The sequence below is a fragment of the Panicum hallii genome, chromosome 8 (genome assembly GCF_002211085.1).
Source record: "Panicum hallii strain FIL2 chromosome 8, PHallii_v3.1, whole genome shotgun sequence".
Taxonomy (NCBI): domain Eukaryota; kingdom Viridiplantae; phylum Streptophyta; class Magnoliopsida; order Poales; family Poaceae; genus Panicum; species Panicum hallii.
The window spans coordinates 44,789,318-44,844,622 of record NC_038049.1 but is presented as its reverse complement, the minus strand read 5'-3'; the positions used below and the strand labels follow the sequence as shown (position 1 = coordinate 44,844,622).

At 45.9% G+C, this 55,305-nt stretch overlaps 5 protein-coding genes and 1 long non-coding RNA gene across 7 annotated transcripts; 4 read left to right on the top strand and 2 right to left on the bottom strand.

Moving 5' to 3' along the window:
- Positions 1-2,277: 2,277 nt before the first annotated feature.
- On the top strand, positions 2,278-3,675 carry LOC112903166. Its single transcript, XM_025972384.1, has one exon. It carries the CDS (start codon positions 2,569-2,571, stop codon positions 3,421-3,423), a length of 855 nt encoding a protein of 284 aa, XP_025828169.1. The 5' UTR covers positions 2,278-2,568; the 3' UTR covers positions 3,424-3,675.
- A 29,850-nt stretch (positions 3,676-33,525) lies between these two features.
- LOC112902412 lies at positions 33,526-34,750 on the top strand. The gene is made up of 2 exons (XR_003230575.1): positions 33,526-33,823; positions 34,138-34,750. It is a non-coding gene; the product is annotated as an uncharacterized LOC112902412 (long non-coding RNA).
- Positions 34,751-36,701: 1,951 nt separating this feature from the next.
- LOC112872430 lies at positions 36,702-39,935 on the bottom strand. Its single transcript, XM_025935499.1, has 3 exons — positions 39,854-39,935; positions 38,055-38,226; positions 36,702-37,942 (listed from the first exon to the last, which is right to left on the bottom strand). Exons 1-3 carry the CDS (start codon positions 39,933-39,935, stop codon positions 36,997-36,999), a joined length of 1,200 nt encoding a protein of 399 aa, XP_025791284.1. The 3' UTR covers positions 36,702-36,996.
- Positions 39,936-44,667: 4,732 nt separating this feature from the next.
- Positions 44,668-48,284, bottom strand: LOC112872429 (formin-like protein 6). Its single transcript, XM_025935498.1, has 5 exons — positions 48,260-48,284; positions 47,735-48,033; positions 47,557-47,637; positions 45,027-45,070; positions 44,668-44,828 (listed from the first exon to the last, which is right to left on the bottom strand). Exons 1-5 carry the CDS (start codon positions 48,282-48,284, stop codon positions 44,825-44,827), a joined length of 453 nt encoding a protein of 150 aa, XP_025791283.1. The 3' UTR covers positions 44,668-44,824.
- Positions 48,285-48,428: 144 nt separating this feature from the next.
- LOC112903238 (ribulose bisphosphate carboxylase/oxygenase activase, chloroplastic) lies at positions 48,429-53,799 on the top strand. Of its 2 annotated transcripts, none has more exons than XM_025972471.1 (4): positions 48,429-48,594; positions 48,719-49,141; positions 52,696-52,781; positions 52,887-53,799. In XM_025972471.1, exons 1-4 carry the CDS (start codon positions 48,547-48,549, stop codon positions 53,644-53,646), a joined length of 1,317 nt encoding a protein of 438 aa, XP_025828256.1. In that variant the 5' UTR covers positions 48,429-48,546; the 3' UTR covers positions 53,647-53,799. The 2 variants fall into 2 exon arrangements, with proteins under 2 accessions (XP_025828256.1, XP_025828257.1); XM_025972472.1 differs by lacking the exons at positions 48,429-48,594; positions 48,719-49,141 and adding exons at positions 51,848-52,009; positions 52,141-52,551.
- On the top strand, positions 49,148-50,038 carry LOC112903240 (ribulose bisphosphate carboxylase/oxygenase activase, chloroplastic-like). Its single transcript, XM_025972473.1, has one exon. The coding sequence runs from the start codon at positions 49,217-49,219 to the stop codon at positions 49,961-49,963; it is 747 nt and encodes a 248-aa protein (XP_025828258.1). The 5' UTR covers positions 49,148-49,216; the 3' UTR covers positions 49,964-50,038.
- Positions 53,800-55,305: the final 1,506 nt, after the last annotated feature.

Here is a 55,305-nt window from a genome sequence, read left to right as displayed (position 1 = left end):
CATTATTCTCATGGGCCTGCAAATTTGTCTGTCGATCAGCAGATGCTAGCTGCAGTCATGGATGCATGCATGTATATATAGGGGCAAAACAAATTTACAGTGTAAGCATGTACTGTATGCACATGCACACACTTGCAAGCAGCTAAGCACTGCGTGCAGAGGTATATATATACGACAAACATACAGTACTTACAGCTCGATCGCATGTATGATAGATCCAGCATGCGTCATGCAACAATATAATGAGACATACAGGAATTGAACAGCATCCTGCAGTACATGATCTGAACGGCAGCTAGCTGATCTGACAGCGAATATAATGTGTACGAAGTGCTAGCTGATGACCTCACTGCAGGCATGGTGACAAGATTAACTACAGACATTAGCTAGCAGAGGTTGTACTTAACTACGTAAGTACTCTATTAGACAAGCAGCTAGCAGGGAACTTGTTAGCATGCTAATGTGTCTGATGATGAACACGCAGATCGATCCATCGATCAGGCAAAGTGGCGAGTCCAAAGAGACGAATTGAAAAGTTTATTTGCTAGCTAGCTAGTAGTCATCAGTCAGTCACATGCATGTGGATGCATCCGGCCAGCAGGGCAAAGTGACAAACACACGTCGCACAAGCGTCAGCTTTATTATACGCGCATAACCCCGGCCGGCCAGCGACTAGCTAGCTGCTCCACTAGCTTAGAGTATTAGCAGTCCTTCAAGCATCTACGTACTAATTATTTATTAAGTGCATGGTGACTGATCTGATCATTACTGTATTAGCAACCCTAGCTAGGAAGAGAATTAAGGAAGAAGGACACCAATGCAATAATCAGTACACTACTCCAAGCAACAAATTAGATAAATCAAAAAAAAATAGGTAGGGGTCTCCCTACTGATTCCCTCAAATTATTAAATAAAGCCGGCCATCGTGCGTACTACCGGTGGTTGAGTAGTGCAAGTCTCACGCACTCGCCAGTCATCTTTTACCAAACTAGACAGCAGGCCAATTCTCAAGATCTTATTAACTTTTCAGAAGACACCCCTGCTGGTCTACCATCCCTGAGAGCTTGGAGAACACACATAAGTGTGCAACTAAACATTTATGCACTTAAATTTCACTAAAATATGACCCTATATATTATATATGGATGAATGCACATCAAGATGCTAAATTTAATTGGTGTATATATATATATATATGCATGGCCTCTGATGCATATATGATGAAGTTATCGAGATTCTCCTCCTAGAAATTAGCTAATAAGCAGGGGCATGATTGGATATGCATAATGAACTGAAACTAGCTAGTTTCTGTCAGAGATGGAGCATTAGATGATTAATTGACACAATCATTCCACATGTTACATCAGTGATGTGTGCATGCATCTTGGTTACCTCCTCCACCAGTGATACTTGTGTTTATGTGTGTGATTGATCGATCTGCAAATAAATGATGGAGAATATCTGTGATACGCTGAAATTTTTTTTGCCGGAGGCTTCAACTCTTAGTCAAACACAGATCGAATGCATATGCTGGAATCCGGTTGAATTCTCCAAGCGCTAATCGATGGAGCCCATCAATCTGATCTGTGTGAGGTCCGCGTTTTTTCTGCGGGCGTAGGTCCGCGAATTGGGTTCTTTGATGGAGCCTGCCCACCGGGTTGAGTCTTACGCGTGGGTGGCTTCTTTAATATAATGTTGTTATTAATATATGTCATCAGCTCAGTTTTCCAAGGACCCCATGTCTAGGACCCACTCCTCTAGAATTAGTATGTCATTATTCTTCTCCGTATTCTTACAATACGCATACACCAAATGATAAAAAAAGTCGAAACGCCATTAATGTATTAACATGGAGGACTAGCCTGCAGATAGGATCGGCAAGCTGCGCACGCAGCATCTGATCAATTCATTACCAAGTGGTTGCTAGAATATAAACATTCCAAAAGCTTTGTTTAATTTGATTTGAAGAAGGAACAAAGCTCATTCCATGCATGTATATATAAAAATGTCTTGTCTGTCCAATAAAAAACAACTCTCGACCATACTTCACTGCTAGGTACACAGAACAAATAAATTACCTACTGAGTAATAAGATGCCTATAGCTTAACAGCGATGACAAATTAAAGATAGCTACTAGCTAGGGTACACAAACTACGCTAGCAAAGACAGCAGCACCACTGTGTGTGCACCAATTATATATTATCCATTACTTTACATCTGAACTGAAATCAGAGATAGAAGAAAACAAAATGGCACACTCACCCACCAAAACCTAAACAGCAGGCCTTGAGAGAGGACTAGTCATCTAATCATACAAATTACCCATCTCCAATCCCTCCCCAGCGTGATACCATCCTCTCTCTCTTCGCTTCCTTCTTTCCCTTTTCTTCTTCACTATTCCAGTTCCGATTTGCTTTGTTGATTCTTGCACATATATAGCATCGCAATACATACCCGCATGCCAATATGCCATCTTCTTGGTCTGTGATCTACTAGTTGCATGCCTTGATTGCAAGCTTGCAGTAACAAACAGATATATTGCTCAATCACCAGCAGCTAGCGCGCCCATGAACTCCTCTACCGCCATGGATCAAATAGGCAAGTACTGGGGCATCTGGGGAGCAAGGAGAAGCGGCAGCAGCAGCAGCAGCACCGCGAGCCCCATCCCTGGTTGGGCGGAGGCGGCGGCGGCCGGCAGCGAGCCGTCGTGGGAGGAGAAGGCTTTTGCGCGCGATGCGGCGGCGCACCTCGGCGGCTGCGTGTGGCCGCCGCGCTCCTACTCGTGCACCTTCTGCCAGCGCGAGTTCCGGTCGGCGCAGGCGCTCGGTGGCCACATGAACGTCCACCGCCGTGACCGAGCTCTTCTTCGGCAAGGGGGCTCGTCCCCCGAAGACGTGCACGCCCCCAATGATCTGCCACAGCAAGGGGCTCTCCTGTACAGGGCGGCCTCTAACCCTAGCACCACGACGGCGACTACTGCGGCAGGTACTACTGCCGGCTCAGCAGCCAAAGGGGATGCGCAGGACACCACTACTACTCCTACTTCCTACTTATCAACCATTATCAAGGAGAGCAAGAACAAGCTCCTCATGTCGATGCCAGCCTCCATGGAGATGAGAGAAGACCGTCAGGCCATAGATCAGTGCGATCGTGATGATAGCGACCGCGAGGAGTCAGCAAGGACGACAAAGAGGAGACGTTTGAATCATCCCTCGGCGGCGGCACTTCTGATCTTTGTGCAGCCATTGGCGGCGGCTACTGAGGTCACAGGATGTGAATCATCACAGGCGTTACAAGGACTTGATCATTATGCAAAGGTACCACAAACAACAATCCCAAGCCCTAAGTCTGGTTCCCCTCTTGTTGATCAACACGAAGTAGATCTAGAGCTAAGGCTTGGGACCACTCCAAAAGTTACATGATACACAGAGAGCTAGTACATACTTGTGCGTGCAAATTAAAGGAGATCAATTTGTTTGGTCTTTTGAATTTATCACTACCGTACCACTGCTGGATTGTTGATTGCTTCATTCCCCGGTCCTGTTAATTTTCTCTCCTCTTTTTCCCCATTTCCTTTCTTGTGCTATCAGATCGTACATTTTTGGCCAAAGAGCTATTTGAGACAAAGACTTCTCTCTTTCAATCTCAACTATTGTTCTTGTTTTAATGCATAAGCAATTATTGTCAACCAAGCAAGATATACACATGTTGGAGATGTTCTTCTTTATTTTCCTTGTTAAATTGACAACTAATAATACATAGCCCATAAAATATTCTTCTATTGCTGTTGTTTTTAGATCCTTTGATCAACTTATGCTTCCTATTGTGCCTCTAGCATGCGTACCCTTCAGCATGGAGAACTTGTATTGACTCGAACGTTTTCCTCACTAGCTTGTTTATTTCTTATTTTCATTCTATTTTTGGTTTGTTCACCACGAACTTTTTTGCTACAGTTTTATCCCTGGAATCAGTTTTGGTTAATGCATGTATCTGGAACTTGATGCAGATAGCCGTTTATATAAATAAATAAGCTCCCCATTTCCCAAGCTAAGGCATTTCATCGAAGTCCAAATCAAAAAAAGTTATTTACGTTTACATATATATATATATATATATATATATATATATATATATATATACCTTCATATTATTGTGCGAATACAATCTTGATTAGAAGGTTAGGTCGGCTTGCTTGAGCTAATAATCAAGATCACAAGCAGACAGTAGAGAGGACGAACCGACGGAATGGTCATCTGTTGTTTTCCTATATACTTCCAATACTCATCATGTGGGGGGCAAATGCAGCTCATTCCCATATAAATTTATTATTATATCATATCAAATTATAATTCCAGGTACACATTGAGTACTAAATTAAATAATTATTTGTGTACATCTCTCAACCCTTCCCAGCCTCTTTACATACATATATACTCCCTCTATAAAACAAAGTCACTCTAGAAAAACTAAAACAGATTGGTAAAAGTATCAAATGACTTGCTTGCACCTATGTACTGGCTACATCTACGCTAATTCACTGTTGCATGCACATACACGTACTCAAAGGGGGTAACAATGACAAGAATTATGGTACAAGTTTTGAATCACAGAATGACTTTATTCTAGGGAGAGAGGGAGCATGTTGTAGTTCCTTTCATGGCTCTTAGAAAAGAAATGCAAGCTATACACTTGCTTCTTTTCTTTCCCAATTTCCTTCTACCATAGCAACACGTTTGATACCTATCAGTTTCCTGGTTCCAATTCCCTTAAATCTAAGCAAATAAACTTTTGTGACTGCTAAATTTACATTGAGACATCAGACATATCAGCGAGCTGGTTGATGGGATGCTGTAATGCTGGTTGATCTGGTTTTTAGAAAAACATGAATTACTAGTCAGACAAAAATTCACAGTATCCATATTATTATTAAAAGCACGCAATCAATACTAGATATATTATATTTCCCGACAATTTTGTATGAGTAGCCAACAGTTTTGGTGTCTTTTATTATTTTTCCTCAAGTGCTTGAAAATATTTCTAGTATATTTGCATCTTTGCAAATGGTTTTATTAAATCACCAACAACACAATTCTTAACAAGCTTATTATTCCCCACAGTTATGATAGATAGTCATACAAGTATACTAAAAACCGTTGGCCATTGTAAAAGAAAAACTGTTAGGATATGTTAGAAGTCTTGTTGGGAATAATCACCTTTACAGGTTACCCTCTAGCAATAACTTTTTCGAAGCATCCCTTGTCAGCATGCGGCATGTTGACCACTGGATGCAAGCTATACTTCCTCCGTGCGAGGTTTAGCCATCTAGCATCATCGTTGGCAGTCACCATTTGGATTAGGGTTTTGTGGTGGAGGTTCTGTAGAGGTCGATGAGATAGCGATGAGAGGGAGGCACCATTGCCTGGGGTAGTGGAGGAACACTGTCGGGCAAGGGTTGGAGGAGATTGTGCGAGCTACATCCTTTTAAGTAGGGGTGTAAATGGTATGAATATTTTTTGACCGATCGACCGACCGACCGGCCGACCTAAAGAAGTCGGATAGTGATTCAAATATCATTTTTGCATATCCGGATATTTTCTCGGATATCGGATACGAATTTGGATAATTTATCCGAATATCGGATTCAGATATAATACAGGTAATATCCGTCGGATGTCAGATGTCCGGTTTGATAATCTGGATAGTTAAGTCGGATACTAGATTAGGATAGTTGCATTATATCAAATATATACATTAATAAAAATCTAATTTAATCTCTATAAATTCATAACTAATTCATTTCAAGTTAGAAAAATATAAAATTAGTACCAATTTTTTTAAAAAATATAATCTACCTATTGGTACTCTATAGGAGGTGAATCTATTTATTTGTAGTCTAGTAATAAGTTATAAATGTCATGTGATGATTTGTTAATTTGCTTTGTTAAGCATAATTTAATTAAAATTTGAACTCCTAGGATGTTTGAATGTTACAACACGTGTGATATGAATAAATATTATCTTTACTAGATATCCGAAGACTAGATATCCGAATAAATATCCGTATCCGATATTATCCACATCCGGTTGACTCCATATTCGATACATATCTATTCGTATTCGTAACCGAAGCAATATGAATTTGTATTTGTATTTGTATTCGAGGCTATCCGTGTTCACATCCGAATCCGATAGAAAATATGAAAACAAATACAATATTGGTGTTATCCGTCTATATCCGATCCGTTTACATTCCTACTTTTAAGGAACGATTGATGGAGGAGGAGACAGTGAAGGGTCAGGCAATTATAAACTTTTTTAACTAGCGGAGGAAAAAATTGCAAATTAATAACGATGAATTTTCTATCTCAACGGGAAAAGATTATAATCTCCTACCAGTATTCATAATCCACATTTTGAAGCTTCTACTCTCACATAAATCTTTTGCTTTGATTACTCACCATTGGGTGAATATTCTTTTTTACCAAGAAATTGATTTTTAAAATAATTCGATTCAAAATTCTTTGCTTTCTTAACTTCTAAATTATTGATGATGGATGGAGTAACAAGATATATCCACTGGCTATGGGCACACTGAAAGTGATTAGCAACAATAGGGTGGGCTACAGCGACCCGGGTGGAGACACCAACAGCTTGAGTAGAGGGGCCATAAGAAGGGACAGGGGTTGCGCTATAGAGGGCATGAAGTGTCGGGCGGAGGAAGAGAAAGGGTAAGGTGTGACAGGTCATGTGGGCGTGCAGATAATGGTTCGGACCAGTAGAGCTAGTTAACGTCGTGTTCTCATTATAGGTGTTGTGCCCAAAACATATATTAAGGTTATCAGAAAAATATGTCCATATATATACAGACGTAGTGGGATATTCCTATATCCTTATAATATTCCTATATCCTTATAGATCGATATTTTTTGGCTAGCTATGTAGTGAAATAAGTATAAAACATACATTGAATATCACTATGTGTGTGTGTGTGTGTATGTTGTGCTAAAAGAATGAAGTGTAGGAACTATACCTTATTGCCTTAGCTTGCTTGTCGTGTGGGTACGTAGTCGTACTGAACTGAAAGAGTACCTGCAATGAATTCCAAAAGCAAGCTAGCAGCTCATTATATTAATTGTCTCATAATAATAAATACAGTATATATATATGCCACTGCAGCCACATATGTATACGTACTACACTCCACTGCTGCATGCATCTGAGCTAATTGATGCTGCCATAGAATAATTCAAAACACTGTGCTACTGCACGCATATCAGATTCCTGCACTGTTGTTGCATGCATGCAGAGAATATTTACGCCCAAGTCCAGCATGCATGTGGCTTGATTGTTGCAGGTGCAATATCCATTGGCCATTATTAACCATGCACGATTATCTTGCACTGAATTCAACTGTTATTAAGCTAATGCATATATCTATATATATATATGTATATATATATGCCTTATACAAATCTCTATATGTATGAGTATTCCAAGGACCTATTTTTCATCGGTTATGTTTAGGACCAGTTTTTTGTAAGTTTTCTTATATATGTTTTTTTTTTGAAAAATGGGTACCTATCTAATAACTGTGATGGGGCATTCACTGGTTTTTGTGAACACGTCGAACATGTCACGATGCTGGCAATAACTTACTACACACTAAGGTTTATAACATTTCCCAACACTTTACTTACGAGTTGCTAATAGTTTTTATTATATATGGATAACTAGCTACCATAACTGTGGGAATGAGTTTGTTAGAAATTATGTTGTTGGGAATTTGATAAAAATCATTTTTAGCCTTCCACAAGCTATAACACATGAATTTTGACCGTTTTCACCCGGGGCCGTTTTCATCCCTCCACGACCAGTTTCCACCCGTTTGAACATGATTCTGTGTCTGGGTGCGATTTCTAACAGTTTCCATCGAAATCGGGCGTTTTTGTTCCATGCACCAATCGGCACCATTTTTATCCTTCTATGAGCTATCGCACATGATTTTTGGCAGTTTTCACTCGGAGCCGTTTTCATTCCCCCACAATTTGTTTCCACAGGTTTAAACATGATACCATGTGGTGGTTCCATTTCTAACCATTTCCATCGGATATCGGCCTTTTTCGTTTCGGGCATCTATCGGCCCGTTTTTGGCCTTCTGTGAGCTATAACACGATTTTTAACCATTTTCACTTGGGGCCGTTTTCATCCCTCCATGATTCTTTTGTACCTGTTTGAATATGATGCCATTTCTAACCGTTTGCACCGAAACCGTCCGTTTTTATTCCAGCCACCCATGAGCCCGTTTTTGGCCTTCCATGAGCAATACATAGTACATGATTTTTTTGCCGTTTTCACCCGAGATCATTTTCATCACTCCACGATCCAATTGCACCCGTTTGACACATGATACTATGTGGGGGTGCCATTTCTAGTCATTTCCACCGAAACCGGCCATTTCATTCTGTTAGAGCGGTGGATCGACTACTTATATCCGTGGATAGACTACCGCGTGATAGGATCGGGTGATGTCGTGTGGATCTAAACAAGTCGAGATAACGTGAGTGAGTGAGCAGAAGGGGCACTGGGGTCATACCGTCGTGGCCCTGCATTGCGGGAGCAGCAGAGGGACCCGCCATCGTCTCGGGTGGCAGTGATGCTTGAGGTAGTCGAGACTCGGTGTAGGTCTCGGCATCCTTCGGGTCGCCACGGGAAAATGCGGGGACGATGTGGCGTCATTGATGAAGGCGGGGTGAGTCTTCCCGCCGCTCCTACGCTTGCTCTAGATCGGCTAGGGTTTTAGTCTGTCGGTGGAGTGGCGGCGGCGCGGTGAACCTCGTGTTGTGTGCCGCTGGCCCCCACCTTCTCTTTATAGCGCAGTGCGGCGGGAGCCCACCAGCTAAGAACGGGCTGGCGTGCCCCCAATCAGGGCGCGTGTGAGAGGAGGCGCTTCAGGCCCGTTGGGGTCCGAGTGGGTCTCTGGGAGATCAATTCAACAGTCTCCCCTTGATCTCAGTCTGTACTTTTCTTTTCCTTTCCATTTACTTTTTCTCATTTCATCATAGATTTGTGCATAGAGCATGCCTCATCGTCACGGTCATCTGCTGATAGACTTAACAGCTACAATACACGCCTCCATTCAGAAATAGATTCTTTAAACTTTTGGGCCCTTATAGTCCGAAGATCACAGGCTATCCCTTAGCCCCATGCCGGCTACGTGTTTCTTGAACACGCTGGGTGGTAAGCCTTTCGTTAACAGATCCGCAAGCATCTTTACTGTGCTTATATACTCGAGATTTATAATCTGATCTCGGACTTTATCTTTCACAACATAATACTTTATGTCAATGTGTTTGGCAGCACCACTTGTCTTGTTGTTGTGTGCATACATTACTGCGGGCTCATTGTCGCAGTACAACTTTAGTGGTCTAGATATATCATCAACCATTTTCAGACCGGGTATGAACTTTTTAAGCCAGTTCACCTACCCCGTAGCCTCATAACATGCAACAAACTCAGCATACATTATGGACGATGTAGTGACGGTTTGTTTGCAACTCTTCCACGATATTGCTCCTCTGGCGAGGGTGAACACATATCCAGACGTGGATTTTCTGTCATCTCCTGCATAATCAGAGTCTGAATATCCTACGATACGCAGAGATTCTATTTTTCTGTATGTCAACATGAGGCCTTTTGTTCCTTCCAAATAGCGCAGAACTTTCTTTACCAATTTCCAATGTTCTGGTCCTGGATTACTCTGGAATCTGCCAAGCAATCTGATAACATAAGCTATATCAGGGCGTGTGCACACTTGTGCATACTGTAAGCTTCCCACAACTGAAGCATATGGTACCATCTTCATCTGATCAATTTCATATTGATTCTTGGGATATTGAAATTCCCCATATCTGTCGCCCTTAACTATAGGTGCAGGTGAGGCACTGCATTTATGCATATTGAATTTCTTTAGAACCTTTTCTATATATGTCTTTTGAGACAGTCCTAATACCCCTTTCACTCTGTCTCGATGAAATTCGATTCCTAAAACGAATCTCTCTTCACCAAGGTCTTTCATCTCAAAATGTGAGGACAAGAACCTTTTTGTTTCTAGTAGCAGATTGACATCACTACTTGCCAGTAGGATGTCATCCACATACAGGATTAGAAAGATATACTTCTCATTCTTGAACTTTGCGTAAACGTAATTGTTCTCAACATTTTCTTTAAACTCGAACTCTTTTATTGTTTTATCAAACTTCAAGTACCACTGTCTTGAAGCTTGCTTTAGCCTATAAATTGATTTCTTTAGACGGCACCTCAACTTTTCTTTACCTTTCATGACAAAACCTTTCGGCTGTGCCATATAGACGGTTTCATCCAGATCTCCATTTAGGAATGATGTCTTCACATCCATCTGATGTAGTTCTAGATCATAATGAGCCACAAGGGCCATTATAATTCTGAAGGAATCTTTACATAAGACTGGAGAAAAAATCTCATTGTAATCAATCCCTTCTCTTTCTGTGTATCCTTTTGCCACGAGTCGTGCTTTAAGTTTATCTATATTCCCTTGGGAGTCATATTTGGTTTTGTAGACCCATTTGCAGCCTACTGTCTTGGCTCCTTTAGGAATTTCCTCTAAGTCCCAAACTTCGTTGGTACTCATCGATTTGATTTCATCTTCCATGGCATCAAGCCATTTGGATGAATATTCACTTCTCATGGCTTCTTCAAATGAGGTGGGATCATCCTCCATTTGAACTTCTTCGCTATTATAGACTTCATAGTCATCAAGAATAGTGGACTTTCTTGTTCTTTGAGGTCTCCCATAGGCCTGAGCCTGCGGTGCCTCATCTATTTGGGGCTGCTATTGCTCCCCTTCTTGTGTGGCAACAGGTTCTTCAAAAGCCTGATGGATAGGTTCCACATCCTCATTCATTGTAACCAGAGGAGGAGCTACTGCAGGTGTTGGCATCGCAGTGACTTGCACTGGCAGTGCAGTTATGGCGGGCAGCGAGAAGAAAGGTTCTTGGATCACAGGATTGGGTGTATACACCCGCTTCGCCTCAAGATCAATCTTCTTAACTGACCTGCTCCCCCGGATCATTTCATCTTCAAGGCAGACTGCGTGTCTCGTTTCTACAAATTTTGTGAATCTGTCTGGGCAGTAGAAATGAAAACCCTTTGACTTTTCTGGATAGCCAATGAAATGGCAAGATACTATTTTGGGATTTAGTTTCGCAATAGTCGGGTTAAATACTTTTGCCTCAGTAGGACTCGCCCACACCTGCAGGTGATTCACTGAGGGTACTCTTCCTGTCCACATCTCATACGGTGTTTTCGGCACCGATTTACTGGGAACTCTGTTGAGAATATGAATGGTGGTTTTCAAAGCCTCCATCCATAAACTCACTGGCAATGTAGAATAGCTGATCATGCTTCGCACCATATCCATCAAGGTACGATTACGTCTTTCAGCCACTCCGCTCTGCTGAGGTTCGCCCGGCATTGAGTACTGGGCAACTATGCCTTGCTCCATCAGGAACTTTGCAAAAGGTACTGAAACTGGGCCATATGGGGTATGTCGACTGTAGTATTCCCCTCCACAATCGGATCTTACGACTTTAATCTTTAAATCATGTTGATTTTCTACTTCAGCCCTGAAAATTTTAAATTTATCCAAAACTTCAGATCTTTCTTTAATCGGGTAAATGTATCCATAGCGGGAATAATCATCTGTGAATGTTATGAACGAGTCATAACCATCCACACTTTTTACATTGAATGGACCACAGATGTCTGTGTGAATTATCTCTAATACACCTGTGCTCCTTTTTGGTATTTTTCTTTATTTTCTTGACAAATTTTCCTTTTATGCATTCAATGCATTGTTCTAAGTCAAAGAACTCTAATGGAGAAAGAATCTCATTTTAACTAATCTTTCTATTCTTTTCCTCGAAATATGGCCTAAATGACAATGCCATAATTTCGACGACGCATCATGAGTTCTTTTTCGTTTTCTATTCGCGAGTGTAGACGAGAATACATTCGCATTGTTATCGCATACGGAATTCACACTTTCACACCATGATATCAAATAAAGATCATTTCTTCTGAATGCAATGGAAATAACTGTTTCATTACATTCTATTAAACACCTGCCATCGCCAAAAAAAAATAGGTATAACCATCTTTGTCCAGGCAAGACACACTAATTAAGTTCCTTTGTAAAGAAGGTACATATAAAACATTTCTAAGAATCATGATGAAGCCAGTGTCGAGTTCGAATTGAACAACACTCACTGCTTCAACATCGGCCTGGGCTCCGTTGGCAACTTTAATTTGCCTTTCGCTTCTTTGAGTGGTTCTCGTCGAACGGAATCCCTGCAATGAATTTGTAACATGAATAGTTGCTCCTGAATCAATCCAACAAGTGGTTTTGGAATAATCTATGTACGGATTCATTTACAAACAAAATAATGTTCTCACCTTTCTTTTCCATGATCATCTTTAAGTATTTGTGACAGTTTTTCTTGTAATATCCCCTTTCTTTGCAGTAGAGACACTGGTCCTTCTCTACTAGAACCTGTCCTTCTTGAGGTCTGTGTTGAAGCTGATGAGAACCTTTTCCTTTAGAGGAGGAAGAAGAAAAATTGCCTTTGAAGTTGGCATTCCTTTTCCTCTTCACATAGTTGAGAGATCCGCTGTTGGCGGACTTTATCTTTTCCTCCTCCTGGACACACATCGCAGTGATCTTTTCTACATCCCAAGTGTGTGGTTGGGTGTTATAGTTGACAACAAAAGTATCAAACTCTTTAGGCAATGAGGCAAAAACCAAATGGACAATGTGATCCTCCTTGAAGGCAAGATCCAATGATTTAAGCTTGTTGTTCTGGTTGACCATACGATGGATGTGCTCTCTGATGCCACCTCCATTGTATCTTCTGAAACCAGTTGTTTGATCAACTGGGTAGGATAAGTCTTTGAAGAACCAGTGTATTGGTTCTTTAACTTCTCAAGATACTCTGTGACAATGGCACAAGTATTGAGCCCATAATTGCAGGCTCAATAGTATTTTTACCACTGCCAAGCATTTCTTGTTGGCAGGGAACCATTTAGCATAAAACTTCTCATAATCTGCTTTTGCTTTCTTATAAGAAAGCTCTGTTTGCTTCCAAGAAGCATCTGTGTCTGTGTCCTCCCTCACAGGAATCATAGGCTCTGTGGGGATTGGTGTAGCTAGGACCCAATCCTATTCACCCATAATGAAATACAGGTCTAGTTTTCTGTACCATTCATGGCAATTTTCTCCCTTTAAGACAAGAATATCATTGATGGAAAACATCATTGATAATCCTCCTGAAAAATATTCATGAGTGGTGAGAACATTAAAACAAATTCGAATATATTGTTGCATATTTTAAAATCAACGTTGGTTAGAATTTGAAACATGCAATAACTTTTTGTATTAAGTCTAAAACACCGCTGGGCAGAATTAGAATTAATACATGAAAAATATCTATCAAAAAGATAATAGCATAATAATTGCAATATCATCATTGTCAACGTTGGTCAGAAAATAACAATATTACAATTCGAAATAATCTATTTGTCTTGAAATTTTAAATTCTCCCGTCAGTTCAAATTTAAATAACAAGACAAGCAATCATTTAGAAAATTAATCTATTTAATCTTTGCAGTGGAAAAAAATTAAATTCTATCAAAACTTATGTCTAATTTTATCTTTTAGAAGCATTGCATCAACGTTCAATAGAATTTTAATTTGAAATACATCAAATTCATTGAAATTCTATTGAAGAAGGGCTTCTGAAAAAAAGGAAAAACAAGGCACTGTGCTTCCCTGGAATCCAGCCCGCCCGGCCTTTTTTGTGCACGGCGGCCCAGCGGCAAGTCTGGCCCGCACGCGGGCGGCGGCCCGTGGCAGCGGCACGTTAAGGGCCTACCTTCTTTCCCGCCCGTGCGCTCACGGCAGCGCGCGAGGCAACCTGGGCCTGGGCCGCCAATTCCTCATCCCGTCTGGGCCGTAAGAAGCCCGATAGGGCACGGGTCGATCTCAGCCGTTGAGCAAAGATCGACGGTCGCGCGTGCGTTTCGGCCGAACAAAAACCCCCAGCGGCGACGGCTCGCGGTAACCCTAGCTCATTTCCTCTCCCAGCGCCTCCGTCTTCCTCATCCCGAGCGAGCGAGACCGGTGGCGTTAGGCGGTGCGCGGTGCCACGGTGAGCCCCCTCGCCGGCTCGCGCGTCCACCGCAAGGTGAGCGCGCCGCCGTCGAGCGGCATCACCGTGGTGCCCAGATCCGGCGCGCGGCAAGCGGCACGGCGGTGGCTCACGCGGCCTCTGTCCGCGCTCGGCCCATGGCCTCGCGAGGTCGGGTCGACGTGCGAGCATCCCGAACACATCGACGGTGGACGGCGCAAGGAGAGAAGAGGTAAGTCCTCCCCTTTACCATCGTCCCCTTTTCTGTTTAGCTAGGGTTAGGGTTTCCGTGGGATCTATTCTGTGGGTTTCTTTGGGTTTCTGTGATCTTCCCAATCTCTAATCAACGCGAGTAGGATTAGGCATCTGATACCATTGTTATAGCGGCGGATCGACTACTTATATCCGTGGATCGACTACCGTGTGATAGGATCGGGTGATGTTGTGTGGATCTAAACAAGTCGAGATAACGTGAGTGAGTGAGCAGAAGGGGCACTGGGGTCATACCGTCGTGGCCCTGCATTGCGGGAGCAGCAGAGGGACCCGCCATCGTCTCGGGTGGCGGTGATGCTTGAGGTAGTCGAGACTCAGTGTAGGTCTCGGTGTCCTTCGGGTCGCCACGGGAAAATGCGGGGATGATGTGGCATCGTTGATGAAGGCGGCGGTGAGTCTTCCCGCCGCTCCTGTGCTTGCTCTAGATCGGCTAGGGTTTTAGTCTATCGGTGGAGTGGCGGCGGCACGGTGAACCTCGTGTCGTGTGCTGCTGGCCCCCACCTTCTCTTTATAGCGCAGTGCGGCGGGGGCCCACCAGCCAAGAACGGGCTGGCGCGCCCTGATTAGGGCGCGTGTGAGAGGATGCCCATCGGGCCCGTTGGGGTCCGAGTGGGTCTCTGGGAGATCAATTCAACACATTCCACACACCCATCGACCCGATTTTGACCTACTGTGAGCATACATGATTTTTTGGCCATTTCATCCCTCCACGATCAGCTTCCACCCATTTGTACATTAGGCCATGTCTGTGTGCCATTTCTAGGGGTGGAAAAGGGTTCTAAATTTTAGCTTAGATAATCTAAGGGTCGGGCCCTAAAAGGGCCGGGCTCTAATCTTATTCAATTTTGAGCTAAATAATATATGTAAGGATCAAGTTGGACAGTGAAGAGAGCGCTATAGCTGTTACCACCCTAACCGTTTCCACCAAAATCGTTCATTTTCGTTCCGAGCACCCGTCAGCATGTTTTTGGCATTCCGCAAGCTATAGCACACGATTTTTAGCCGTTTTCACTCGGGGCCATTTTGATCGGCTCCACATCCTATTTCCACCTGTTTGAACATAATACCATGTGTTGGTGCCGTTTCTAACTGTTTCCACTAAAATCGGGCTTTTTCGTTCCGAGCACCCATCGGTCCATTTTTGGCATTTCGTGAGCTATAAACACATGATTTTTTGGGCGTTTTCATGCGTTGCCATTTTCATTCCTCCATGATCAGTTTCCACCCGTTTGAACATGATTCTGTGTCTGGGTGCGATTTCTAACCGTTTTTGTCAAAATTGGGCGTTTTCGTTCCATTCACTCATCGGTCCATTTTTGGCATCCCATGAGCTATAACACACGATTTTTGATCATTTTCGCACGGGGCCGTTTTCATCCCCCCACCCGGTTAAACATGACTCCATGTGTGTGTGCGCGCCATTTCTAACCATTTCAACCGAAATTGGCCGTTTTTGTTCTGAGCGCCCATCAGCCCCGTTTTAGCACATGATTTTTAGTCGTTTTCACCCGGAGCCGTTTTCATTGCTCCACAACCTGTTTCTACCCGTTTGAACATGATACCATGCGTTGGTGCCATTTCTTACGATTTCCATCGAAATCGGCTGTTTTCATTCTGGACACCCATCGGCCTGTTTTTGGCCTTCCATGAGCTAACACACGATTTTTAGCCACTTTCACGAGGGGCCAATTTCATCCCTGCATGACCTGTTCGCACTCTTTTGAACATGATACCATTGTCGGTGTTGTTTCTAACCATTTCCACAAGGATCAGCCATGTGCCGTTTCTAACTGTTTCCACCGAAATCGGCCGTTTTTGTTCCGGGCACCCATCGACCCGTTTTTAACCTTCCGTGAGCTATAAACCGATTTTTGTCCATTTTCACTCGGGGCCATTTTCGTCCCTCCACAGCTCCTTTGCACTCATTTGAACATGATTCCATATGTGGGTGCCGTATCTAACCGTCTCCACCAAAATTGTCCATTTTTGTTCCGGGCACCCATCAACCCATTTTTGGCCTTCCGTGAGCTGTAGTGCATGATTTTTGGCCATTTTCACCCCGGGCCATTTTCATCCCTCCACGACCCAATTGCACCCGTTTGACACATAATACAACGTGGGGGAGATTCTCGAACCTACAATGGAGGATGCCAGCACCTGGAATATAGAAATAAAAAGAGCTTCATTGCAGCAAAACCATACTGACTGTGGTGTGTATATGCTAATGTACATTGATTTCCTCAGCAGAGGTGTCGAACCAACCTTTTGTCACGTGAGTGCTTGATTCCATATTGATTTTTCACATGACTCTATTTGCACATTCTAAATTTGACAAAGGCAGATTCAATTTGCAGGATACACATCTTTATTGGAGGCGAATAGCAAAGGCAATACTGGGTGATGTACATGATCCTGTGGATGATGACCTCAGAGTGGACGATGAACAAGTCACCTCACCTGAGTTTGAACAATTTGTGCCAAACACTGACTTCAGAGTGGATGATGAACATGATCCTGAAGGTCTGAGGGAGGAGTTTGAAGCTATTGTTTTTGTCAATTCTGATTGCTTCTACTTTCACATTGCTATCTTAAATGATTTTCTGTTAATTGCTTATTTTAGGTGGACCTCATCGGAGTTTGCGTGTTACAAAACAAGTAAAGAGGCACTCACCATCCCTTATCAAAAAGAGGATGAAGCGTAAAGAATTTTTTAATTATAATTTCTTTGTGCGTTAATTCATGAAGCAATTCGTATATGAGTTCAGAAAGTTGATCACACGTGCAAAAAAATGCTAGCTGTACAAATCAGATGGTAGGGAAATCGTGCCCCCACAGCGTGCTATTCCTAGATACAGATGCGCTATTTCATAAACCCGGACGTGCTACTGTATACTTTAGTGTTAAGAATAAACCAGCTAACCAAGAAATGGATGAATACATATTTGATACTGATGACAGCATGTGGCCATGACACGCCCTCGCGTTCATTAGCAAGCTGTAATAGTGGACTACACAATCAAATTATGGAATTGCAGGCAAGACAATTAAGGTGGAGTCCTCGGATGTCCTATTTCCGCTTCCGCTTAGCATTTTTCTGCATATCCTCTAGCACAAAGTTTGGATTAGCTACATTGCGAGTAGACGTGATCAAGCGGTATGCGATCAACTTTCTGAACTCAGATACAGTCCTGTGTGATCAAAGCCAACAAGACATGGAACCATCAAGAACTCATAAGTATTTCTCTGGGAAACTGACCGGATATTCACCTAACATCTTCAACAGTCACGGATCCTGAATTTCCGACGATACAAGGATCAAAATGATCTCATTGCAGGATTTTGGTTTGTTTCAACTATAACATTAACCATACGGTATGCTATGTGAGGAGCTCATTGCGTGAGTATGCTACCAGACAATCCTGATACGAGGGAACGCACGTATACCCTAGCAGTGGCAAGTACGGACCGGTACATGCCGATACGGTATGGTAGTAGACGGTACATGCGTGTACAGAAGGTGCTTGGCTGTACATGCTGATAGTGGCGTTGCACGCTGCGTGTACGGGGGGATAGCACGTACGACCTCTTAGATTAGCACATCAGGATTGTATGAATAGCACATGGTGCCACGACTTTGGAGCCATCGGTTAGGAGGATAGCACGCCCTGCGCTATTCGTACAGGAAAAATATGTCGGTGTTTTACCAGCTGCCCACCGAAGGGTATACCCAAGGTGGTAAATTTAGATGAGGAGACGCCGAGATCAGGAACTCGAAGGTGCAAGGAACATAAGATTTAGACAGATTCGGGCTGCGACATGCGTAATACCCTACGTCTTGTATGGTGGTTTGTATTCACTTGGGTGTAGAATAAGATCTTTTGAGGGGATCCCTGCCCCCCCTTATATATCCGGGAGGTCAGGGTTACATGGATCTAGTCAATACTAGCTAAGGAATCGTACCAGAATACATCTCGAAAAGATTCCTTCTGTATCGACTAGCTTTATTTCGTACTCAAACGAGTAGAAAACAACTTAAATAAGAGATAAGGCGGGCTTTATCTCTTAATCCTGTTTAAACTACGTTATGTACATAGCCCCGTAGCCACGGGTCTGATAAGCCTCCGAGCTCTTCGTAGCTGAGTACTGCAGGCTTATCGAGTACTTTCAAAGTAATCTTCGGCTTCTCCTAAAGCTCCGTCTTGAAGTTTTTCTTCGAGTACTTACTTGGCTGCATCGAAGCTATGAGGTGCTCATGCCCTGAATTATTTCTTTGGTATGATGTGCGATTGAAAAATCGCACTCCATATGGAGTAGCCCCCGAGCCTTAGGTTGAATTGGAGAATCAGGCTGAAGGTCGCATTAGTCTTGAAACTTTCTTACTTACTTTTTCAAATAAATTTGAAAAAATAAGTAGTCAATGCCACGTATCTCGTAGCCCCCGAGCCTTGAATCCAAATCTCTCAGGTTTGGAAATAAGGCTCCAAAAATTATGGCATGCAGTGTAAAAATATCCACATGGTGAATAACTGGTGTGATGGTACAAATGATGGAAGTTAGATCTTAAATTTGAAAAACCCTTTTTTTAGGGACAGTTAACCCTGAAAAAATGATTAATCGAATATTTTATCAAAACAATCCACCAAATGACCCCTCAACTTTCGAATATTCCCTGAAATGAATCTTCAACTTCAAAGCAATAAAACTGTACCCAGCCGCTGGTTATTCAACCCCGCGGCAATGCTGAGTAAAAACTGTGCTTCCAATCTGCAATCCGCCAAAAACTTCTCAAATCCCCCAAATAGAGCCGCACTCTGCCTTCTCCCTCTTGGAGAAATCCAATCCACCCAAATCTCCCCGCCCCTTTCTCCGCAGCTCCTGAGCAACTCGTGGTGAGCGAATCTGGAAATGGCGCCCAAGAAATCTGAGAAGGATGGGAAGAAGAAAGAGGCGCAGCCGCCGTCTGGAGAGTGGACACACAGTAAGTGCTCCATTAACGACCTCAATAAACTTGTTTCCGAGGGATTGCTTCAAGACAAGAATCTTGTCAACTGGCACCCCTCTTTTCGTGAACCTTTCCCCATGGAAAATGTAGACCAAATTATCATATTTTACCATTTTACCGAACGGGGACTGGCCCTCCCCTCTTGCTCTTTTTTCCGTGGCCTTCTTTACTACTACGGGCTTGAGCTCCATCATCTCAACCCGAATTCCATTTGCCATATCGCAATCTTTATCCATTTCTGTGAAGCCTTCCTCGGAATCGAACCCCATTGGGATCTTTTCCGCTTCCTTTTCCGAGTAAAACCACAACCCACCTCCAAAAATCCATCTGTTGTAGGGGGCGCCGGTATCCAACTTAGACAACAAGCCGGCGACAAGTACCTTTCGTACAAATTTCCCTCCAACATTCCCGGGTGGAAAAATCATTGGTTCTACATCGAAAATCATGCCCCCCAACTCCTAGAAAAGTCAAATAAACCACCTATTGTAAGGCCGGAGTGGAATATCGAACTTCCCGGGGGGACATGGATCAAGTCGATGAGTTGCTAGACATAGCAGCTCATAAGGAAATGGAGTGACCGGCGCATCCGTAATGTTTTCCTTCTTCAAGCGTCGAGTCCAGTCAATCCAGCAACACCATATACTTGGATTCGAGTACAAGGGCGCTAAAGATCCATCTCGCATGTCCGTAGAGGAGCTGACGGACGAAGCTGCACTCATCCGAGTCAAGCGAGTGCTGTTGGACGTGAACGTCGTCCCCTACGTCCCAGGATTGTTTTCCGCACGGAATCTTCCAAAACTGGTGAGTATTCGACTACTTTGGAGAGCAAGCTCCGCTGTGCTACCACTGCTAACTGAGAATCTTTTGTAGGGACTCACAGAGTTGTACCGAAGCTACCCTCCACAACCCGACATCCCTCGACCGGACCACTTCCTCCCCAGCGCCGCAGCAGAAGCGAAGAGGGCTCGAGTAGCCGAGGCTCTACCCGGCAGCGAGTCCACTGAAGGCGGGAGCCCCCTAGAGGAAAGGAAAGCCGAGGGGGAGGCGAGAAGGGGGGACAACTCCCCCGGACCATCCGTGGAGTTGACCGAAGCTCTGCCCTCGGTCCCGTAGGGTCGTCGGGTAGTGCGCAAACGGAAAGCACAAGAAGTCGAGTCCTCCAGGTATGAATACGCCACCTTGTTGTCATACACCAATATTGTTGCACGCTGACATTATCCGTTTGCAGTCCACCCGCTTCTCCACCCGAGCCTGAGCGCCAAGAGATGGGAACGGATCCGGCAGCTTCTGAGACAGGATCGGTTACCATTGCCGTGGCGGGCACTGCGCCACCAACTGATGTTACCCCGCCGCCAGCAACGAGTGCCGTGGTTGAGACACCATGGGCTATGAGGGTGAAGAAAGCTATCATGAATAGGTCTTCGCTGTAAGTGTACATCTTTTGCATAATAAACATTCTGTCCTTTTCGACTGGTGTAATGATATAACTGATTCTGCTTCATTAGGTCTGCAAGCGCCGTGAGGCACAAGTCGAAACCAGCCGCAGCTACCCCAGCCCCCGAGCCATCAGCCCTAGAGGAGCCCACGCCCAAGGAGCCAGCCCCCGAGTCAGACACGACGCTGCCCGACCTGCCACCCCCCGAACCCCAACAAGCCGAAACCAGAGCTGGTGGTGAGGAACAAGTCGAGGCCCCTGACACCGCTCCTGCGGATGGCACAAGTAAGTGTCTGACCGCCCATGGCTAGCTGCTTAGACCCTAGGCATTATGTACTGAATGCATCTTGACTTGCAGATGCCCAGCAACCACCTTCTGAAGAAGCCGCAGGGACCTCAAGGAGTCCTGGAGATCTGCTGATGGCCGGGTTCGGGTACCAGAACAACATCACCACCGATCTGGTGGATGATCCAATGCTGACGGACAATAACATAAAAACCTTCAAGAAGGCCTATAAGGAGTTGTACGATTTTGCCATGGTAAGACGTGATTACTCTTCTGCTTGTATACGTTGTTGAGTTGCTTGTCTTAATCTCCCCCTTTATGCAGAACGTGATCACGCACTCACAAAAGAAGTCCGAGAAGTTGAAAGCAGTCGTGAGTGGTCACCAGGAGCTTGCTGCCAAGGAAAAGCGCATATCCGAAGAGAAGACGAAGAACTGCTATCTTCAGAGAGAACTTGACATGCTGAAGCAAGAGCGGACTAGAGAGACATGGCTCCTCAATAACGATCTGCGCAATCTCGAGGAACAGCTCAAGGAACAAAAGAAGGCGCACCAAGGTAAGCCCTTGTTTCCCTCGAGTACTTCCACTTAAAAATTTATCTTGGATTCTGAAAATATCTTCACCGCAGAGCTTAGGATAATCTTAACTGTCGGAGGAATTCTCCAGCCGGGTGGCGGAAAGCACCCGCCTAATCCTAGTTAAGGATGGGTTTGGAGGAGACTTAGGAGTGCTCGATCGGTGGACAGATGAACACAGGAAGGACACGAAGATTTAGAGTGGTTCGGGCCGCCGGAGCGTAATACCCTACGTCCACTTTGGTGTTGTATTGGCTGCGTGAGCCTGAATGGAAAGCAGCCTAAGCTTGTGTGTGTGCAACCTGGAACTTTGGGACCTGTCTTCTAACGAGTGCACTCTCCCTTTTATAGTTCAAGGGGAGTGCTTACACTGTGCGGGACCCCGACAGGTGGGCCCGGCCAACAGGGGCCGTTCTACGAGAGATAAGGAGGTCTTCTCCTCGAGCTCCTCTCCGTAGTCCTCTCTATCGAGAAGTTGATGTGCGTATCCACATCCAGGATATGGCCGTGTACAGCCTTGTCTTGTACAGTGTCCGGCGTTAGCGTTACCCAACAGTGTAGCCGTGCTGTCACTGTTGGGATGGGACCTTCGGTCAGAGGGCGAGACGGGGCTGTCCCGTGGCGCGTGCACTGTTACAGCGCACGCCTTGGCTCGTCTATTACAGGCCATCATCACACGCGCAGCGCCGTGACGGGACTGCACACAGTCCGCGCACTGTGCACGGTGATATGACGCGCCGCCTTCAGAACAGGCGGGCTTACCGTGGTGTCAGCTTACCTGCCCCGTGTGTCAGTGGCAGGCCGCACCTTTTGACTTTGGCGCGCCCGACTCAGCTACCGCATTAAATGCTGGTAGGTGGGGAGGTGACCCGCAAGGGGCCTCGGGCCGCAGGCACGCGGCGGGGCCAGCCCCGCTCCTCCCACTGGGCAACACATGGCGACCCCGGACCCCTTCCTGGGGGAAGGGGGGCCCGGGGCCCCCGATGCCGGTCGGAGTGGGCTGGCCTGTGATGGTCCGTTCATCACACGTGGCGGCCCCGGACCTCCCAGGGGAGGCCGGGCCCGCAGGGGCTACCCGAGAGCTCTCCCGCCCACCTGGGTGTGAAGAGACCCCGGGCCTCATGGAGCTCGGGGGAGGGTCCGGAGACCGCGGTCCCAGCTGTCAGGCCCGGAGGCCGTATGCCACGTGGCCCAGAGGCGAGGAGGAGTATGGATTATGGGAAGCCGAAGGCCTGGACACCCTAACGGGAGGTACCCCTATCTGTATGTACCGATATTAACATATAAAGAAGAGCTGCTTACTCACGTGAAGAATATGCTGTATCGCCATACTGATGACGTTGAGAGGCTGCAGAAGGTAGTCGCTGATACTGAACAATAGTTCGCCGACTACCTTCAGCATGTCAAGTTGGAGGACCTCAGGGGAGCCGCCAAGATGCTTGTGGACTTGGTGGATCCACCAGAAGAAGGCAAAGCAGGCGAGCGGCCCTTGCTGGAGCAACTTCTCGGAGCGCCGCAGAAGGTCGTCAAGTTCCTCACACAAGTCCCGATCGCGTGTGTCAGCCATGCCCTCGCCTTTGTAAAATCCTTTTGGCCGGAGGCTCAACTAGAGACGTTTGCGCAGGGAGTGGCTGCGGAGTGCACTGAAGATCAATTCAATGAGTACCTCCAAGAAGCTCAACTTGTAGCGGAACAGATAGTGAAAAATGTACTGCAGGATTAGAATGTAAAAACAAGTACTTGTTGCCTTGTATATATATTTTTATTTGACGTCTCTACTTGTATGTGCCCTAGCTGAATTGTCATCCAGATTTAAAGGCGAAGTAGTAGACACTACCTCGGGCGCAGCGACCCTGGGAGTGGCCGAAGTAGCTCCGAGTAGGAACTCATCCAACAAAGTTAGACATAGCCCGATCGAACGGGTCTAACCAGTTAGGAAAGAACGCGAGCATCGTCGCGAGACTGCCGTGCTTATGGCAAGGAAAATGAAACTACCCCGAGTGCAACGACTCTGGGCGTAGTCAAAATCGCTCCTCATATGAGCGCGTCCAACAAGTTAGGTTTGAACCAACCGAACGGATCGAACTTGTTGGGAATGAACGCGAGCATCGTCGCGAGACTGCCGTGCTTATGGCAAAAAATGAAACTACCCCGAGTGCAATGACTCTGGATGTAGTCGAAATAGCTCCTCATGTGAGCCCATCCAACAAGTTAGGTATAAACCAATCGAACGGATCGAATTTGTTGGGAAAAATGCGATCATCATTGCAAGCGAACATCAAAGGTCACGGCGGAAGTCGATTCATATAAAGCATGAACGTAGCCGAAGCCTCCATCAAAACTTATAACACGAAGTCGATAAAACATGAACGTGGCCGTAGCCTCCATCACAACTCATGGCAAGAAGTCGATTTATAAAACATGAACGTGGTCGGAGCCTCCGTCTGTTAACACAAGAATTTACATTCCAAATTTTGTGACACGTAGCCTCCAAATTGATTCAGAAGAAAAAGGCTGCCTGGGCGCCCGGAGAACGGCTATCCGCGCATGCTTCCTCATGGGTAGAACTTGCGCAGGTTCTGAATGTTCCAAGAATTCGGGACATCTTGGCCCTCGAGGTATTGTACTTGATACGACCACGATCTTGTAACCTGCTTGACGACGAACGGACCTTCCCACCTTGAGTTGAGCTTGTGTAAGCCGGACTCGTCTTGGATGCGGCGTAGGACCAGATCACCTATATGGAACGACCGTTCCCTCACGTTGCGATCGTGATATCGCCGGATCCCCTGGAGATATCGGGCTGACTGAACAAGAGCGGTGCAGCGAGCCTCATCGACAGAATCGAGCTCTAACTGCCTTGCCTCGTCCACCTCGCCTTCATTTTACATTTCAACCCTTGGGGATTTCCACATGATGTTGCCGGCAAGATAGCTTCAGAACCATATATGAGGAAGAATAGTGTTTGTCCTGTGGCTTTGGACGGCTGAGTCCGAAGCCCCCAGACGACATGTGGCAATTCGTGTATCCACTTACCTCCTTTCTTGCTGTTTTCATCATAGAGTCTTTTCTTGAGGCCATCAATTATCATACCGTTCGCCCTCTTGACTTGACCATTGGCCCTTGGGTGCGCAACAGAGACATATTTAATCTTGATGCACGCATTTTCACAGAACTCCCAGAACTGGTTGGCAGTGAAGTTTGATCCCAAGTCTGTGATGATGGTATTCGGGAAGTCGAAGCAATGCAGGATATGGGAAATGAAATCAACAACTCGATCGAGTGTGAGCTTGGCTATCGGCTTGTACTCAATCCACTTGGTAAACTTGTCGATAGCCACCAACACATGGGTGAAGCCGCCTGGTGCCGTTGTAAAGGGCCCAATCATATCAAGGCTCCAGCAAGCAAAAGGCCAGGATGGCATTATGGTGATGAGACTATGAGCTGGAATGTGAGACTGCTTGCCGAAGAATTGGCAGTTTTGGCATCTCCGCACAAGATCCTCAGCATCGGACACTGCGGTGGGCCACCAGAAACCAGCTCTGTATGCTTTCTCCACCAGCGTTCTTGAAGCTGCGTGGTTGCCACAAACACCCTCATGTATCTCCCGCAGTATGTTGTAGCCATCTTCTTTCGTGACGCACTTCATGAGAACGCGTAATCGAGCGCGACTCCGGTAGAGCTTGCTGTCTACTAGGACGAACCCCTTACTTCTGCGCATGACACGAGCTGCCTCTGTGCTCCTTGCGTCCATCCCCGCCGGTAGCCTTTGATCCCGGATGAAATCGATATAAGCCTCTCTCTCCAGTCCTCACCAAGCATCATAACCTCCCGATCAGGTTGTTGAGGGCCCGCATCGGTGGTTACCTAAGGTGAAGACTTGATGGATGGCTACTTTAACTCCTGGACAAAGACTCCCGCTAGAACCTGTGCATGAGTGGACCCCAGCTTGGATAGTATATCCGCGCCAACATTATGCTCCCGTACCACATGATGAACCTCCAGATCGGAAAATTTGTTTTCCAGCTTGCGCACTTCCTGTACATAAGCGTCCATCGTTTCCTTGTTGCAATCACATTCTTTGTTGACTTGCTGAACGACTAGAATGAGTCACCATATACAAGAAGTCGCTTGATGCCTAGTGATATCGCCAAACGTAGCCCGTGAAGGAGTGCTTCATACTCGGCTTCATTGTTGGATACCTCCCAAAGGATCTGGAGGACATAATTTAATTGTTCACCTCTTGGAGAGATAAATAAAACTCCAGCACCACCGCCATCGAGCTTAAGAGATCCATCAAAGTACATGGTCCAGTGCTCTGGCTTGTCGACTGGAGTTGGAATTTGATTCTCCCTCCACTCAGCCATAAAACCGACTAGAGCTTGAGATTTGATTGTAGTGCGTGGCTTGAAGTCAATAGACAAAGCCCCCAGTTCCACTGCCCACTTTGATATATGCCCCATGGTATCTTGATTATGGAGAATATCCGCCAACAGAAAATCCGTAATCACAGTGATCCTGTACTCGTCGAAGTAATGACGCAATTTTCTTGATGTAATCAAAATTGCATATAAAAGTTTCTAGACTACCGGCTACCGTACCTTGGATTCGAAGAGTACCTCGCTGACAAAATATACAGGTCTCTACACTCCAAATGCATGGCCCTCTTCGCCTCACTCGACTACAATAGCACTGCTGACAACATGAGTTGTTGCCACAATGTAGAGTAGTAGATCTTCTCCCGGCAATGGTGTTGTAAGGACCGGAGGGGACTGAAGGTGATGCTTCAGGTCTTGTAAAGCTCGCTCGGCCTCCTCCGTCCATTGGAACTTGTCTTGGTGCTTCAGGAGCTTGAAGAAGGCTAGTCCTCTCTCCTCGAGCCAGGAGATGAACCTGTTCAGGGCTGCCATACAGCCTGTTAGCCTCTGCACATCTTTGATTGTGGCCGGAGCCCCATATCAGTGATGGCTGAAATCTTCACAGGGTTGGCTTCAATTCCCCGGTTGCTGACGATGAACTCGAGCAATTTCCCTGATGGTACTCCGAAAACGTATTTAGTTAGGTTGACCTGCCACCGAAACCTGCGTAGGCTGTTGAACGTCTCTTCCAAATCTGCAATCAGGCTATCGGGATTCCTGGTCTTGATGACCACGTCATCCACATAGGCTTCAACGTTTCGATGCAGCTGATTGGCAAAGCACATCTGAATAGCGCGCTGATAGGTTGCTCCTGCATTTTTCAAACCAAAAGACATAGTTCTGTAGGCGTAAGTCCCGAACGGGGTGATGAACGCGGTCTTGATTTGATCCTCCTCCTTGAGCGCAATGTGGTGATATCCTGAATAACAATCAAGGAAACAAAGGAGTACACAACCCGCCGTCGAGTCGATGACTTGATCAATGCGCGGTAGCCCGAAGTGATCTTTTAGGCAATGCTTGTTGAGATCGGTGTAGTCAACACACATTCTCCATTCATTATTCTTTTTCCTTACAAGGACGGGATTAGCTACCCACTCTGGATGAGTTTAGCTATTTCCCGTCTAACTGTCTCACGCTTGTCATGAGCAAATCTTTGAAGGCGTTGCTTTTTGGGCATAGCCTTTGGGTGTACATTCAGATTTTGCTCGATCAGCCCCCTGGGCACCCCTGGCATATCCGCTGGTTTCCACGCGAATATGTCCCGCACCGATGACGGCGGTCTTAGATGAGTCACCCTCCTGGAGTTGGATCGACTTGAGGGCCACGTCACCAGTCGACTGGATGCTCAAGTTGCTGGCCTTTCTTGAAGGGATCTCCAGCCCGGCTTGGGAGAGCTACTGCGCGGCCGTGAGTACTTCCCCTGAAGCATCTGGCACACGCATAGTCGAAGCATATTGGATCGCCTCCTGGTTGCAATCATATGACTTCTTCAGGTCGCCTCGGAGAGTGAGTACCCCACTTTGTCCTGACATCTTAAGAAGCAGATAAACATAATGCGGCACTGCCATTAATTTGGCAAGTGCCGGATGACCCAGTATAGCATGATAAGAAGATTCGAAGTTAGCAACTTCGTATTTAATGAACTCGATGCGGTAGTTCTCCCTCATGCCGAAAGTGACTGGAAGAACCACCGTGCCAAGTGGGTGCGCCGCATTACCTGGGACAATGCCGTAGAAAGGAGACTTGCTTGGAACCAGCATGTCCGTGAAGTCCAGACCCATTTTCCTCAAAGTGCTAGTGAAGATGAGGTTGAGACCCCTCACACTGTCGATGAGCACCTTGGTGAGCCTGACTTCTGCCACCACCGGGTCCTGAACCAGGGGGGAACTTACCAGGCTTCGAAAAGCTTGTCCACTGATCGTCACGGAAAAACGAGATGGGCACCTCCGACCAGCGGAGTGGTCGTGGTGCCGCCGGCTCGACGGACATGATCTCCAGGAGAAGCAGTTTCTGTTCCCGCCTGGAACCGAAGTCTCCATCCCCCCCGAAGTTGACGTTGACGGTCTTCGAAGCATCCTGGAACTTCGGGTTGCACCCTTGGTCACCTTGGTCATCATCTTCGGGTTCTTTGTTCATTGGCTTCTTGTTCTTCTTGCCACCACCGGAATTGCTGAAAGTCCTCCGGAGGTGGTAACAATCAATTGCCGCGTGATTGGCACCTGGATGCTATGGGCATTTCTTCTGCAGGAGCTTCTAGAACTCCTCCTGTGTCGTCGACTTCTTGCCTCGCGAGGGATGATCCACAGCCGTGATGAGATCATCTGGCTTGCGCTTTCGGGGTGGACCCGGATAGTCCCGCTGGCTCTTGTTGTTGCGGTTGTCATAAGGATGCCTCAGATTGCCATCTTGGCGCCTCGGGAACCGCTCTCGCATCTTCTCCTCCTGCTCGGACCAGTCGTGCATCATGTCACGTAGCCTCGCAATAGTTTTTGGCCTGTTTCGCCCGAAGTCTCTGTAGATGCCTGGATCGGTGATGCTGTTGTAGAAGCAGTCGATGATGTCCTCCTCCGAGATATTCGCGATGGTGGCGCGGACATCGAAGAAACGATGTGTATAGGATCGTAGGAGCTCGTTACGTTCCTGTTTACACTGAGCAAGATCGTGACGAGTACCTGCACAATCGATCGCCCCCTGTAAGTTGTCGATGAAGACCTTCTTGAGCCGCTCCCAGGAGTCGACCAAGTTGTTGCTAAGGCTCTCCAACCACGTGAGCGGCGCAGGGTCCAAGGCCATCGGGAAGTAGATGACCTTGGTGATGTTGGATCCTCCTGCGACTTCAATGGCGGTGGAGTAGCAACGTAGCCATTGCTGAGGAGTTTGCTTGCCATCATACTTGGTGATGCCGATCGGCTTGAAGCCCTCGGGGTACTTGTAGCTGCTGAACGGTGCGGAGAAAGCTGGGAAACGGTCGCTGCAGTTAGTACCTTCTATCTCGACTTCTTCGCGCACTTTGTGCCTGGAGTCGATCACGGACCGCGCATCGCGGCCTTCATTGATGTGCTGGCGCAGGTCTTCTGGAAAAGGCCGATGATTGGCCTACCGCGGGTAACCTCCTGGAGGTGGCTGCTGCCTCCCGCCAGGGGCCTGACTCCCGCGGCCGTTGTCATTGTTGCTACGCTGAGGTCTAGGATGGCCGCCTGCCGTTCGACTATGAGCCTATCTTCGGCTCTCGCCCACGCGCTCCTCCCTGACGGTAGACGTCGGATTTTGCTAATCCAGCTGGATCCAGGCCCTTTGTGCGTAACGAAGTGCTTGACGCACGTTCGGATCATTACTGCGCTCGAGTATGGCCATGACCTTGGCGATGTTGGCCACCGAAGTCCTGAAGCCCCGCTCGCTTACGGCAGCAAATTCGGCGTCAAGCTCGCGATGCATGGACCGCATGCGCTAATTGACCCTCCTTCGGCGAGCTGCGCGAGCTCTGTTCCGGGTCCTCCGTGCCTCACGATCGGCGTCATTTTCGTTGCCGGCGTTGGCTGTGGCTTCATCCTCGGAGACCGCATCAAATTCAGCGATGGGCAAGTCACCATCGTCCTCGCCTTCTTCCGCCATCAGCACCTGGCGTGAGATGAGCGCCTCAGAGCTCTCGTTGACTAGTTCAGTCGACCCCTCCACCACGGTGGCTAACGGCCTGCCCTCCTGAAAAGGCAAAGGCTCGAGGTGGGCCATGAGTCGATCCTTAGCCTCGAGTAGATCAGAGGGTTTCATGCCCTTCCAATGCACGAAATACCCCTTTGGGGTGGAGGTGATCATCAGATCGCTGGCACCAAAACAACACAAAGCCCCCCGACATGCGGTGGTTTCGGGCCCTCCAAGTTGGAGCAGACAGTACAACTCTTTCTCTAATGCGGAGAGGGACTCGGACATGTCAGCCTCCTGGAGATCAGTGGCCAAATTGCGTAGACTGAGTCGTGATCGGCTACGCGAATCCTTAGATTGGAACGAGTCCAACCCAAGGAAAGTTGATGCAGCGCCGGATGAAGTCGCGCCAGAAGCAGACTCCACCTCGATCCTTGCAGCGGATGCATGGATTGACAAGTCGTTGAGATCATCAACGAACTTGTCAAGGTTGCTGCGAGGACCCGCCGCGGGAGTTTTCGGCTTCATGTCGACGAGGAATCTACGGAAACTGCTTGCACCATCTGTGATGCAGACCCACGAGCCAAAAACAAATGTTGTGCCCTGAGAGGGAACTGACCTGGTGAACTGGAAAAATGCCATCGAGTTCGCCGGTGGATCTTCGATGCGTTCCCCTACCTGGCGCGCCAGCTGTCGGTGTTTTACCGGCTGCCCACCGAAGGGTATACCTAAGGTGGTAAATTTAGGTGAGGAGACGCCGAGATCAGGAACTTGAAGGTGCAAGGAACACAAGATTTAGATAGGTTCAGGCCGCGACATGCGTAATACTCTACATCCTGTATGGTGGTTTGTATTCGCTTGAGTGTAGAATGACATCTTTTAAGGGGGTCCCTGCCCCCCTTATATATCCGGGAGGTCAGGGTTACATGGATCTAGTCAATACTAGCTAAGGAATCGTACCAGAATATATCTCGAATAGATTCCTTCTATATCGACTAGCTTTATCTCCTACTCAAACGAGTAGAAAACAATTTAAATAAGAGATAAGACGGGCTTTATCTCTTAATCCTGTTTAAACTACGTTATGTACACAGCCCCGTAGCCCCGGTTCTGACAGAATGTGCTACATGAAGACGCCGGACGTGCAATCCCGCTAACCTCAGCCAGATATGCTACTTGGAGATGACTGGGAAGAAGTGAGTACTACCATGCGCTATTCGTACCTTGTAAACCTCGGAGGTTGGTGGATCAGTTTAACGGGTGGTAGCTGCACATTGTTAGTGATCTTGGAGTTCCTTCTCTTGGGAGCCATTGAATCTCGTGTGCGCTGCAAAACTAGGGATTTCTTGCGCATGACTGGTGGCTGCTCAAACCCTAAATGGACGATGACAAGAAGGATTACAACCACACAGATCTGTCGGATGTGACATGGACAGCATCCTCACATCAGCTCCATCCAGATGACGAGTCCATCAGGGAACACATCGAGACCCTCTGGGGCGTTGATGAGTGAAAACAACTCGGATTACTGCCATACAGATTGCTACATCAATTTTCAAGTTCAAAATCACCAATGGTGTCAAGAAATTTACGGATAACATGATATCACAGGTTCATATTGCATCAAACTTGCGGGCTCTGCCAATATTCAAAATCAAAACAAGTCGGAGACACAGTCAAAGGCATCAAGGAACGCATCGAGACCCTCTGGGGCGTCGATGAGTGAAAACAACTTGGATTACAACAATACAGATTGCTAAATCAATTTCAAGTTTAAAATCACCGATGGTGTCAAGAAATTTACGGATAACAAGATACCATGGGTTCATATTGCATTACATCAAACATTGGGGGCTCTGCCAATATTCAAAATCAAAACAAGTCGGAGACACAGTCAAAGGCAACAGCGTTGATGAGTGAAAACAACTCGGATTACCGCACAGATTGCTACATCAATTTCAAGTTTAAAATCACCAATTGTGTCAAGAAATTTACTGCATCTAATTGTCATTTTCACAGTGTGGTGACCTTGAATTGTCAGAGGACTTGCTTGTCTATTTCATCGAGCAGGTTTGCTTTAAACCCCTTCTATTGACTGATGATATGGGGCCTGGTTATAAGCCAATTCAGCATACAACAAAATGGCTAATATTGTCTACTTGGCATTGCATTCTGATTTGTAAACACATCAAACTATGTAATGCAGGGGAAGAAAGAATGCTTTGCTTCTTGCCTCCTCATTTTGCATTAGTATTCTTAGAAATTCCGTCTCCTATTTAGCAATTTACCAGCTCACCCCCCGTCATGGTAGTCCCGCCCACGTTCAACACCAGATTATCATTGCTTCGCCAATTAAAAACATGTATGAACATCAGTCAGTTAATTAAAGCAACTCTCAACAAACTATAATCATCCATAAACTTACTAGTTCCCTTTGAGAAGTTGATAGATATCATCACTCTTATTAGGAGCCAGGAATTTATGTTCTTCAAAATTAATGGGAGTACTTATATAATTTCTATTAAAAGTATTCCTCCTCTTGCCCATCCTTTGTTCCGGTGTCTTTTCTATTGATAAAGAGGGAGTGCCAGCCTCCTCAAACTTATCCGGATGTCTTGTTTGCCTCTCCTCAAACAAGCTAAGGTACAGATTGATTATTTCGCTATTTAACCACTTTTCATCATTCAATAACGATGCAGTCTCTTTTGTAATGATTGTGCCCGATGGAGTATGAAATATTGGAAGCTTTTTACTGCAAAAGGGAAGGGAATTTGGTGCTTAATTGTGATAATAAGTTAAAGAAAAAAATAGCACTTAGCTTTGACCATTTGAACTTGATACCTTTGACCATTTAAAAATCCATCTACTTCTTCTTCTTCCTCCGGCGTGAGAGAAGCATAGATCTCTTGTAATGTGGTAGTATCTTCCTTCTTCAGCCTTAGGGTACCTGTTTTGTTTTTCACCACCTTCTAAAATAAATCTGGTAGTAAAGCATTATTCTGTTCATGCGTGATCAACCTGTGCATGTATATTTTCCTACTATTCGGGTCAGCCTGAGTATGCAAAATAAAGAAAGGACACCTGTCAACACATGCAAACAATGAAACAAAGTAGGTTTTTAAATTCTTTGATTATGTACTTTATTTACCTTGTCATCTCTTTCCATTTGAACTCCATTCCAATTTTCCATGACATTGATTATAAATATCTCACTGTCGAAGCTCAAAAGTAACAAAAAGATAGGAACATAAATATAGTTATAACTGGGGAAACTTATATTTTTCTAAACTTGTGCAATTCCTAACTTGAGGTTGTACTGTTCGTATATTACTCCTAATAAACACAAATGAAAGGGTAAAATACGAAAGAAAAATTGATCTTACCTATCCTGCTGTGTTGACACGAAAGTATCTGTTTTCTTGAATAAACTAGTTTTCGTGTACCTAAATTGAAGACCTGAAACACTTCTTGCCTGGCATTTGCAACCAATAGAAACCAATGTTTTCGTCCAGGCTCAATACTAACTCGAACAGGGAAAAATATCTAACAAAAAATGGTTAGTAAATCTTTGTTGACAAAAAAATGATTAGTAAATCTTTGACACTAAAAAGGTCATAACATTACCAGGCACTTGCTTTTGATAGCTTCGTTGATAAACTTTCTATCTTCACATTCCAACTTTGACAAATCACCCTGTAAAGTCACATCACAGTCAAAACTAACATAAAATTGGTAAAACCTTCAGATTTCAACTTTGACAAATCACCCCACAAAATCACATCAGAGTTAGAACATAAAATTGGTAAAATGAATGAAGATTGGAGGACATTTTTACATACTTCAATACAACTGTCGACAACGATCTTCTACACCTCATGTTCCTTCGATTCTTCCGCTATGGTTATGCCTATTGCATCAACAATAGAGTTGGAGACCATCTTCTGTGGTCCCAACCAATCCTTCATTTGTTCCCAGGTGATAATACTGTTTTTAGTACCATGCTTCAATTTAACTAAGATAGTCCTGAAATGAAATGTAGCAGTGATGGAAAAATATTAAAATATGAAACATACATATTTTCATACTCACTCGGCTGACAGCTTCGTCATTCGTTGTGTCAGTTGATAGTACAGGCTCTTCTTTTTTACCTTGCTCTTTCTCAACAGAAATATGTTCATCCTCTGAAGTCTTATCATCTCTGTTCTCTGTTTCAATTATCACTGCAGCCTCAGATTCACTGCTCTCACCTTCAATAGTAAGATCAAGTACCTGATCCTTGTCATGGTCAGTTTCAGGCCCTAGCCGCCGCCTCGCCGCCGACGCCCCGCCGCCTTCGCCGTACCAAACGAGTCCGCACCTCCTCATCCTCACTGGGACGAATCACGCCGTCGTGGCCGCCGCTGGTGAACCATTCGTTTTCCTCTATCCGCCGAGAACGCCAGCTGGCACCGCCGCGTCGGCTCCGTCGCGAGGATTATCTGGATTGGCGTTACATCTGACTAGCCGTGGACCGGCATTGGGCATGGTAGGACGGTTTCCAGATTGCGGCTGGCTCTGCGGTGAAGGCGTAACTAACAATCTTTGGGTACAAAACGTATTCCGTATGCACATCCAGTCCTTGATTCTTCAAAATACTTCAAGGACGACCCAGTGAGGATGAGGAGGTGCGGACTCTTAACAAACCGGAAAACAAATTGGGTGTTGGTCACTTTCTTGGAGGTTATCAATCCAACTGCAGGAGCATTCCTTGGAGCTACAATAAGAATGTAATCCACGAATTGATCAACATTAGATATCATTCACATTGGTGTGTGGGATGGATCATCAGAAGAAACACTTACCGACAAAATGATCCCCGCCCTCAATCACGTTTATCTCAACTCTCCCATCCTTGACCAGAAATGAGAGCGCAAATATGTTCTCAATGGTTTGTGCAAAGGACTGCCGGTTCAGAATGAGATGTTCCAGCTTTATACTTTTGTGATGTCGAACATGACAGCTATATTCTTGTCGGTGTCATTCCTTTCATCCTGGTCTAGCACCAATGCATCAGGCTGGAAAAGAAGTACGATGTCATATCTTGGCATAGACAAAACAAGTAAAGAATGATTCAGTGATCAATAAAAGTACTTGAAACAATGAAAAAGACAGGAAATTGGTCATGTGGTCAACAGAAAGATGGTGTGAGTGTCACTGTTCAATGAGAATTGGGAAAAATAATCAACCCATCAACACAAATCATTTACACAGCCTGTTTAAATTCAGAAATATGTGAACACTTCAGTGGCTGAACTATTAATGCAAGCAAAAATTAAAATGCTCTAGCTCAATGTATAGCGTGAATGGTACTATTGCAAGGGTGCAGCTGAATTCTCCCTAATAATCTCTAACATATTCTTTCAAGTTACCAGAATTAAAATGTTTGTGTAAGAAATTAGAACTCACCTCTGCAAGTCTACTTTCTAAGCGGCCAGATTCTCTTCTATACACACACCTCCGTTTCTTGACTGAGAGACCCATTGGACCATGCCTATCATCAAACATGAGTTACACAAACAGTTCAGATTTCTGAAACTGCAACTTGTGAACAAACCAATCACCGCAATAAATATTTGCATAAGGAAGGTAAGAGGAGAAAGATATGGTTTACGGCCAGTACCAGATAGATGCTTTGACGGCTGTTAGCGAGAAGATTAGGAGGATACTCCCAATAATAAACTCCTGTTCCAGGAGCACGATGCTTAGTTTATTACCGTGGTAATCAGAGCTCAGAGAGGAGAGAGTGAGAGGCCGGTGGTGCAACTAACTGTGCACTGCAAGTACAAACAATTGGCGTATGCGTGTGAGGAGAAAGATAACCTCAGTTTTATTTTATATTTTATGCTTGCCATGACTCTGGCAAAATGATAACGAAATTGAATTTTCTGTAGGATGGTGCAAAGCATAAAAGTGCACTTTCGCGGTCCTCTCTTAAGACTGTCAGTGATGTTGCTAAAACATTGTCAAAGGATGCTGAGTCACATGCACGAAGTGAAGGATAATCAGAGGATAAACACACGAAGGATAAAGAATGGGGTGTTTGGATTGCTGATGTCAAGAGTACTAGTGGCTGGACATCTCCATGAAATAATACAAGGCTTGCAGGACTACTAGTGGATGGACATCTCTCAGGAGAAAGCATAATACCTACATAACATAAAACTAACAGAACTACTACTTTGCCATCCTTTTGCCAAAAATTCTTTGCCATCCTAGACTGGGGCTCTTTGCCAAAAATCTCCGCCATCCTTTGCCATTTGACAAGCATCTTCAGCAGCCTCCTCTTCCAACATTTCTCCTACATATTCTTGCTCATAAATTCAGACATGTGATTATTACATGTATAATTACAGGCACCTAAGATATTAAAAAGGCAAAAAAATGTTCAGTTAAACACGGAAGCTGATTCAGGTTACACTAAATATTAAATTACAAGTATCAGACATCACCTGGTAATCCAGACTTATTGCCTTGCATCAAAGCATGCAGTCCAATATGCACTCTGGTATCCGGAAGACATCCATTCATCCTCAAGGCTTCTACAGATCAAGTGTTCATGGTTTCAACAATGGTACACGCATCGATTTGGACTTTTTCAGTGGTGCACAGGTCGATTTGGACTTTGAAGCTGTATGATCCTTTGTCTGTTTAGGCAACTTGAACTCCATGTTGTACCTTTTGTGAACACATTCATTTCCTCCACCCTCGGGTACAAATTTCTCTCTAATTGCACTGTTAATAAGTAACATGATGTATGGGGCATATGGCATTCTCTTTTTATTGTGCCTGTGGTTGTTTTCCATCTCCTCGAACATCATGTCTACAATGTCAAAAGGCTTCCTAAACAAAATATGATACAGTAGGGCCTGACTTAATCTGTGAATGTTACCTCTATCTCCATTAGCGGGATGGATAGTCTTTCTAATAATCCGATTTAATGAATTCACTTGGTTACCATCCGCACTCTTGATTTCTTCTTGTGCATCAGTCAATTGGCGCTCAATCTTAATACTGTGCTTGGTTGGAACATGTAGAACCTTCTGACAAAATTTCTTTGTGACAGTAATCTTCCTATTTCTGCCTGTCATCCATGTCAGCGAGGTCCTACTTTAATTTACAAACAATGTGGAGTAGAACTGTTTGATTGTTTCTTTATGCCAGTTCTGTTTTATAGCCATCAATTCATGAAGACCAATGTCATGACATGCTTTCTCAACATCTGGCATCCTAGGGAATTGTCTGATCTTTTCCCAATTGATCCATTTATTGTCAGCACATTGCTTCTCGCTATACATATTGTTGTATAGATTCATATGCTCGTTCGACCAAAAACGCTCATCGCTGGCAGATCTGTCCTGTAGATACAAATTTACGCATTTAACCGATGACTTCTTCCTTTTTAATGTATTGTAGCTCATAGGCGTCCTGGCTACATCCTCAGCTAGTTGGGGCAAACCTCCTAGAAGCTCAATTAGAGGACGATCTTCTTCCTCTAGTACAACTGCTTCATCTGTGAGTTGAGCACCTGGAGTAAACTGACTGAGACAGGCCCTCTTACTTGAAGGACTGGGCGAGAGCTGAGCAAGATGCACTTGCTCTGCATGTGCAGACTCTATAACCTCTTCATCTGTGAGTTCTTCACCTGGAGCAAACTGACCGTCAGGCTGGTCCTCATGCAAAGAATGGGCCCTCTTCTTTGAAAGACTGGGCGAGAGCTTATCAAGATGCACCTGCCCTGCAGCCCCTCCTGCCTGCACAGGCGCCTGCTCTGCATGTGCAGGCTCTTCAACCTGTGCCTCGTCTGGTCTTGTGGCACGGTTGTCGCCTGTGAGTTGTGCATCTGGAGCACACTGACATTCAATGTTCAATCGCAAAACATTGTCCGTCACCTGTGAGTTTTGCGTAAGTCTAAACTGATCCATTGTTCTAGCAAGAGAATCATCATCGCGAGCTTTAAAGAAACATTTACGATCCTGGGCATCTTTGACTAAACCAGACCGTATTGATTTAATGTCAAGGAGAGTCGGTTCATGTCCAAGGATCCAGAGGCAGTTCCTGTGTGAAAAATAATTATTTAGATGAATATGTACTGGGATATTGAATTGACTAAGTATCTGAAGGCTGATCCTTTGCCAACAAAAAAAAAAGCAAACAAAAGTTAACATACTTAGCTCTTGTCAAGGCCACATTAGTTCTCTTATCACAATTGAAAAAGCCTATATTCCCACCATGATTGTGTCTAACGGTTGAAAGGATAAATATGTCCTTCTCACTTCCTTGACATGAATCAACAGTGCATACTTTAACAGAAAGGAAGTCATGCTTCTTATAACTTTGAACTCTTTATTGCAAAGCAATTACTTAGGCTGCATATGCTGATACTATACCGACACTGGTTTTCTTCTTCTGCTTGGTTTTAGACCAAAGAAATATGGATGGCACTTAAAGATATCAGCTTTAATGAAACATGAAAGTCAATGTTCTTTATAAGCTCAAATGCTAGACATACCTTCAGCAAGTCTGCCAACAATATTGGCTACCACAGCAGCTTCAACAATATTTTTTGATCCCTGACTACTGTTTTCTTCGAAACCATCTTCAACATGGATGCATGAATAAGGACCATACATATGGCCATCAAGATAAGTGTTGTTATAGTCGTTAATATTGGGACCATCTATAATTTTTCCTTCATAAAACTTTTGATTTGGAAACTTGCTGATGGAAGGGTGCATTCTATATTGAATATTTAGCATGTGCTTTGGGAAATCAAGTTCACTTAATCTCTCAAAGAGGCTTCGCCCAAAATCGTTCTCTCTAGCAATCTAATAGTTAGGAAATTACCAGCAAGGAGAATGTATTAGCAGTCGAGAAATAATCATTAGTAACACAAGGAATCATGGATACTCTCAAATGATCATATAATGAAGACATACCGTGCTCTTTACCACTGATTGTAGTTGTTTGTCATCCCCAATAAGCACCACTTTTTCGATCCCACTAGTTGCAAGAGGGATCCTTGATTAACATTCTTTTTAAGTTTGCTGCCTCATCAATAACCAAGATGTCGAATTTCTGATTTTCCAACCAAGTTGACCTATAGGGAGTGCAAAATACAAGTCTTGCATATTTTGTTCTTGATGCTTCCGAAGTAACACAATTGCTCTCAAATAGTTTTGATAATTTTTCATTATCAGCTTTCTACCTCATGCGTTGCATATTCCCAAACAGAATTATGGCATTGATTAAGTTTTTGGATTTAGAGCACTTCCCAACTAGAGGAACAAGATGTGAAGCCAATTGCAAGATGGCGGTGTTTGTTGGAGCACACACAAGAATTCTGGCACGGGGCATCAAATTCAGGAGCGCATGTAGAATTACTGAAACTGTTTTAGTTTACCTGTTGGGCCCCAAATTAGCTGTGCAGAAGACCTATGAGGACATCGACATGCTGAAATGCAACTATTTCACTGCATGAGCCTGCGAGCTATTCAGTCCAAAACAAGCACGAGCAGCCTCACAGTCAAATCCATTATCTGGGCATTGTCCACATTTCCCATCAGCCTACAGCATAAACTCCACTTTAGTGCAGAACAAAAGAATGCAAAAAGATACTCTAATTATAGAGAGAGAGAGGCTGGTACTTACACCAATATTATTTTTACTCAATATGAGATTGATTAATTTAGAACTGCATTTGAAGCCATTCGTCATGACTTTCCAACGACATTCATAAGTACTCAGATTTTCCAAGTGCATAACCTGATATAAGCCTTCCTGACTAGGATTTCCACAGAGAGACAGTCATCCACCCTCTCTTCGAGTTATCACTCCGCTCATACCACAGAGTAGTATTCTTAACCACTACGATGGTGCATAAGCCGTCATCCTTGAGAATTTGGTCTCTAGATTTTGACTCTCTTGATGAAAGTAACATGATATCGCCTTTATTTGGACAATCCTTACCCTTGGCCACATGGAGCTTGATTATGAACCCACTCCTATTCTCACTAACCTCCACATCCATGCCGCTGGAGATGTCATCCATGGCTGAGCAGATGTTATGCCAAATCTCCAATAGAATTAAGTTATGGAATGCTTTTGAGTAGTCGACTCCTATTTTGAATTCCGTGGGGATCGTCTCCACCTATAAGAACATAGCAATATTTACAATCAGTCATCAATCAGGTACAAAATAGGAATCTTGCCTGCTAGGAGAGCCTCATTACCATAAAAGGGGGTGGCTTCTGGATCAAGATATCGTGAACTGACCATGATAGCACTTCTTCTACGAGATACTGTTTGGGTTTGTGCAGCATTTTGCCGGCGAGCAGGGCCATCCGGTACAAACTAGGCCCTGTGCAAGGTGGCCGGCGCGGTGGAGCTGCGGCAACGTGGGGCGACAAAGCGGAGGTGGCCGGCACCGTAGTGGTTGCAGATTACCGGCGCGGTGGAAGCTGCGGCAATGCGGGACGGCAAGGCGGAACAATGGCGGCGCTGGAAAGCACAGAGCTGGTCCGTTTTGGCTGGCACAGAGCTGGTTCGTTTTGGCTGGCACAGATCTGGTCCGTTTTGGCTGGTGAGGAGCTCGTCCGTTTTGGCACAGAGTTGGAGTATGATAGGCTGCGTGGGTGGGGGATATGAGGCCAGGTCGCAGGGCTGGGCTGCGGCCCAATCGCGGGGAGCCAGGAAGGATGGAGTAGAGTGGGCTGGGGAGGAAGCAGTGAGCCCGTAGTGGCCCTTTTCTATTTTCCATTTGTGATATATACATATATTTTCCTTTACCGAAGGCCTCGTCGCTGCACAAGTAATTTTGTTATTACATACATACACAAAAGGAACGGAAATGCAATGGATATTATGTCCAGCTTTTTCACTGGAAGATGACGTCTGGGCAAAATCTCATGGCTCCATCAAAATCTCATGCGTTTTAACAAAACGAAACAAGATACATACACGAACGCGAAATTAAGACAGCAGACCTACATAGCAGTTCATTAGTACGAATTACGAAATTCGGATACATAGGATTCGAAATTACATATTTAAATAAAGAGGAGCTGTCCATTTCCACCATATTTGCAGCTTAAATTTTCACATCTTCTCTAGCTTCGCCCCTGAAGTAATAACCGTGCTTGATCTGAAGTTGATTCGCTATCTCATATGACAAAAAAGCATCTATGGTGGCATACCTTATTTGCTCATCTGTCAAGAACTATGAATGCCACCAATTGTGGTCCATCTTGTGCTTCTGGATTTTTATTTCTAGCACCTCTGATGCAATGTGCTCCAGTGATGATCTTCACTGCTTGCCAAAACGTTTGAGATGTCTATATTTTTCATTAACTTGTGGTACGATGACCTGATGGTCGTCCCACTTTGTAATAGTGATGCCACAGTCCCCCTCTAGGCGGACAACATCAGTGCTCCGACGAAAATATGGCCCTCCTTTGTAAGAAAACTCTTAAGGACATCAGGAAGTTTGCCCCCGGCGTTATGTACCTAGAACTTGAGTAGTTAGGGATTGATTCGCACGTAGCTAGAACTTGAGCGATTGATTCGCACGTACCTGGAACACAAGGCAGCGCGGGCCAACGCACAGTAGCAACAGGGCGAGTTTGTAGGCCTCGGTTCCGATCTTGCGCCACTCGGTGTCCAGTGCAACTACCATAGGACATGGAGGTCTGTTACCTTTAATATCTTGGATGAACTGCTCTACGACGACCGTATCAACTGTGATCGTTGTCTTGATTGTCGTGTTGTAGAAGGCAATGTCGTGGTTCGACGTCGGCGGCCACGGATCGATGAGCTTCATCTTGTCGTGGTTCGACGTCCCCTCACCCCACAGCGGCTTCGTCTCAACGGTAGTAGGCTCGTCGGTGGGAGACCACTCACCCCACAGCAGCTTCGGTTCAGCGTTGGCGATGTCGCTCTCCGTGTCGTATTGGGCTTGCGTCGGGCTCGAAGGGAAGCCGCCGGTGTCGCCGACCGTGGCGCCGTCGCCGTCGTGCATGGGGCGTGGCGCCGCCGTCGTGCATGGGACGGGAGCGGAAGCGAGATGAACTGTCCATGGGGCGGGAGATGAACTGGTGCGAATGGATTCATGGCAAATGGAGACTCCTGTTTGTAAGGGCGACCTGACGGCCGGCTCTTTGCCTTCAGCGCCGTCCTTTCGATTCATCTCCCGCCCCTTGAACAATTCATCTTCCGCCCTTACAAATAGGAGTCTCCATTCGTCGGGAATCCATTCGCATCGGTTCATCTCCCGCCCCATGGACAGTTCATCTCGCTTCCGCTCCCACCCCATGCACGACGGCGGCGGCGCCACAGTCGGCGACACCGGCGGCTTCCCTCCGTGCCCGACGCAAGCCCAATACAACACGGAGAGCGACATCGCCAAAGCTGAACCGAAGCCGCTGTGGGGTGAGTGGTCTCCCACCGACGAGCCTACTACCATTGAGACGAAGCCGCTGTGGGGTGAGGGGACGTCGAACCACGACAAGATGAAGCTCATCGGTCCGTGGCCGCCGACGTCGAACCACGACATTGCCTTCTACAACACGACAATCAAGACAACGATCACAGTTGATACGGTCGTCGTAGAGCAGTTCATCCAAGATATTAAAGGTAACAGACCTCCATGTCCTATGGTAGTTGGACTAGACACCGAGTGGCGCAAGATCGGAACCGAGGCCTACAAACTCGCCCTGTTGCTACTGTGCGTTGGCCCGCGCTGCCTTGTGTTCCAGGTACATGCGAATCAATCGCTCAAGTTCTAGCTACGTGCGAATCAATCCCTAACTACTCAAGTTCTAGGTACATAACGCCGGGGGCAAACTTCCTGATGTCCTTAAGAGTTTTCTTACAAAGGAGGGCCATATTTTCGTCGGAGCACTGATGTTGTCCGCCTAGAGGGGGACTGTGGCATCACTATTACAAAGTGGGACGGCCATCAGGTCATCGTACCACAAGTTAATGAAAAATATAGACATCTCAAACGTTTTGGCAAGCAGTGAAGATCATCACTGGAGCACATTGCATCAGAGGTGCTAGAAATAAAAATCCAGAAGCACAAGATGGACCACAATTGGTGGCATTCATAGTTCTTGACAGATGAGCAAATAAGGTATGCCACCATAGATGCTTTTTTGTCATATGAGATAGCGAATCAACTTCAGATCAAGCACGGTTATTACTTCAGGGGCGAAGCTAGAGAAGATGTGAAAATTTAAGCTGCAAATATGGTGGAAATGGACAGCTCCTCTTTATTTAAATATGTAATTTCGAATCCTATGTATCCGAATTTCGTAATTCGTACTAATGAACTGGCTATGTAGGTCTGCTGTCTTAATTTCGCGTTCGTGTATGTATCTTGTTTCGTTTTGTTAAAACGCATGAGATTTTGATGGAGCCATGAGATTTTGCCCAGACGTCATCTTCCAGTGAAAAAGCTGGACATAATATCCATTGCATTTCCGTTCCTTTTGTGTATGTATGTAATAACAAAATTACTTGTGCAGCGACGAGGCCTTCGGTAAAGGAAAATATATGTATATATCACAAATGGAAAATAGAAAAGGGCCACTACGGGCTCACTGCTTCCTCCCCAGCCCACTCTACTCCATCCTTCCTGGCTCCCCGCGATTGGGCCGCAGCCCAGCCCTGCGACCTGGCCTCATATCCCCCACCCACGCAGCCTATCATACTCCAACTCTGTGCCAAAACGGACGAGCTCCTCACCAGCCAAAACGGACCAGATCTGTGCCAGCCAAAACGAACCAGCTCTGTGCCAGCCAAAACGGACCAGCTCTGTGCTTTCCACCGCCGCCATTGTTCCGCCTTGCCGTCCCGCATTGCCGCAGCTCCACCGCGCCGGCCATACCGCCGCCACCGCCGCCATTCTTCCGCCTCGCCGTCCCCCGTTGCCGCAGCTTCCACCGCGCCGGTAGTCTGCAGCCTCTACGGCACCGGCCACCTCCGCTTTGCCCCCCCCCCCCCACCGTTGCCGCAGCTCCACCGCGCCGGCCACCTTGCACAGGGCCTAGTTTGTACCGGATGGCCCTGCTCGCCGGCAAAATGCTGCACAAACCCAAACAGTATCTCGCAGAAGAAGTGCTATCATGATCAGTTCACGATATCTTGATCCAGAAGCCACCCCCTTTATGGTAATGAGGCTCTCCTAGCAGGCAAGATTCCTATTTTGTACCTGATTGATGACTGATTGTAAATATTGCTATGTTCTTATAGGTGGAGACGATCCCCACGGAATTCAAAATAGGAGTCGACTACTCAAAAGCATTCCATAACTTAATTCTATTGGAGATTTGGCATAACATCTGCTCAGCCATGGATGACATCTCCAGCGGCATGGATGTGGAGGTTAGTGAGAATAGGAGTGGGTTCATAATCAAAATCCATGTGGCAAAGGGTAAGGATTGTCCAAATAAAGGCGATATCATGTTACTTTCATCAAGGGAGTCAAAATCTAGAGACCAAATTCTCAAGGATGACGGCTTATGCCCATCTAAAATCATTAGCCAAAAATATCCCTCATTCATTCACCCCACTCTAGGTCCTATTACAGAGTTAATTGCAGATTTAACTAATGCTCTTGTTTAACTACTCTAAAGAACTCTCCAATTAGCATGTTCACTAAAGGTCACGGACTTAAGCACACCAGAAGTTTATGTATGAACCTCAGAGTATACACCAGCAAATATGTATTCATGCCAAGCACCAAACATTAGGAGATTAACATATTTCACTAAGTATAGCAAGTATGTGGAAATCTGAAAAGAGTTTTATAGTCCGCTAGCAATGCCTCCATCTGAAAGGGGGGACATATACTAATTATATACCTCAATAAATAAAAGATTCCATATATCTTTCCCCACATATGCCAGGAAAGAAAGATACTTCCCAATTCTTTCAAAGAACTTATCTGTAAAAACCCATCATTAATAAACCAAAAATCCATGATCTAATATTTCTTGGGTTTCGTGGCTGCAACATCACACTAGAACACAAATATGCCAAATGATAAGTTCAATGGGTTATCGGAAATATATCAATGATTTCATTCCATTGGTGCTTTCACGAGCTTGGATGTCGTCTGCTGCTGACAAAAGTTCATGCTTACACTCTAAAACATGCTCTGTAATGATCAAAAGAAATCACGAGCCCCTGTTATCAGCAAATGGAACAAATAAATCAGCTTGCAGTTCTGAACACGCTTACTAATAAAGTTTTAATTTCAATTTACAGGGACAAAAAAGATAGAAAAACACACATATACAGGATGGAAATGAGGATAAGTTTCCAATTCAATTATAAATTCAGAAAGGTTCAAAAAGAAGATAAGTGTTTCATACATAACCAGAACGCAGCGATATCACTAGTGATATGAAGGCCAAGCGAAAAGAATTCCTCCCATGGCCGGTTCAACCTTGCAACACATTTGGGGTGATAAGCTTACAGGAATTTATCACAAGAATAACCATGCTAATCACTATCAACATAACAAGACTAACCATGCTAATCTTACAGGTTGACCACCCAGAAAAGGAAAAACAAAGTCAACCTTACAAGTTGACCTACAGTGCATGTTTCAAGAAATAATGTGACCATAAATAGTATTAGGCTGACTGATTTAGTGATTTAGATGGCATGTGGTGGTAAATAACATATTGTGCATATAAGGTGGTATCTTACGAACTTGTGACAACTTGTCAAGAAACTAGGATAGTGTGGCTATTCAGAGTCTTGTTCAAATTTGAAGCAAAATGCATTGGAGGTGCAACAACTTGCAAGGCTGGTGCAACCATGTCACATCTCAAAAATGATAAAACATGTCACTAAAATAGTTCTTTCTGCAGGTGCTAATAAGGTCAAATACCATTCCATGCAGCCTAATTGATCCAGTAAGAAACACACACAATACGAAACTTTAGCAGCAGAATGAAATGCATGTAGAGAAAATGAAAAGGACTACATAACATGCTAGTGTTTTCTGTTTCAGTTTCAGTCAGTTTTTTCTGTGCAATCAAACCTAGCCACGTGCCATGTCCCCAAAAACGCAAAAGCGGGTGAAGAAAGAAATGATTTCAGTCAGATGTAATAAACAACAGAGGAAAAAATCGATTGAAAACAACAAAGATGTCTGTTAATTAACGAACTGCTTAGCGCGTCAAGCACCACCAATAATGACCCACTGAGTAATGACCAAATAAACATCTGCCTTAGCTCCCAGACTTCCAGACAACAGGGTTTCAAACATCTTTTACAACATTTGTTTTTCATCTGCGATGGTAATTGGCAAAGCACCATATCAATCACTGATCATTTTTTGGCCAAAATGCAGCACTGCTTAGTGCTCTATACCACCTGTGAAGGCAATTGGCAAAGCAACAGATCAAATGATCAATCTCTGATCATTTGGCAAGAAAGCTGAACTGCTTAGTGCCCTATAGAAGGCACTTTATACACATTAAAAGACACAAACCGACTCACAGCCATGCCTCATCCTACCCAGCAAGAGAGAACTAATCTGAACTCCATAGTTGCCAGTCACAATCCATTCTACAAAACAGTAAAACATAAAGATTGTTGCACATCTCCTACCACAGCGACGTGCTTATTCCAAAATACAATAAAATTTTGCAAATATTAAAAAAATAAATTCAGTTCATTGGCTTGTGAGGATTTGCAAAAGCAACGGAAAGCAGGCAATTGGAAAAATCTATTTGATCAGGAATAGAGGGGCCTACTGGCAGCATTTTCTTCTTATTGAGCAGGAATGATTCCCGAGAAAAAAATTCTTACTACTATACCATTTAAGCACATATGGTGCCCAAAAACAAAAGCATAAAAAGCTACTTCTTTTATACTTACTACAACCTAACAGCAGAAAAGTAACACCTGCAATATTCTTGTCAGAAGAATCGAAAAGATATATGGAGGAAACTAACATCACATACCAATTGATATCACAACCTAACATCTGCGATATCCGAAAAAAATACATGTAAAAAAACTAACACCACAGCAACCTAAAATCAGATGACCCACAGCTATTTGCAAGTGCATTAGCTAGTGTGAATATAACACCAGTCATCTTAAGGGCAATGAACGCAAATTCCATGGCACTCATCAAAACTGGAACCATGACCCATAATCTTAGAGAAAAAATAAAAAAAGGAACAGATTAAAGGGAGGAAACGCTGGGCACAGGTCCACAATGTAGAAAAAAATCACAGGTGGAGATTGTCATTCAGCACAAATTGAATGAAAAGATACAAAAATGTATACACCGAACAACAAATCCAATCTACAGATGAACGGCAGCACTCAAGATGGGGATGAACAGATGCAGTGGCAACTATCTCAGAAACAGAGTCTTAGAAATCTAACTGGTCGAGAGGATTAGGAATTCCGATAACTGACATTGAACCCGGGGTACTAGGAAGCAGAAATCCAAGCACCCAAAACAAAATGGTCCCCAAAATACGAAGTACTGACATTGAAACTGGACCACCCAAAACCGTCCCAGCACCGAAAAGCGCACGAATCGATTGGGCTATCCCCGTCCAAACCCTAGCACCAGAAGCAACAATCTAGCGCTGGGTCGACGATACAGCGCAGGCGGTCAAAGGAAGGACCTCGAAACGTACCTGCAGACGGCGGCGAGGGCGAGTCCTGGAGTCGCGGCGTTCTTTCCCCATGACCATGGCGGCGGCGTTAGGGTTGGAGATCTGGAGACGGAACACAGCAAGCAAAACGGATCGCACGGAGGTGGGGGGAAATGCAAGGCACGAGCGAGAGCGAAACGAAGCGTTCCGAGGGGCTTACCGGCGCGGTGCGGCGGCGCAGCGAAGATGGGCCCGTGGCGGGCGGAGGCGGAGGCGGCGGCGGGTGGCCTTGGATCGGATCGCCGCTAGGGTTTGGGGAGAGGCGGCGGTGAGATTGGGCGGCGGAGCGGAAGGGGAGAGAAGCTTCGATTCGAGGCGGTTTGGGGTGGCTGCCTGGGTCCCACTTGTTGACTTGGTTTGGCTCGTCTCGTCGTGGGCTGGAGGACTGAAGGGTGGTGGGGTGGGCCTCTCGTGGCCCATCTGATCCACAGCTAGAGCTAGCGTGTGGTTTGCTTGCTTCTGCAGTAATTAATTCTTCAATTCCACTCAAAAAATTAATTCTTCATCAGACAAAAAAAAACTAATTCTCATCAGATGACGACGAAGAGATATGATGGATCGCTGGGTGGTGCTCTGCTCTAGAATATCCATCCATTCATCATTCACGTCGATCGTGTGTACTAGCTGCTTCATTGCATAGCACAGTATTGTATTGTGCCACATTGGCATGACACTGATAGATCACCATCACGACTCGTCGTCGTCGTCATCCTCTTCTTCCTTAACGTTCTGGAGTGAATGGATATAATCGGGAAGGATCCAGAGCATGCTGTCTGCTGCTCAGTTAGTTACTTCGATCACTTGCCTATATATAGGATCATATTTATAATAGATTAATAGGGTGCAGTTCCAGCAGGCTGCTGAGTTCGATCGATCCATTGTAGTAATTAATTCTGAGCAAGCAAGCTAGCTAGCTGCTCTCAAACGCCACAGATCTACGTACATTGATTAGGGACACAAGGATCCATATCCATGGCGGCGGCGGCTGCTTTCTCCTCCACCACCTCCATCGCAGCGCCGGTAGTAAACTATATATATAATTGATTAATTGGTTCATGATTGATGTTGATGGGCTAATAGCTTGCTTCTTCTTACTTAAAGTCGATCGATCCGATCCATCACTAACCCAAATCAAAGCACGCAGGCCTCGACGCCGGGCATCTTCCTCGGGAAGAAGAAGCTCATCAGGAAGCAGCAGCACGTGCACAAGAGGAGCTGCCGTGGCCATGGCAGGGGGTTGTTGTGCAGCAGAGTCTTCGCCTATAAGCAGCAGGAGGTGGACGAGGCGAAGCAGACCGACTCCGACAGGTGGAAGGGCCTGGCCTACGACATCTCCGACGACCAGCAGGACATCACCAGGGGCAAGGGCCTCGTCGACTCCCTCTTCCAGGCGCCCATGGGGGACGGCACCCACGAGGCCGTGCTCACCTCCTACGAGTACATCAGCCAGGGCCTCAGGCACTACAGCTTCGACAACACCATGGACGGCTACTACATCGCGCCGGCCTTCATGGACAAGCTCGTCGTCCACATCGCCAAGAACTTCATGGCCCTGCCAAACATCAAGGTGCCCCTCATCCTGGGGATCTGGGGGGGCAAGGGCCAGGGCAAGTCGTTCCAGTGCGAGCTGGTGTTCGCCAAGATGGGCATCAACCCCATCGTCATGAGCGCCGGCGAGCTGGAGAGCGGCAACGCCGGCGAGCCCGCCAAGCTCATCCGCCAGCGCTACCGCGAGGCCGCCGACATCATCAGCAAGGGCAAGATGTGCGTGCTCTTCATCAACGACTTGGACGCCGGCGCCGGCCGCATGGGCGGCACCACCCAGTACACGGTGAACAACCAGATGGTGAACGCCACCCTGATGAACATCGCCGACAACCCCACCAACGTGCAGCTCCCCGGGATGTACAACAAGGAGGAGAACCCCCGTGTCCCCATCGTCGTCACCGGCAACGACTTCTCCACGCTGTACGCGCCGCTCATCCGCGACGGCCGCATGGAGAAGTTCTACTGGGCTCCCACCCGCGAGGACCGGATCGGCGTGTGCAAGGGCATCTTCCGCACGGACGGCGTCCCCGAGGAGGACGTGACCAAGCTCGTCGACACCTTCCCGGGCCAGTCCATCGACTTCTTCGGCGCGCTGCGCGCCCGGGTGTACGACGACGAGGTGCGCCGGTGGGTCGCCGAGACGGGCGTGGAGAACATCGCCAGGAAGCTCGTCAACTCCAAGGAGGGCCCACCCAAGTTCGAGCGGCCCAAGATGACGATCGAGAAGCTGCTGGAGTACGGGCACATGCTGGTGGCGGAGCAGGAGAACGTCAAGCGCGTGCAGCTGGCGGACAAGTACCTCAGTGAGGCGGCGCTCGGCGACGACGACATGCCTTTCTAGTCAAATTATCGTTGTACAAGTTTCTATGAATTACCAATGGTTAAATATAATGTTTGGATGCATTGAAAGGGTCTATTTAGCGGCCGCTCAACTATCGAAACGGGGCAAACTTGATCCTTTGGGTGGTTTCGAATGTGATTTTGCAATTTGTTTAAAAATTTATAGTTTGATATAAAAATCAAAACTAATTCATTTTAAATTAAGAAAAATATAAAAATAGTACCAAATTTTACCTAAAAATATGACAATCATCTTTGAAGCCACCCAAAGGGTCAACTCTGCTCTAAATAAAGAACAAAATGCAAATTATCATCAGAGGGGTTTTTTCTGACAGTGCATATTCATCGTTCTTATAAATATAATTTTGGCTTCCTTAACGCCATTCATCTACAACATTATGGGCATCGCACATTCTCATACCGCAATATGCCATATATTTGACAGTATCGGATCCAGCAAGAAAGGGATGCAAATAACTAATTACTGCGGCTGCCTTTGTGCATCCTTTGGCTGATGCAACGGCTGTGATAATGTTTCCTTTTTGTCTAAAAACCACAACTCTAAATTGCCAAATTAAATAATCTGGATGCGTGATGCAAAGTAGTAACAAATAGCCACGCACTGTAGCTAGCAATGCAATCTGCTGGAAGGAGACCAAGCAAACATATGTAGAAACGCAGAAGCAGTGGTGGTCATTGGAAGAAAACAGCCATATTGCAAGCGAGATCCTCCTTTGCCCAGCAAAACGCCAGCCTGAGCAGGTTGTATTGATATGCGATGTTGCCCTATTATTCTGGTAGGAGAGCACATCAAGCCACTATTAAGCAAGTTGAGCATATGAAAGCGCATGGATCATCAGTTAGTTGGTAGCAGCTAGCTAGCAAGCATGCAGCCAACATGTACAGGCCGGCAAAGGTTGCATTATTTCAGCAAACAAGGGCCATGGAAATTATTACCGGTGGCCCTCTGGCTAAACACAAATAGATTAATTAGAAAGTTCCAGAAAACTCGCTAAGCTCTAGGCACCACAAATCACATGAAAGCCTTGCAGGCATGTGGGTCACCGGGCAGCAATATATATATACACATGTGGAGTTTTAGCAGACTTTTTTTCCCTTGTGCGCAAACTCTCAAATAATTTAGTAGAATTAAAATTAACCTGCATGCATGTATGTCCAGCCTTCAGTCCCTAACAAGAAAGAAGTATGTACATGTGATGTGGTAGCAACTAAATGACAGTCGTCCAAGCTTGGTATAATGTAATTCGGCGTACCATATATATATATATATATAGACGCACAGAGAGGGAGAAAAAAGAAATGAATTAATATTTGTGGTGCACATGACATGAGTTAGGAAGGATACAAAATTTGGATGCCTCATCCATCCTGCAAGCGGATCGGAGGCCTTTTCTGCGGCCTGGAGACGGGCCTAATGCATACTAGCTAGCACATACATACTACCCGTCGGCCAAGATCGAGAAGGATGGAAGATTCCTCAAAAGAGAAAAAGATCGAGAAGGAAGAAACGACAATGGAAAGATGGTGGGTGGTTCATCAGCATGCTGCAGACGCCCAGATTCTCAGTGATGCGGTGTCATGGAAGAAACGACAATCGGAGCGAAGAGGCATATAGATGGCTGAAGCTGAAGAGGGAGCGAGGAGTCGTCGTCAGTCGTCATGCTGGGCAAGCAAGCGATCCCATTGGCCGGCCGGGATGCGGCCACGTCTGCCGAACCCCATCCTCAGCGTGTGGCCTCCGGCCTCCGGGAGATGTGGGAGCTAGCTGATCCACAAGCCCGCCCTTCCCTGACCTCCCGACCACAGGCCACGGCCGCCGCGACGGCGGACACGCACGGCCACCCCAGAAGTGCGCCCCCCCCCCCCCCCCCCCCCTATTTAATTCCTCACAGGGCTCGGCCTCAGTACTTTGAGAAGATCAGCAGCAGCAACGGGTCAGCTAGCTAGCTAGCTAGTGTAGGAAGCAGCTAGAGCACCAGATCAGATCGAGATGGCGGCCGCCTTCTCCTCCACCGTCGGAGCTCCGGTGAGCGTTCATCATCACTACTGTTCAGTGCTTGCATTGCATGCTTCAGTCGAAGTAATTCCATCTCGATCGATCGATCAATGGCGGCCTTTTATTGACGACGGACGACCAAATTAAATGAAAAAACACAGGCCTCCACCCCGGCCAGCTTCCTTGGGAAGAAGCTCAGGAAGCAGGCGACCGCCGCCGTGAACTACCATGGCAAGAGCTCCGGCGCCAACAGGTTCAGGGTCATGGCCGCCAAGGAGATCGACGAGTCAAAGCAGACCGACAGCGACAGGTGGAAGGGCCTGGCCTACGACATCTCGGACGACCAGCAGGACATTACCAGGGGGAAGGGCCTCGTCGACTCCATCTTCCAGGCGCCCATGGGGGACGGCACCCACGAGGCCGTGCTCAGCTCCTACGAGTACATGAGCCAGGGGCTCAGGGACTACAGTGCCTGGGACAACATGAAGGACGGCTTCTACATCGCCCCGGCATTCATGGACAAGCTCGTCGTCCACCTCTCAAAGAACTTCATGACCCTGCCAAACATCAAGGTTCCGTTCGTTCGTTCATTCCACTACCTCATATATATATATATATGAGCTTGATTGATCAGATCGATCGATCGATCGATTTCGCCAATGCGAACAATCAACCAAACAACTGATCGACTCGATTCGGTTCGATTTCTTCATCAGGTTCCCCTCATCTTGGGTATCTGGGGAGGCAAGGGTCAAGGAAAATCCTTCCAGTGTGAGCTGGTCTTCGCCAAGATGGGCATCACGTAAGTAACTAACATCCATATATATGTATATGTATCTATATAGATACATATATACATACATACATATATAATGCTGACAGCAGCATACGTACAATTGCCTTGCAGCCCCATCATGATGAGCGCCGGAGAGCTTGAGAGCGGCAACGCCGGTGAGCCCGCCAAGCTCATCAGGCAGCGTTACCGTGAGGCCGCCGACATCATCAAGAAGGGCAAGATGTGCTGCCTGTTCATCAACGATCTCGACGCCGGTGCCGGTCGCATGGGCGGCACCACCCAGTACACGGTGAACAACCAGATGGTGAACGCCACCCTGATGAACATCGCCGACAACCCCACCAACGTGCAGCTCCCCGGAATGTACAACAAGGAGGAGAACCCCCGGGTGCCCATCGTGGTCACCGGCAACGACTTCTCCACCCTGTACGCGCCGCTGATCCGTGACGGTCGTATGGAGAAGTTCTACTGGGCTCCCACCCGCGAGGACAGGATCGGCGTGTGCTTGGGCATCTTCCGCACCGACGGCGTACCCCAGGAGGACGTGACCAAGCTCGTCGACACCTTCCCCGGCCAGTCCATCGACTTCTTCGGCGCGCTGCGTGCCCGGGTGTACGACGACGAGGTCCGCAAGTGGGTCGCCGAGACGGGCGTGGAGAACATCGGCAAGAAGCTCGTCAACTCCAAGGAGGGCCCTCCCAAGTTCGAGCAGCCCAAGATGACGATCGAGAAGCTGCTGGAGTACGGGCACATGCTGGTGGCGGAGCAGGAGAACGTCAAGCGTGTGCAGCTTGCCGACAAGTACCTCAGCGAGGCGGCTCTTGGTGAGGCTAACGAGGACGCCATGAAAACTGGCGCCTTCTTCAAGTAGAAATGTAGAAAACCAACCTCTTGCCATTGATCGAATTGCTAGGCGGCCAATTAAGTTTGCAAGATTGATGTTTTACTCTTCTTTGTACTAATTAATTAATTAATTAATTAAAGTGCCGGCCGGATCTGGCCAAGCGATAGCTGGGCATGAAAATTTTTGTCAATATATATATATATATAAATATATGGGCTACGTTATCTATTTGGTATGGTGCAGTGTGCAAAAGTGTGAAACAGAATGTTGCCATCTATATTATATCTCCTTTCAAGGACTAATAATCCTTATATATGTGTGACCTCTATTTGCTTACTGAAGTCGTCAGAGAGAATTTCTGAAGCCAAATGAACTGTACAGCGAAACAACAGCACCCTTCCCTTGTTCAAATCCAGGGATACGATGATGCAACAAATAAATTCTAAAGGTGTTTTAATTTGAGCAATGAGTTAAGTCACTACCGGATTCAGGACCTTTGCCGAGTGTCTACAACACTCGGCAAAGCCCTGAAAACACAACACCCGGCAAAGGGCACTCGGCAGTGAATATTCCGGCAAAGACGTCTTTGCCGAGTGCCCGGCCTTTTGTCGGGCACTCGGCAAAGGCTTTGCCGAGTGTCAGGTTAGACACTCGGCAAAGAAAAGTAGCCGTGACGGCGTTTGGGACCGTGATGGCTCTTTGCCGAGCGCCCTCGGTTTGGCGCTCGGCAAAGGGCCTAATCTTTGCCGAGCGCCCTCAGTCTGGCGCTCGGCAAAGGCTGGTTCTTTGCCGAGTGACTGTGACGTGGCACTCGGCAAAGGGCAGACTTTGCCGAGCGCCAAACAGAGGGCGCTCGGCAAAGTTTACGTCACTTTGCCGAGTGCCTGTTACTTGGCACTCGGCAAAGTTCAGGTCACTTTGCCGAGTGCTTTTTTTATACACTCGGCAAAGAGTTTTTTTTAAGATTTTAATTTATTTTTTCCGTGGCATTTTACACAAGCACATATTCACACAGGCATATTATATATATTCACACAGGCATATTATTTGAAATTTCACATACACAACCAAATTCACGCAAGTCTTATCGTCACAACCAAATTTAACAAAGTCTCGTCAACACACAAGTAATATCACATACACAAGTTCACCACATAAGTGTTAACAACGATAAAGGTTCATTTAAAGTTCACCACACAAGTTCACCACATATGTTCACCACACAAGCTCACCACACAAGCTCCAATGTCACAAATGAAGATTTCGAGATGGCTGATTTGGAGTTGCGTGGTTTGGAGATGGCGGTGCATGCGGATCATTTGACGCCGCCGATTGTCTCTACACAGAGAAGAAGAGATTGCATGTGAGACAAGATAAATGACGATCGTACATAAATATAGCCAGACTATTAGAAACCTAATAAAGAAATAAATCAGTACAAGTGAATTCCTCTAATCATCATCTAATGTACAAAAGCATCTAATACTGAATTAAGCTAACAAACAGCATACAAAACAAAAAAATCTCTACTATCAACAGCAACGAAGAACTAACACTTCGGCATACAAATGCAAGAAAGACTGAATGGCATTCAACAAGACCTATGTAACTCTTCCATGGAATCCTCCCACTCTGCATATATACCTATTATTAGCTTGTTGCATAAGTCAACATACAACCCCGCTG

Coding starts and splice junctions, on each gene's coding strand:
- LOC112903166 (XM_025972384.1), top strand. CDS start 2,569: ATGAACTCCTCTACCGCCATGGATCAAATAGGCAAGTACTGGGGCATC.
- LOC112872430 (XM_025935499.1), bottom strand. CDS start 39,935: ATGGATGACATCTCCAGCGGCATGGATGTGGAGGTTAGTGAGAATAGG. Junction 38,227..39,853: donor CAAGCTCCATGTGGCCAAGG/GTAAGGATTGTC, acceptor TGCAATAAAGAG/TTCAAAGTTATAAGAAGCAT. Junction 37,943..38,054: donor GTGGCCTTGACAAGAGCTAA/GTATGTTAACTT, acceptor TTTTTCACACAG/GAACTGCCTCTGGATCCTTG.
- LOC112903238 (XM_025972471.1), top strand. CDS start 48,547: ATGGCGGCGGCGGCTGCTTTCTCCTCCACCACCTCCATCGCAGCGCCG. Junction 48,595..48,718: donor CCACCTCCATCGCAGCGCCG/GTAGTAAACTAT, acceptor CAAAGCACGCAG/GCCTCGACGCCGGGCATCTT. Junction 49,142..52,695: donor TGGCCCTGCCAAACATCAAG/GTGCCCCTCATC, acceptor TTTCTTCATCAG/GTTCCCCTCATCTTGGGTAT.
- LOC112872429 (XM_025935498.1), bottom strand. CDS start 48,284: ATGACGACGACGACGAGTCGTGATG. Junction 47,638..47,734: donor TGCGCCGCCGCACCGCGCCG/GTAAGCCCCTCG, acceptor TTCCGTCTCCAG/ATCTCCAACCCTAACGCCGC. Junction 45,071..47,556: donor GCCCTCGCCGCCGTCTGCAG/GTACGTTTCGAG, acceptor TGCTGATAACAG/GGGCTCGTGATTTCTTTTGA.
- LOC112903240 (XM_025972473.1), top strand. CDS start 49,217: ATGGGCATCAACCCCATCGTCATGAGCGCCGGCGAGCTGGAGAGCGGC.